Source organism: Cajanus cajan, chromosome 5, assembly GCF_000230855.2.
Source record: "Cajanus cajan strain Asha chromosome 5, NIPB_CcT2T_4, whole genome shotgun sequence".
NCBI lineage: Eukaryota > Viridiplantae > Streptophyta > Magnoliopsida > Fabales > Fabaceae > Cajanus > Cajanus cajan.
This window is the reverse complement of record NC_138521.1, coordinates 43729716-43801804: the sequence shown is the minus strand read 5'-3', so window position 1 is coordinate 43801804 and position 72089 is coordinate 43729716. Positions and strand designations below refer to the sequence as shown.

General features: G+C 34.1%; 3 protein-coding genes across 6 annotated transcripts; all 3 read right to left on the bottom strand.

Moving 5' to 3' along the window:
* Positions 1-3372: 3372 nt before the first annotated feature.
* Positions 3373-4219, bottom strand: LOC109792469 (uncharacterized). The gene is made up of 2 exons (XM_083074446.1): positions 4102-4219; positions 3373-4049 (listed from the first exon to the last, which is right to left on the bottom strand). The coding sequence occupies exons 1-2, from the start codon at positions 4217-4219 to the stop codon at positions 3373-3375; spliced, it is 795 nt and encodes a 264-aa protein (XP_082930572.1).
* A 13783-nt stretch (positions 4220-18002) lies between these two features.
* Positions 18003-24634, bottom strand: LOC109814570 (Phospholipid/glycerol acyltransferase family protein). Its single transcript, XM_020379028.3, has 5 exons — positions 24336-24634; positions 24123-24250; positions 22092-22177; positions 20249-20386; positions 18003-18765 (listed from the first exon to the last, which is right to left on the bottom strand). Exons 1-5 carry the CDS (start codon positions 24542-24544, stop codon positions 18481-18483), a joined length of 846 nt encoding a protein of 281 aa, XP_020234617.1. The 5' UTR covers positions 24545-24634; the 3' UTR covers positions 18003-18480.
* Positions 24635-41021: 16387 nt separating this feature from the next.
* LOC109814556 (putative apyrase 7) lies at positions 41022-51558 on the bottom strand. 4 transcript variants are annotated; one of them, XM_020379013.3, is made up of 3 exons: positions 49564-51553; positions 41945-42278; positions 41022-41316 (listed from the first exon to the last, which is right to left on the bottom strand). In XM_020379013.3, exons 1-2 carry the CDS (start codon positions 51368-51370, stop codon positions 41968-41970), a joined length of 2118 nt encoding a protein of 705 aa, XP_020234602.1. In that variant the 5' UTR covers positions 51371-51553; the 3' UTR covers positions 41022-41316; positions 41945-41967. The 4 variants fall into 4 exon arrangements, 3 of the variants coding, with proteins under 3 accessions (XP_020234602.1, XP_020234603.1, XP_020234601.1); XM_020379014.3 differs by having other exon boundaries at positions 41022-41302; XM_020379012.3 differs by having other exon boundaries at positions 41022-41491; positions 49564-51552.
* Between the last annotated feature and the right edge of the window lie 20531 nt (positions 51559-72089).

The window sequence follows — 72089 nt, the reverse complement described above, 5'->3', positions numbered from 1 at the left end:
AAATGGCGTGAGTTGAAGCACCACTACAATGTCGCCGAGATTGAGGTTCCAGAGCCTGAAGAGGAGGAGGTTGCCCCCCTAAAAATGAACAGGAAAAGAAAGAGGGGAGAGAAGGAGGTCGGGGGGACCTCTGCCCCTCAAGAGGCTGAAGAGGTGACCTCTAGAGCCGCCGACGCCGACGCGATTGATCTCACTGGGAGTCCTCCGCCTAAGGGATCTTCCCAGGTGGCCGCCGAGGAGATTGCCCAAGCCGCCAAGCAGGTTGCTCAAGCTACCGAGGTGACCACTGTGGCTGCTGAGCAGGTTGCCCAAGCCGCTGAGGTGGGTGTCTTGCCTTGTGGCTTTCTTCTTATACTACATTTTTTTGGCTTCTGTCTTAAGAGAAATTTTGGTTTTTTGTAGGTGAGTAAAGCCGCTGAGGTTTTGGAGACTCCGAGCTCGGGGGTACCAGGGGCGGGTGCCCCCATTGCTGAGCAGGAGGCGCTTGCCTCTGCTTCTGTTGAGGCTCGCGGTAAGGGAACGAGCTTCGAGGTTCCGACGTCCAGCCCTGTAGCGTCAGCGCTGCCATCTGGCTCGTCAAAGGGGGCCTCTAAGAGTCAGTACCTTGCCAGCCGCTTCGGGAAGGATCGCGCTCTGACGCGGCTGGACCACGTGAGTGCGTCGGAGGACATCGACTCGTTGTGGAGCGTGGGAGTGACTTCGGAGAAGTTTTTCCCCAAAGGTTCGCTGAGCTCGGCTGATCGGGCTATGGTCGAGACGATCGGGCCAGTGGAAGGCCTTGATTCTGCTGAGGTCTTTCTGCAGAGGGCGATGGCCATTGTGGACCACTGGAAGCACAAGTGGGCCAAGCAGTAGAAGGACCTTGAGAAAATAAGGGACCGGGTTCAGCCGCTGGAGGAGGAGAACAGGGCTTTGGTGGCCGCCCTTGGCGAGGCCAAAAAGCATAATGAGGCCGGGCTTCGAGCTGCAAGGGGAGATCTCGCAAGGGTTTAGAAGTCTTTGGAGATCGCCTTGCAGTCTAATGAGGCTTATGCTTCCCAAGTGGGTGCGCTGCAGGAGCTCGCCGCCTCTTCCCGGGGTCGGGTACGTTCCTTGGAAGATGAGGTGACGTCTCTAAAGGCTGATTTGGTGGCGGCGGCCGAGAAGCGTCTTTGTGACGAGGTGCTTCTCGGCGGCCAAGCAGAGGAGAATGCCACTTTGAAGGTGGACCTTGTGAAGCTGGAGGAGGCGAAGGCGGGGCTGGAGAGGAAGCTCGAGGAGACTGAGCGGGCTGTCGTGTTTGAGCACAAAAGGGGATTTCTCAAGGCAGCTCGCCTGGCGAGGCTTCTCGCATCGAGGTTCGACCTCTCTGCCATGCATGTGGAGAAGGAGGTACATTTTGGGAAGCTGGTGAAGGAGGATGACCTCGAAGATAGCTCAAGTGAAAATGCCTCCACCTAGGCCGCTTTTGTAATAGCTTAGTTTATTTTCCTCTGCTTGATTTTTTTTCTTTGAATTCATGTGTTGAACTCTGCAAACATTGTTGTGTGTATATTTTTTGGTTGTTTGCCTTTGTGCTTTTGATGAGTTTGTTTGGACCTTTGACTTCGCATTTACGCTTTAGTCTTGATTTTTTCTTGTTTACGCGATTTGGAAAACACGTTCAGCATTTGCTGTGTATTTTTGTATTGTGTGGCACTTAGACCTGATTTAGAGCAAAGTGATTTAGGCGAAATTGAGATGTTTCGCAGTGAGGTTCGAACTTGACCTCGAATGGATCATACCGAGGTTCGAACTCGACCTTGATTTGATTATACCAAGGTTCGAACTCGACCTTGAGTTGATTATACCAAGGTTCGAACTCGACCTTGAGTGGATCATGCCAAGGTTCGAGCTCGACCTCAGATTAGAGTAGAATGAATCATATGAAGGTTCAAACTCGACCTTGATCACATCGAGGTTCAAACTCGACCTTGAGTTGAGCATACCGAGGTTCGAACTCGACCTTAGGCTGAAGTAGAATGAATCATATGGAGGTTCGAACTCGACCTTGAGTGTGATATGAATAATATCAAGGTTCGGACTTGACCTTGGATTTAAGTGAAATGTATTCAGGGTTCGTACTCGACCTTGATTAATAGCGAGATAAGTCGGACCAAGGTTCGAATTTGACCTCGGTGTAAAGTAAAATATGTTGTGTCAAGGTTCGAACTCGACCTTGGCTTAGCATAAGACATTTTATGGTAAAATAATGTAAAGCTAGGAGAATATGAATGAAAATAATGAGTTACTTTATTAATTGTGTATATGTGTCTCGTTAAAAACCCTCTCAGCCAAAATCCATTTTTTTATTTTTTGGGACAAAAGACTGAGGTGGGAAAAGAGTGCACAGCTCATTCGTACAAATTTAGTTGAAATAAAACTTGAGATGTGTGGCATTCCAAGTCCGTGGGATAGCTTTGCCGCTGAGTTCTTCCAGCCTGTAAGCCCTATTTTCTAAGTCTTCCGCAACTCGGAAAGAGCACCCCAGTTGGGTACGAGCTTTCCTTCTGACGGGTCTTTTCGTGCATCGCCTAATAGACGCCACACTAAGTCACCAACTCGGAAAGAGCAAGGTCGCACTCTCGTGTTATACCTTCTGGAAGCTCAGAGTTTGCAAGCTTCTTCATGGATCTGAGCTTCGTCTCTGAGCTCGTCAATCAAGTCGAGGTCAACCGCCAACTGTTGAGTGTTCTGCTCACTGTTGAAGACCTGGCGCCGATGAGACATTTCTCTGGTTTCCACTAGGATCATTGTGTTAGCTCCGTAAGTCAGCCTGTAAGGCGTTTCTTGCGTTGTTGACTAGGGGGTGCAATGGTATGCCCAAAGGATGCTAGGGAGTTCGTCGACCCATTGTCCTTTAGCGTTCCCTAGCCGCTTCTTAAGTTCTCGGAGGATGACTTTGTTGGCGGCTTCAGCCTAGCCATTAGTTTGGGAGTGTTCCACCGAGGTTGGAAGGTGTTTGATACCGAGCTCTCAGAGGAAGTCCTCAAAGATTTGTGCGATGAACTGTCTGCCGTTATCGGTGATGAGGGAATGAGGGATGCCGAATCTGCATATGATTTTTTTCAAAGTGAATTTTTGGACATTGTCGGTGGTGATCTTGGCGAGTGGGCATGCTTCGATCCACTCGGTGAAATAATCAATTGCCACCAGGAGAAATTTAAGTTGGCCTTTCGTAGGGGGAAACGGTCCCAGGATGTCCATTTCCCACTGGGCGAATGGCCACGGAGACATCATCTGGTGCACAGCTTCGGGAGGCTGCCGATGTGTGTTGTCAAACTGTTGGCACTCTTTACATTTCTGCACGTAAGCTTGGCAGTCTGACTTCAAGGTGGGCTAGTAGTATCCAGCTCAGAGCACTCTGGCCGCCATTGAGCATGCTCCGGAATGCATGCCACAGATGCCTCGGTGGATCTCCTCGATGACATATGCGGCTTGAGGTGTAGTCAAGCACTTGAGCAAAGGGGTGGAGATTCCACGTTTGAACAGTTCGTCTCCAACAATGACGAACTTAGCCGACTTTACCCTCATCTTCTGAGCTTCATCTTTGTCCTCGGGTAAAACTCCTGCCTTCAAATAGTTCCAAATAACTGTCGTCCACCCTTGCTCTTCGCTGTCGCCGGTGCAGACGACCTTGTCATCCAGGCTGGGTGAATGCAGGGTCTCCTGGATGATGGTCCGGTGTTGTCCGGGATGCTTTGCGCTGGCGAGCATGGATAGGAGGTCGGCTCTTGCGTTTTGCTCCCGAGGTACATGGTGGATTTTGAATTCGTTGAAAGAAGAGATTCGTTGGGTTGCTAGGTGAAAATACCTCTGCAGTAGGGTGTCCTTGGTCTGGTATGCCCCACTAAGCTGTTCCACCATGAGTTTTGAGTCGTTGTTGCAACTCACTTTCCATGCTCCGAGATCACGGGCTAACCTTAGCCCTGCGAGAATGGCCTCGTACTCTACTTGGTTGTTCGTCACCTTGAAACCGAACTTGAGGGACTGCTCCAAAGTGACTCGGTTCGGTCCTTCCAAAATGATACCTGCACCACCACCCTTAGAATTGGAGGACCCATCAACATACAAAGTCTATACCTGTGTTTCCTCGACCGAGGTTGGTGTAAGCTCGGCCACGAAGTCGGCTAAACACTGAGCTTTCAAAGCGCTGCGGCTTTCGTACTAGATGCTGAACTTGGACAATTCGACCGACCATGTTATCATTTGCCCGGCGAGTTCTGGCTTTCGCAGAATTTGCTTGATTGGGTAGTCGGTCTTGACTATCACTTGGTGACTCTGGAAATAAGGTCGGAGGCGCCGAGTTGAGGTAACAAGTGCCAATGCCAGTTTCTCGATCGTCTGGTACCGTTTCTCCGTGTCCTGGAGTACTCGACTGATGAAGTAGATTGGTGTTTGCACTTTCTGGTGCTCTTGTACTATAATTGCGCTGATAGCGCTTTCAGCTACGACCAAGTAGAGGAGGAGGTCGGTTTTGTGATTCGGCCTTTGTAAGATGGGTGGGGTTGTGAGGAAGGCTTTGAAGCTTTTGAAAGCCTCTTCGCACCGGTCCGTCCATTCAAAATTTTGTGGCTTACGCAGGAAGGTGAAGATGGGCCCCGCTCTCTTCGCCAGCCTGGGGATAAAACGGGACAAGGAAACCAACCTTCCTGCCAAGCGTTGGACTTCCTTCACAGTTCAAGGGCTCTACATCTGGATGATGGCTTTGCACTTCTCCGGGTTGGCCTCGATTCCCCTGTTAGTGATCATGAATCCGAGGAACTTACCTCCTTGGACGCCGAAGACGCATTTTTCTGGGTTGAGACGCATGTTGTGTCTCCTGATCTGGCTGAACACCTCGGCAAGGTCGGCACCATGACCCTCGGCCGAGGTGGTTTTGACCACCATGTCGTCAACGTAGACCTCCATGTTCCTCCTGATCTGCTGGTGGAAAACCTTGTCCATCAGTCGCTGGTAAGTGACCCCTGCGTTCTTAAGACCGAAGGGCATCACTCGGTAGCAGTAGTTGACATGATCGGTGATGAATGATGTGTGCACTTCGTCTGGTGGGTACATCATAATCTGGTTGTATCCAAAGTAAGCATCAAGGAAACTGAGGAGGGTGTGTCCGAATGCTCTGTCGACCAGCCTGTCGATGCTCGGCAAGGGATACGAGTCCTTGGGGCATGCTTTGTTTAGGTCGGTGTAGTCGATGCACATGCGCCACTTCCCCGAGCTCTTTTTCACCAACACCACATTTGCCAACCAAGTGGTGTATCTGACTTCACGGATGAAGTTGGCATTCAGTAACTTCTGCATCTCGGTGATGATGACCTCCCGCCTTTCGTCACCGACCTTCCTCTTCCTCTAGGCTACAGGCTTTGCCTCCTTGTGGATTGTCAACCTGTGACAGATGAAGTTAGCGTCTATACCTGTCATGTCGACACTGGACCATGCAAAGAGGTCGGCATTCTTGATTATTTTAGCTTCGAGCTGTTGCCGTAACTCCAGGCTCAACTGCTTGCTAATTTTCGTGTACTACCCAGGGAGTTGTCCGATCTGGAGGTCATCGAGCTCGTCGATGGGACTCGGTCGTTCATCATGGGAGTCAGACCTCGGGTCTAGGTCAGTGATATCCACGTGGGTGATGTGAGCCACTGTGGGGGGATCACTTTTGCATCGCTCACCGGATGAGGAGATCTTCAGACTCTCGGTGTAGCATTGCCGAGCTGTCTTCTGGTTTGCCTTTACAGAAATAATCTTTCCATCGCTCCCTGGAAATTTCATGGTGAGGTGCAGGGTAGACACCACTGCTCCGAGTTGGTTCAACGTCGGCCTCCCAATGATTATGTTGTAGGAGGTGTTGGCTTCCACGAGGAGGTATCAGACCATGATCCGCCTGGTGTCCGGAGAGGTCCCGAAAGTTGTCAGCAGGTCCACGTAGCCTCGAGTGTGTACTCGCTCTCCTACAAAACCGACTAGGGGCTCTTTGTGAGGTTGGATGAGAGAGTGAGGGATATCTAACCTGAGGAACATCGGCCAATACAGGACGTCAGCCGAGCTCCCTTGGTCAATCAACATCTTGTGGACCTCCCAATTGGCGACCTCAACGACGATGACCATCGGATCGTCCTGGTTGGGGCTGACGCCAACGTAGTCGTCGTTAGTGAAGGTGATGGGCGGCGAGCTTTGATGCGAGGTCGAGGTGGCGGAGTGGACATTGTTGATGTTGTGCAAATGTCGCTTCCGCGCCGAGCTGCTAGGGCCTCCCCCCGCGAAGCCACCCGCAAGGGGGCCGACCCTGTTTCCTGGCTTACCTCGGCCTGCACTACGCCACTGACGTTTTGCTGAGATTCGGAGGGTTGGTCTGTGCGGGCTCCTGACCCACGACCTTTGGCTCGCCCTCGTCTGTTGTATCCTCCTTGGTGACCCTGTTATCGTTGGACGTATTGGCCGAGGTGACCTGCTTGGATGAGTTCCTCAATACGGTCTCGGAGTGTGCGACACTCTTTAGTAGTGTGACCGTGGTTTATGTGGTATCGGCAGTGCTTGGACTTGTCTGCGCTGTTGGGAGTGTGCCCTGGTGGTGGCAGGGTGAGCAGGTTGCTATTACTGGCCTCCTCCAGGATGTGTACTCGGGACGTATTCAAGGGAGTGTAGAAGTCGTATCTCCCTCCTTTGCTTTCCCTAGCTGACTTCTTGAACTGGCTGTCATTGTTGACCTTGATCTTGTCCTTGTAGCCCTATTCTGGCTTCATCAATGACTTGTTGCAGACCTGGTCACGAAAGGCGGAGTGCTCTTCCATCTGGATGTAGCCAGCAACACGAGCCTGGAGCTCGTCCATGTCGCGAGGGGCTTCTCGGCACAGGCTGTCGACAAACGGTCCCGGCTTGAGCGCCATGAGCATGGCGTGTAGGGCGACCTCGGGATTCAAATTGTGAATCTTCACCGAGATGCCAGCAAAGCATTCCATGAATGTCCGTAGTGGTTCATCGTCGCCCTGTTTAAGGCTGGCCAGAGCAGCCGACGTTACGTTGTGAGGTCGACTCGTTGCATACTGCGCCATGAATCGTCTGACCAGAGTGCCGAAGCTGTCAATTGACTCGGCGGGTAGCTGGGTGTACCAGTTGAGTGCGGCCCCTTTGAGCGAGGTCAGAAAGACCCTACATAGAATAGCATCCTCATTTGTGTAAAGGTTTACCTGCATAGTATAGAGGTCGATGTGCTCTTCCGGATTCGTCGTGCCGTCGTAACGGTCGATGTGGAGAGGCTTCCATCCAAAGGGGAGGCCGTTTCCATAATGCCATCCACAAAAGGATGACGACGGAAGGTCGCTTGATTCCCCATGACGTGTGCAGGGGCATTGCTGACCTCATGGGCCGACCTGTTCGTCGGCGCGTGTGACCGATGTGTGGCAGGCTTGGGAGTCTGTGCCCTAGGTGCTGTCGGCGGATGAGAAACCGAGTGCCCCTTTTCCTCGTTTAGGTTACTCGGTTAAGGGGGTTGATCAGAGGTGTGTCGTGGTAGCTGAGCGCGGATACGCTCATTCTTAGTGTGCAGGGCCGCTAGGTCAGCTTCGTTAAGGGTTCGCATCGCTGCTAGGTCAGTTTTGTGCTTGGCACGCATGCTTTGTAGATCGGCGGTGTGTTGCTGCCGCATCTGCTCGACCTGCTCAATCAGCCTTCTCAATGCTGCTTCGTTGTCCATGCTAGTTGCGTGATCTCGTCTGTTGCGCGTCTGCTATGGCTTCTGGTGAAAACCATAAGCGTGGCCGATAAGAGCTATCTTGATCGGCCCCACGGTGGGCGCCAAATGTTCTTAACGGAGATTTGTCGTAGAGATGATCCGCTAGGTAAGATCGGCGAGCCTCCTTCGCTGGTACGTTTGATGCTCCAAGATGGGGGTGGTACCTGCAAAAGAGACTCTGATGCTAAAGTTAGTGTTTGTGGATGTATGAGTCTCGTATAAGTAATGCATGTACCTGAGTATGAATTAGGATTTTCTTGGGCCTTGGGCCCGAGATCAGTTATGACCTATTTGAATACCGAGCTGACATCGCCCAGTGCATGTCCGAGGTCACTTTACGCTTAGATGCCGAGTTCGAGCTCGGCATGACGGTACGGATAGTACAAAAAATAATTAAAAAAATTATTAAATGATAAGGATTTTTAAAAATAATAATAATAATAAGTGCTTTTAAATTAATAAAATGTGTTTTGTAAAATAAAATAGGCTTATGTTTCTATTAAATTTTATTATATTGAAATAAATAATATAATATTGCCCACGTATTAAAAATAAATAATGGAACTAAAAAGGAAATGAAAGAAAAAATTAATTGTATGCCTATATTTATTATATAAAAATGTGTTAAATATTAAATTATATAGTTTATATATTATAATTATATTTTTACTATATAAATTTATAATTTATTATTTTTAAACTATATTTAACATTAAATAAGAATTTCAAAAAAGTAATTATCTCATGAAACAATGTTTTTTTTTCTTTTATGATTAAAATTGTTATATATAACAATATTTAAATTATATTTCAAACAAGGTAAATGATTTAGTAGTTAAAATAATGAAATTGATAGCAAGAATCTTTCAATTCTAATTCTTTTTACATCATCTTTACCATTTTATGAATTTTTTAATATATATATATATATATATATATATATATATGTATGTGTGTATGTGTGTGTAATTTAACTTATTTTGATATAGGGTTAAGATAAGAACAAAATTGATCCTTTTTTAACTTCTCTCAAAAGCTTAACAACCTTTTAGGAGGCTGACTTCTTAGAATTAGAAAGCCTATTACTCTATTTCAAATAAACTCAATCTAGACTCTTTATCTATTTATTTTTACTTAAATATATTTTTAATCCGTATAAAATGAGTGAACTTTGATTTTAATTTCTATAAAAAATTTTCTTTATAAAATTAGTAAACATTGTTTTTGTCCCCATAAAATAAGTAAATATTGGTTTTGGTCTCTGTATAATTTTTTCTTTGATTTTCATCCCTTTAAAATTTAAAGTCACTATATTTTGTCTTGATAGTCATTTTAATGTATATATATAACACTTATCGTAAGGATTTATAAAAGAATTTTAGAAGTACTACATGCAAATAAAATAGCATAGACTATCATGAGTACTAGTTGGGATAGTCACATAACCTTCTTATGAACACATAAGTAATTAAAAAAGGTCATATAGTAGTAAGGAGTAAGAACCTGTATGGATACAAACTTAGAAACACTTTTTAGAACTTGTCTACTTAAAAATACTTTTTATTTTTAGAAGAGAAACTTTAAAAAACTCTTCTAAACTATATTCAAATAGGCTCTAAAACAATAGTTTCAAACTTTTAAAAGATGAAAAATAAAGAAAACATTTATAGGAAGTAAAATCAAAACATGCTCATTTTACGGGAATTAAAAACATATTTAAACTTTTTTTCTAAAAAAAATTTGCTATTTGTTTTAAAAGTTCAAAATTAATTATTTAACTTAAGCTAATTAAAATAAATTAATTAATATTACTATTATCACATATTTATCATTATTTTTAAAAAGTAAGATGTTACAATATATACCATTAAATTCCACTAAAGTGTCACTAATGATAAACTTAAATTGGAGCTTTCTAAAGTATAACAACTAAATTGTAGACAAAACTTAAAAAATATACAAATAATAATCACCTTAAAGGTTATATAAACGATGAATTTTTATTAGTTGATTGTGTGAAATTGTTTTACACTAACATTGCATAATCTTTCTTCTCATCTATTAGTGACAAACTTAAATTTGAGCCCGTGAATATAACAACTAAAAAGTGGATAAATCTCTCTGGTGCTAGCACGAGTACTATTTTAGATTAGTCTAAAAACAAACCTTATCAAACCATAAACGCATCTTTAAATATGTGTCTTTAACCAAATTGTTCAAAACTTATTAGAATTAGGAGTTTAATTAAAATCATTTAAAATAAATAAAATAAAAAATATAATTTTCATATTAAAAGGTATTTAATATATCCAATCAGCATGAATTAATGGAATTTTAATATTAATGAGTGGATGATTTAAATACAAAAATTTTAAATTATAAAAAAATTTAGAGTATTTTTTTACTATGAAAACCTAATTAAACATTTAGATAAACTACATGGACTAAGAGAATAATTTAACGTATTTTTTCTTCTTAAATTCTTCTACAAGAATATAATTTGATCAATAATTTTAGACAAGGTTACATCAATGACTGTGATAGACTATTGATGAAAACTTAATCATATGGAGATCAGATCTTCTTCCATCATATATTACAACAATTATTTTACCAAAAAGAATAATAAAATAGAAAGAAGAAAGAAAAAAAGACATTACCACCTGAGTGGGCAATCTAATCTATCCTTAAGGACAAGTATAAAACCAGAAATCATGTGTACATAATTTGAAGCAGCTAACATTGGACCCACAACTTTTGTGCCTCCAAAGATTCGTCCTCAGAATGAGTTATGACTTTGTAGCAGAAGGGGCAGCACCAAATTGGATTTTGACACTGCACACTCTAATGGGTCCCTCACTCAACTTTTAAACCAAAACCCTAAATCCCACTCCATTCTATTCTTCCCCTTACCCTGCTCCTTTCACCAACACTTTTCCCTCTCAATGTGCCTGTCTTGTCAGGTTTCTTTCAATTTTAAATTGTATTGGTGAATTGTTTCTTGCTAACTTCTTTGATGTTGAAACATTCAAATTGAAATGTGTGATTAATTAATTAATTTACTGTTTATTTCAGTTCACTAAACCAAAAGGCTAATTATCCTGCTTATTGTAACAATCTTCAATCCAAAGAATTTTACAAACGACAAGAATGAAATATGACATTCTCCTCACTTAATAAATCATTTTCATAGTACATGAAAAAAGTATTTTTCTTTATTAGTAAAATAGTAAAGAGAGGGTAACTATTCCACGATTACCGAATAAGAAATTCAAGACATATTGTGATTCTCAAAACAAGTATTACTTCTCATTTTTAGATAGTCAAAATTATAATAAATGTTCAATTTAATTCAGGATTTTACAAATTAAGAATCAACAGAAATTCACATAATTTAATTTCTAACTTGGGTGTCAAGTGATTTTTAACAAATACAAGTATTTAAATTGAAAGAATAATTGACTTTCAATAATTTTTAAAAAATAATTAATCCTTCTTAAACTGGACTATTAAAATGGTTCATTTTGAACCAAGTATCAACATGAGAATGTCTACATATTTTTTCTTATAATTAAAAAGTAGAATTTGCTGCTGTATAGATAAAAATATTTTCTTTTATCATTTTGAAAACCTCACATTTCTATGTATAGATGCCTTCTATGCAAAATGCAAAATTATTGATTTTGGACCAAGTGATGGTGACAATCACACCATCGATCTAACTGTCTCATAAACCTTTTTCTTCAAGAAAATTATATAAAAGAAAGAAAAAAAAATTAGACCCATGCCATAACTTTTTCGTAACATTACACGAGTTCAATGTTTGTGGTGGGTCATGCGTGAGGTACAAAAAAATAATTATTGAAGAGTTACTAGTAGTCCTGACCATATCATAACTAACAATAAATATTGTTAAAAGAAACAGATGAATGATAGTATTTTTTTTTTCGTCCTGGAGTATCCACCGCCGATAGTAGTGACTATACATTGGAGACACCCCTGACCTTGCTTAAACGTGGATCAACCCCTACTGCTGAACCACACGCTTGGGGTTAGATAAATGTATATAAAACATTTTTTACCCAAAAGTGCATAAACCGACTAATATATAGTAGGCTTAATTGCAGTTTTGATCTCTCAAGTATTGTAATTATGCAATTTTGATCCCTAAGATTTTAATTCGATAATTTTAGTCCCTAAAAGATTGAAGTTGTGCAATTTTAGTCCTTCAATTTTTAATTGAACAATTTTAGTCCCTCAAATATCATAATTGTGCGATTTTAATCTCTTCTATTAAAAATTTAATAATTTTAAAATTTTAATATATATATATATATATATAATATTTTAAAATTATACAATTATTTGCTTATTTAAGTTAACGCATATTATAATTTTTGTTAATGTAGAAAATAATTATTTATTATTACTAAATAAATAAAATTTATATATTATTAATATTTTAATATTGTTAATAAATTAATATCAATAATATTTTCAGTATATTTATAGATAAACTAATAATTTGCTAAATATAACTTAGTATATATTAATATACTTTTACAAAAATATAAATATATTAGATAAGATATGTATATTTCTAATTAATATACTTATATCTTTGTAAGAGTATAATAATATATAATAAGTTATATTTATCAAATTATTAGTTTATCTATAAATATTAATAATATTATTGATATTAATTTATTAGTAATATTATAAAAATAATAATATATAAATTTTATTTATTTAGTAATAATAAATATATATCATTTGATACATTAATGAAAATTATAATATATGTTAATTTGAATAGACAAATAATTGTATAATTTTTAAAATATTATATATATATATGTATATATATATATTAAAATTATTAAATTTTTAATGAAAGGGACTAAAATCGCACAATTATGATATTTGAGGGACTAAAATTGTTCAATTAAAAATTGAAGGACTAAAATTGCACAATTACAATTTTTTAAGAACTAAAATTACTCAATTAAAACTTTAGGGATCAAAATTGCACAATTGCAATACTTGAAGGATAAAAACTATAATTAAACCTATATAATATTATAGAATATATTTTAAAATGGTAGCAACAAGATCATAGCATTGAAATATGGTCAATTTAATTTAGTGCAAATGACAACAACAGTATTAGAATTTAGCATATAATGTGTATTTTTAAACACCTAACAAGAGTAGATAATAACTTATACTGATATTCTAAAATCTTTTATACTGTCAATGTATTTTTATGCACAAGAATCACAAAAAAATAAGACAATATTTGTATTGAACCTAATACAAATGTCACTGAGTTTTTTTTTTTTTTTTAATTTAATATTTTCAATCCTAATTCAAACTCGTAGAATTTAAATTTTAAATTTATAGTTTTTTGTATAATATTTTTAACATTCAGTAATGTTCACTCTTTTTCTTTGACCAATCACTTTAATATGCATTTAACATCTCCACAACTACATCACTATTTGCTATTTTAAACAAATAATGAATGAAACATTAATAACTTTTCCACATCTCAACAGCTTTAGAAAACATTTCAACTTAACATGCTAAAAGAATGGCAAATTAATAATACTTCTTACAATCCCCAGTCAGTGAGCAATAGTGTATCTGCTCAGCAACTTTAAAATAATTAAAAAGTAATTGCTTATGATGTCTCTCATATTCTACTAGTTACTGATCAAGTGGTTAATTGATTATTATTTCTCACTATTATCAACTTTTTTCCACAAGTACTACTATATTATATATCTATCCTTTTATGCCTTATATACACACATATAAATAAATAAAAGAATACATCTCTTTCATTTTCACATTTTTTTAAAGATATTTATACTCCTTTATTATATATAATTTTTTTTTACCATCAGAAGAAAAATTATGTATAAAATAAAATAATTATTCACTCTATCAATATAATAACAATTCTCTTATTTTGTAACTACTTTTGATCTTTAATTTTATTTAAGATTATTTTTTAATTATATATTATCTCACTTAATTTATATTTTATAATTTCTATTATTGTTATTCATTATTATTATTTTTAAACAAAATATATAAAATCTTTGATCCCACTAATATGATATAATATAATGCCTTCATGCCTATAAATAAATATGAGAATTGAAATGGCCAAACAATGCATGCAAATAATAACAATTTACAATGAGAGTGTTGCCGGCCAGGGCCAGTGAAATGCACACACAAAAAACAAGATTGCAAAGAGAGAGGGAAAACATGGGTTTAATTAATGTTGATTTTATAAGATTCACGAGAATGGTCACTTTGAATATTTCATACCCATTGAGCCACACCACATTGTGCAATGGTTACTTCATTGTTCCAAATTTTGCAGAATATTATTATTATTATTTATATAGATATTTGAAGTGTTTATGAAAGGCAACCTTTGAAGTTACTCTAGTCCAACAACCAGAGCAGTGCTAGCTAGAAGGGCAATTAAGAGAAGCATGAGAAAGTAGAGCAAACCAATCTTTATCTCTTCAATTGGGTGGACCAATTGCAAAATGCGCGTAAAAAGAAGCTAAACTTGATTGAAATAATCTCAAGTTGTTAGAAAAGGCAACTTTTGGTAACCACTTTGAGGATTTTTGTTTTGGTTAACCAAACTTGCTCTCTCACTCAAATGATTAATGATTGTGACTTCCATTTCAGGAAAGGGGGTTAATTATCAATTAGGATTAGCTGTGCAACTTTGTATTCCTTTTTTTTTTTTTTTTTTAATTTAAAGGATTCATATATAAATTTTAGGGTTATATATGTGGGTGCTTTCTACAGTGAAAAACCTTCCTCTTCTCTCCCAAATATACATGTTCATGGTGGAACTAAGTCAATGGTTGTGGGTGGGAGTTCATGTTTCAACCTAGAAGTGGGTGTGGTGGAGTTTTGCATCATGTGGTGGATGATGGGGATGAATCAAGGGGCAAAACATACATTCATTGTATAGATTAATTTTAATATAAAAATATACAAAATTTGGTTCATTTGTTTATTTTCAATTAATCCAATGATATTAAATTATTGGTCCACTAGTGAACCACGTAATCAATGGTACTATGTAGAATTTGCCTAACATGTTGCAAATTGATTTTTAGTACCGTAATTTGAAGGGGGAAAACTTATGTAAGTTATTTTGTTTAAAATTTAATATTTTTTAAAAATAAAAAATCACATTAAATTTAATTGATGTTGTCTAATTGACTTAATCTGACTTTATGGTTCTAAGAATAAACGATCTTTTATGAATTTATATGAATTAAAAAAAGATAAAATTTTAAACTTGAATAAAGAAAAATAAATTTATTTTAAATTTAAGAGATTAAAAATATATTTAAACATATATTTTAGTTTCCATTTTTAGAAAATAAATTTTAAATAAATTACAATTTTTTTTAAAAAAATGATAGAACAAAAATGGATAAAAACATGTAAACCTATGTCCTCTGTAATCAATTTTCTATTTGATCATATATGTACTTTAAGAAAATTGAGTACATAGACTTATGTTCAAAGTTTTCCTTTCCTTCTACAAACTTTGACATCCTCAGGACATAGTGAGGTGCCTTTGTGATGACACTCCCCTTTAGTCAGAGAGATGACAATGTTATAGATTAATAGAAATGTGTACCTTATGATTAAACCATTAAGAGTCATAATGAAAACGTATATCCATTATAAATGATAAGTATGTTACATAACCGAATGAATAAGATATTTATTCCTAATAAAAAGGATCTAACAATAGTATGCTGCCGAACTTTAGAGAGTTATTTGACCTTAGAAACACATTGCCCATAGAGAAGTATATAGCCTTTTAATACTCGGATTTGCTTTAGCAGTATTCAAATATATGCCCATATAATGTACAAATCTTCTCTTATTGTTATTATAGAAAGTTAAGAATTAATTATTTCGAATTAATTCATTGAAATAATGAGATGTATTTATCAAGTTATATCATGATGTTTTATATATATACGAACTTAAAAGGCGAAACTTTTATACTAGATAAGTTATTTTTACACATGATGCCAAATTCAAGGTGTAAATGTTAGTCCGTATGTGGTAACAAAATAACTCATATTCACCAATCTCTTATGTTTCCAGCTACAAAGCAAGAGAGTACATAGCTTATATCATGACAATGAGACATGTGTCTTTAGGGCGAGGTAAGATTTAGCTTAAATTTTTCTCACACTTTTTTGATAAAATTAAAATGATTTCAATTGATTTATATATATATAACTCGTGGTTTTAGACTTTTTTTCTTTTAAAAAGATCTAAAAAGAAGTTGAACTAAACATTACATAAGTAAAAAAGAAACTATGCCCTCTTTGTTGTGGGTCTTGGGTGTCAGAGCTCAAGAAAGAAAGAAGAGAGAAAATATACAAAATTAATAAATAAATAAAAATAGAAGTGCATTGAAATGAAAAAGGTAATTTTACTATAATAGTACAATGGCACTTATAAAGCCAACGAAAGTAACTAACTTTTTAACATGCAACTAATTTGTACATCTGATTTAAGCCAGGTGAAATTGAAAATCATCAAACTTAGTGGTCTCAATAGCATTTCTGGCTTTTGGAGCGTCTTTATTTTTCCAAATACATAAAAGATAGTAGTATTAGACAACACAAAAATACTTGTTTTGTGTTTAAATACATAAGAGATAATGTTATACTAGAATATACTATTCTATATCATTTTATGCTTTCTTTCCCAACTTTCCTCTTTAATCTTTTGAGTATTTCTTGACTCGATCCCTTTTAGCAAAATGTCGGATTTGAGTTTTTGTGTATTAGAAATATTGTTGACAAAGGAGATCCTACTAAAGATAATTAATTAAATTTTTTAATAGAGATTAATCTTTGAAAAAATTAATAGATAGTTTGTACTAATAAAATTATAATCATAAAAAAAATAAAAGTAAAATAAAAACGTATAAGGCTAATTCACCTTACGTAAGTGTTGTGTGCCACTTCTCTCATCCTTGCATATGTCAAAGAAAGAGAAACACTAATAAAACGCACTTTGGTACTTTTATTTTTACCCTATTATATACTGGAATCCTAAGTTGAGCCCACTAATAGAGTGGATCAAATTATTTAACGAGACCACAATTTTCACTCAATAATAATAATAATAATAATATAAGAAAAAAAAACAGAGATCTTTACCTTTGGTAAGGACGGATTACACCATATTTTTTCAAACCATTTTTACAACACCTCCTTTTATTCATATTATTTTATTATTGATAATAATTTACAGTAACACACCTATGATTTCGTGAAATTACACATACCTCTAATTCTTTTTTAATGTTTACAACTAAGAATTATAATATAATATTTTTTTATAACAATTAAAAGAGATTTGGATAATGGCTAAGGGACTGTTGGTGTAATATTTTTTTTAAACAGTTAAAGAATTAGTGAAAAGATAGAAAAACCAGTGTGCAAGCAATTTTACAAAACCTCATGAAGTATTACTGTAATTTACTTTATTATTAATGTTCAGATTGGATAAGTTTCTTATTAAGCACTTTCAAGAGAATATAATAAAATTAATCAATTAGATAAAAAGAGTCTATTATTTTGACAACTTGAAATTAACTATTTTAATTTAACTTTCTTAAAAATTAACTATTATTTTTTCATTTTATGAAAAAATGATTTATTTGTTCTCCTTAGTTTATTTTATTTTTTTCTATTAGTTCAAGATGAGGCGAAGGTAAAGTGTACAACTTAATTTTTAAAGGTTACTTTAGTCAACTTTTTTTAAAAGCTATTTTTCCCATTTTTTTCTTTTATAAAAAAAACTCCTTAATTTTTTTTTAAAGGAAAATGTGTTTTTACCCAAATTCTCCTTTTAAGTAGAATAAAAATTAGGAAAAGGTTGAGGCAAACACTACCCAAACTAAAAGTGTTTGTTGAGAAATTTATCATCTAAATCTTAGTGACTGCAAGTTTAATTTTCCAAATGCAACCATTAGCATTAGATTTCCCGTACCTGAACCTGATGGCCCTACTAGTATCTCTTCTGCTAACAAAATTTGAACTCTGAATCCGAATGATGCTGCACTTGTTTTCCTGTCTTTGCAGTAAATTTATTAGCAAAAAACAGGGTTGTTGGGGGACGACAAAAGGGATCAAACCAACACCATGTGGACAAATAAACACGGACGATACGACAGACACATGATATGAAACCATGGATTAGGATATTGTACATTACACAGAAAGAAATGAACAATGAGACCCCATCTGAAATGCCAGTCCCAGCTGCTTATTTCTATTATGTATCCTTCCTAGGTGATATGACACTACTCAAATGCTAAGAATCCAAATCAATTAATGAAGCTATGGATTTTGAAATACTAGCCCATCTAATTTTGGGCTTTACATGGAGGGGAACTCATTTCCCCCTACAAAACTAGTATGCTTTTTGTTTCTTTGACCTGTAAGAATCGAACTTGGTACCAAGGGTTTACAATACTCATACACCCTGCTCAATCAATTGAGCTAAACCTCCCTTGGTTACAAAACTAGTATGTATTCTAATGACACTTGATTTTAGGAAGCCAAACCGAAGTATAGACTTCTCACTCAATTATCAATTACAATAACAAAGAATGACACAAATACTAAACTCGAGATCTAAAGAAGCTATTGCTTCAGAAAACTTTTACCAAGACACCTTAATCTCTCCATGGCAGCACGGATTTGGTCTGAAATTGTGGAGTAGAGGCATCTTTGTGCTGCTTCATCCAAACCATCAGAAGTGCTGGGCCATCCAGTAGTAGGGAATGACTCATTACGAGACTGGAAAATAGCTTTTTGCCTCATTTCTGGAAGGTCAAATTCAATTGGATCACCAATAATTATGTTAATTTTCTTATTCCATAACGGTACAAGAGGCCGTCTACCAAACATATACTCCTCTGGCATCACCTAGAAAATATAAGCAGAACCTAGCATTAAAGACCAGAATAAACATATACGACTTAAAACATAACAACAGTTCAATCATCAATCTAGACAGAATTTATAGAAACTAAAAACATGCACAAAGAAGTGAGGAACCTTATCAGTGTTAGGCATCTGTGGCATTTATATTGGAACAATGAGACAACAATAATGATAGAAGCCAATCTCTTACGCAGTGTATAATAAAAGAATTACAGAAAACAGTATGTCAAAAATCTTAAAAATCTCTCAGATTTCCTAATATGTATCACTAGTGACAGTAAGACAATTTCAGATCCAGTCTTCACTAATGCAGAGAAACTATGTAGTGCCGTGCTGACCAATATAATATTAAATTATACAAATTAGCACCAAGGACTACAGAAATCTTAATCTTTATCCTTAATGAATTTTCATTATTTTGCACATAGTGTATAACAGGATGAGTGCTGCTCTGATAATTTTTATACAGATTATTTAATTTATACTACATAAATATTATTCATGATATAGCACATTGCGTTATAGCATATACCTATATAATTTTTATACAGATTATATAAGTTATACAACATAATGGCTCCCAATGGCCAAACTGGCATGGACAAGGGGGGTAGCAGTAAATCCATACTAGCCAGCCTAGCCTGAGAGACTGAAAGGTGAAAATACCTTACTTTTCCATTCATTGGCATTGTGCTGCTGTAGCATGTAAAATGTGGAGGGAAAGTAAGGAAATTAGGATTTTCCCCAAAGGTCTGAAAAGGAGGGTGGAATCTCATGTTTACCCCTAAAATGACGTCAAAACAGGCAAAACAAGGGTTTTCACCAGACATTGGCATTGTGCTGCTGTAGAATGTAAAATTTTGTGATTTTGGCCACAATTTCTGCGGTGATCCCAAAACACTATCCTAAGGCATTTCTGTAGCAGCCAATGACCTTTCTGTGCCGCAATGGCACTACAGTCCCACTATCGGATGAGATCAATAACTACAATTTCAAGTAGCAATACTTTGTTCTCTTGCTTATGATAATAATAACAAGTAGCAATACACTGAAGTCTTGAGAAGGAAGCATGAGGAAAAAATCTTGGCCAGAGCAAACATAGACTCTATAAATTTATAATTAGAGTAACAGGTCATGTTCTCAACCCTTGTTAACTCTTCATTTAGTCATTGGAACATTGATAAATGCTTGCTACTATCTTCATAGTTCCAAAGTTAAATGATTATTTTTCAAGATAAGTTTGCCAGTAATATAAAAACTGTTTTCCTTGCAAGACATCATTGTTGATCTACAAGATATAAATGCTCCAATTCTAAATATGTCTAATGACTGAAGAAAGCTTATCATCGAGGTGTTCTTACTCCAACAAACAAGATCAATTAAAAGAAGATAAAACTGGGTTAGAAGACACAACCAGAAGTGTAGAATATGAAGTTTATAGGGAAGCAGAGAAATGCTGACTTACCTTGTGAAAACCATGATGGACAATTGGCAATACAATTGGAGTTCTAGGTGCTCGAACAATTAGACTAGCAGTTCCCCATTTCAACCGCTTTATAGGTGCATCTTCTTGATACACTTTTCCTTCTGGAAAAGTATGCAGCTGCCATAACAAAATCATAAATGATATATGAGTTCTACTTTACTAGTAAAAAAGAATTTCCCATTTGGGTAGAAAAAGTGTAAAACAGTGTGCCAGCATCTATCTAATTAAAGCACCAGTTTTAGAGAACTTCTGAAACTAGTTCTCTTATGGCTGTGGTTTACCAATTTACTGTATTGCCTTTCATAAAAATTCCATGTAAAGATTAAGCATAAAACGCTCTGTTGATCACTGGTGTTTTGATTTTCTTTTTTGCCCAAAATAGGAAAGAAAGCTTATGTTTAATTTGGCTTAAAGGAAAACATTTTATAATAAACTTTTCCCCTAAATCAGAAGCAAAGGCATCTTTATACTTTTGCAATTTTCTGGTCATAAGAAGCACTCATTCTAAACTCTGCTTACCAAGTGATGCAAGGGAAAGATCATCTTTAGTAATCAAATAAAACAAAAAACAAGACCCATCAATCAACATTGATTTACTACCTAGTTGTTGAATCAAGTGAATAGAAATTCATCTCTTTTCTAACTCCTCCACTCCCTTCTTCAATTCAGCTAAAAAATGCATCATCAAGCATAGCATGAAAAGAAATAGAGCAAATTGCAGTCTAGAGTATTTCTTATATGCTAGAGCAGAGGATGGTTGCTGATGCTTTGGTGATCTTAGGAATCAACGGTGTGAAGTGGGTTTGGTTTAAGATTTGATCTTCAATTAAACAACTGAAAAATTCAATATAAAAATAATCGTAGAAAAAAAAAATGAAAAGTGCTTCCCAATCCAAAGAACACCTAAGTAACCTTAGAATCAGTTTCCTGTACAATGAAACTACAACTTGCAGCACGATTGTGGTTGGGATACTGCATTGCAGGCAAATGCAATCTGCAATTATGGAGTGATGTGGTTGCAAACTGTGGCTGCATCATGTGACACAGTCCACCTTTAAAAACCAAGGCTTGCCTGTTTAAACCAAGGACATTTCACCACAAAACCAAACTTCTAAATAAACTATCCTAACATTTTGTTCAGACATATCTGCAAAGTCACTAGTCATAGTAAGACAAATCACAAGTCAGCATCACGATCCACCATGCAACTGAATAATTCATAGGAAGATGATAGGGCCCAACAATGAAGAGTAAAAACAGACGGATATTCTGTGGTATATTATGTAAGCTACAAAGCATAAAAGAGTAAAAGAAGAAAAAAGAACATAGAAGTACAGGATATCTACTTGCTAACACTTTCCCAAAGTAAAGTTCCTATAGAAAATACACCGCTTCCCTTAGCATATAACTGAACGAGAGAATAACCATTTATCCTCTAACTAACATCCCTACATAATCATTTCCATTCTGATATACGATGTATATGCTACTTGGTAACTAATGCCCTCTAACCATCTTAATCACTTTCTTTGGCATTATGTGTATAACATTCCAAACATTTGCCCCGTGAGACAATTGATCTATCATCTGTCATTTAAGATCATGTTTCTTATTCGGGTAACTTACAAGAAGACATGACTTCAAAAGTTTGCAACTCATTTAACATCAACACACAAGAAAAAATGAAAACAAATATATTCCTAACAACACTAGAGGGTCATAATAATCATAATCAATACTTCTAAAATAAACTACCCAAAACATCATCATAAAAGAGTTCAGCTTGCGTGAGGGGAAAAAGTATTAAACGTTACACAGATACCCATTCTCCATTATTTAAGCGTTCAAGAGCTTCATTCATGTGCTCTTGATAAATTCCACCACCTCTCGTAATAGGTATGCATTTCCCTGTGCAAGATACCATTTTAGAAACAAGAAAACAATAGTCCTCTAAAAAACAACTAGAAAAGCTTTTCAGCATATTTTGATGCGTAAAATAATAAACTTAAACCCAATCTTACAAAATAGATAGCACTAAAGCATTATATTAACCTTATAATTAGTTCCAACTTTGTTTGCCTAGTGAAGCGAAATTAGCTTAATTCTATACTACTGAAGTACAGAAATCACACAAATGGACTTCATCAGAATCACCACACAATGTTATTGGACAGGGACTCTCAAATATGAATATCTAGCAATTACATTAATTGAAGAAAACCCTTGATAGTCAATATACACATTTTTTACTTCAAAGACATTTTCTCCAGTTTTAGTTTTCTTTTTCAATTCAAAATTAAATTTTACCTAATTTACAAAGGTTGGGAAATGCCAATAGCCTTTCCTTGCAAGAGCATTCCAGCAGAAATTCCCTCTTTGGGCACATTCTCTAACCATATGTTCTTTGTGCAATCTAGAAGTAACTCGGTGTCCCACTCCCAGACCAATTTCATGATCCTGGCCCATTTACAAATTCAGTATATCAACTGTTTTCCTTACACTCATTATAAAGTTTTGGGAGTGGAAAGGATACTACTAAAGTGTTTCAGCAGCATATTTCCTTTTCAACAACTTTAATGGGACAACCCTGCTGTGTTAACTGCACAGCGGGTATTGTCCCCAGAGAAAAATAACTGACAGATGTGTAGGGATTTGTGTCTGTGTCTGAATTACACCACGGAAAATATTATTTACACTGAAAGAAATAATTAATAAATACAAGGATTTACAATTATCCCAATTATCATAATTACACACATACAATACTACTATTACATTCTTAGCTTAAAAATGTTTTTTGTCCCTCAAATTTTGGGACAAGTTTGTTTTTGGTTCCCTCAACTAATTAATAAATACAAGAATTTACAATTAGATTATAGGGACTAATGTTTTTAGTTCCTATAACTTTTAAAAAAATCTGTTTTATTCCCTATAATTTTAAAAGATCTCTTTTAGTCCCTTGACAGATTGAGTTGGTTATGCAACATTAGTTATTTTTAACTTATATTTCAGAGACTTCAAACATATTTAAGCTTATCTACTTTATAACCAATTCTCTTGGCTTAATAGTTGTAAGGTTTGTCCTAGGATACAGGAGTCAACCTGGTGCTCTCACATTTAATTCTTGTCTAAATTAAAATAATATTTGGTCAATGAAAGTCATGCCTTGCGAATGCAGATAGCTTTGAAACATTGCATAGGCCATGTCCATGGATTAAAAAAAAAAAACTATATACTTTCTTACATGTTTCGCTAGGGCGTTTCTATGTGACTTGATTTCTTCTCATTTTTTTTTTCTTTTTTCTGTTGTTTTGTTTGAAGCATCTAGGGAATTCCAGATCCTCCTGTCTTGTACACTCTCCTTTCTTAGTTAATGCTTCTATAGTCAGTCTAAAGAAAAAATAAAATCATAAAACACTCACAAAACAAGAAACCATTATTTCTCTAGTATTTGTAAATCAACAAGAAGAAAATCTTGTCAGTTTAAAGAGCAAAATGTTACTCCTTCCGACCCACAATGACTGTGATTTAAGGTTTCTATACACAAATTAAAGACAAAAATCAATGTATCACTTTTTATATAATTATACTAAAATGACTCACCCTCTCAATAATATTACATTGAAAAAATGAGAATATGATTCATTTTGGGATATTTTTCAGATGTCAAAACTCCAGTCATCGAGGGGTGGAGGGAGTAGTTGAATCGCAGCCTAACTTGGAAATGAAGAATTGCCTAGGACCCTTCTAAGCTCTAACACACATTCCACCGAATGAAACAAAAACAGGCATGCCTAATTGCTCAATCTAAAGAATTGAAACAATAGGAAGCGAAACTAGAGAAAAGAGTTACCAAGACGAAAAATATAGGAATAGAGGGCATTCTTGAAGCATATATCTTCGGCAGCGAGTACCCATCGAGCTAAGCTAGCATCGAAGATGGGGAAACCCTTGAAGCCCCACATTGAAGGATCATCCAAACTGCACCGTCGCTTCAATTCATAAATAAAGAGATCGAAAGAGAAAGAGAAAAAGAAAAAGGAAAGGAAAGAAAGAGAGTGCTGACGTGGACATGTGATTGCTAACGGTGATGAGAGGGACGCGGCGGGGCCTGGAGCGGAGGAGGCGGAGGAGGGTGTCGGCGTTGTGAACGGAGGTGGTGTTGAGAAGAGACGACACCGTTTTGGCGAATGCGCCCACCGCCGCAATCACGAGCTTTCTGGGAATGCCTCTGAGGTGGTCGGGCCGCGCCGCCCACTCCATGGTGCGTGACATTGTGGTGGCCACGGAGTGAAGAGAAGTCAACAACAAATTCAATTCAATGCTCACTTCTACTTCTTGCTCTTCATAAAAGCAGTTACCCAGATATTTGTCAATATTACTACATATTAACCACTACTACACTACATTTGGAAACTAACCCAAGTTTCTGATTTAGTGGTACGGGTTGATCAATGCTTGTGCATGCAGCTGCGTTAAATTTTGAGGCCAGCTATCTTATTCTTTGAGTTATTTCTAACCTAACGAGGAGATTAGTCAGGACAAATCAAAAAAAAAATCGCTCATTTATATATACGAGGAGGGTTCAAACGACATCGATGTAACTTTTACTAACTATTACACCGCTCAATAAATTTACATTAAATACGAATTTCGTAAATCTAACCGTTATTGAAAGTTCATATATAAAGTTATTAAGCGGTGTAACACTTAGTAAAAGTTACACCGGTGTCGTTTGAACCCAAAGGGGTTATAATTACACCGGTGTAATTTTTACTAAGTATTACACTGCTCAATAACTTTATATTAAGTGTGAATTTTGTAAATACAATCGTTAGATTGAAAGTTCATATCTCTTAGATCATATATACAAAATTTTATATTAATCCAAGATGATTTGATACTTCATTTTTATAAAATAAAATTGACATAATATATTCATTTCAAAATACACTAAAATATGAACACTTTGATTACCTTCAAGTTGTTGTTCAATTTTAATAAAATTTGATATACATGTATAAAGTGATATCAACTTTCAATCTAACGGTTGGATTTACAAAATAAGTTATTGAGTGATGTAATACTTAATAAAAGTTATACCGGTGTAATTATAACCTCCCTCATATATATATATAGAGTTAATCATCTATACATTGTCAGTGTAAAATTATTTTACACTAGCAACCAATCATATCTTTTAATAGTGACATGTCAGTTGATTATTTAATGAAATAATAATAAAATAAGTAACTTTAAAAGATATGATTGGTTGTCAATGTAACTGGCAGTGTAGGGATGATATATATATATATATATATATATATATATATATATATATATATGAGTTAATCATCCCTACACTGCTAGTGTAAATTATTTTTTACACTAGCAACCAATCATATTTTTTAAATTATTTTATTTTATTTTTATTTCATTAAATAAACAACTGACATGACACTATTAAAAGATATATTTGGTTTCTAGTGTAAATTTTTTTTACTGATAGTGTATAGGTGATTAACTATATATATATATATATATATATATGTGAAAAATGATTGAGCCTCCAAATACATGTGTCAAAAATCATTCTGAATAATTAAAATAATAATTTAAATTATAAAATATTAAATTAAATAATTATTTTATAATAAATTTATTAAAAATCATTCTGAATTATTAAAATAATTTAAATTATATATATATATATAATATATGTTCTTCGGAATCATCCAACATTAAAATATTAATATTTTTTAATAAATTTATTATAAAATAATTATTTGATTTAATATTTTATAATTTAAATTCTTATTTTAATCATTTGGAATATTTTTGATACATGCATTTGAAGGCTTAATTACTTTTCATATATATATATATATATATATATATATATGAGATATTTATTTATTTAGGAATAAATCTAGCTAAACTTACTACATTCAATAATTCATACTCTATATAAAAATAATTTTACACCTATTAATGATGGTAGTTCCATGCATTTAATTTTTAAGATTTTATATAAAATATGTATTATATTTATTAAAATATTTTTAATTTTATTTATTATTTGTATTATTCTTATTTATTATTTTAGAATTATTTTTAGATTAAACTATTATTTGAAAGAACTTATAAATAATTTATTTTTATTTATTTTATCCTATAAGTGTTTATAAGGGTGTTTGGACAAATTTATAGAATATTTTATAACTAATAACTCATAAGATATTTTAAACTTATTTTGATAAGTTGTTTAGGATAACTTTTTTACTTAACATATGCAAGAACTAAAAAATACTCATATTCAAATCCTATTCTTGAGATAATTTTTTATTTTTTATTTTTTCATTCTTTAAAAAAAACTAGTTGATATTTTTTTTATTATTCTATCCAAAAGCTTTTGTTTCTCTTTTCAAAAGTTCTTGTTTTTCTGCTTAAAAGTTTTTGTTTCTTTTTTATTTTTTCTTTTCTCCAATTTTTTTTTATCTCTTCCTTCCAAAATTCACATTCCTGATTATATAAAAAAAATCTTATAACAATCTTATAACTTAAATAGGTTAAAAATAATATAATTGTGATACTTTTAAGAGACTAAAATTATACAATTGTAATATTTAAAAAATTAAAGTTGCTTAATTAAAATTTGAAGACCAAAGTCGGACAATTTAGATATTAAGGGGGTATTTCATAGGAAAGAAGTTTTTCCATGTTTAAGAATCATGATTCATGAGAATTACAAATCCTAGGAATTATGATTCATAAGAATAACTAAAATCTATTTGGTTACTCAGAAAGGTTCTTGGAAATATTCATACAGGATTTTTGAGAATTAAAGATTTTCATGTTTGGTTATAATAGTATATTCCTGAGTATATAAATATTTTTTTACAAAAAATATCCTTTATTAAAATAGACTCATTAAATATATTTATTTACTTAAATCTTATTACAAATATGACATTAAACTATTTTAAAAAGTTAAAAACTTATAGTTAAAATTACTTAAGTACAAAATTCAACAAAAGAAATAAATAAGGGAAAATGTTACATAATAATTAAGATGGATAAAAATATATTATCATTTCATTCAAATAAAAAATGAAATGAAATGAAAAATTGTTAACAAATATTATTAAATTATAAAAATAAAATAAATTTTAATAATATTATTAAAATTGACAAAGTTAAGAAATAATGAAATAAAAGAAAGAGAAGAAGGCGAGAGAAATAGATATACGTGAAGGAGAGAGAAGGGAGAGAGACAGAGAGAGGGAGAAAGAGAAATAGGAGAGAGAAGGAGGAGGGGGAGATGGAGAGAGAGAGAAAGGGGGAGTCAAAGTGAGAGAAACATAGAGATAGAAGGAGAAAGAGAAATAGAATGAGAGAGAGAGGGGGAGAGGAAGTGAGGGTGAGAGAGATAGAAATAGAAGGGGAGAGAGAAGGAGAGAGATTTTCTATTTTAAAAAGAGATATTATATTTTTTTTTATATACACGAAATTTTTCACCTAATTTGAAAAAGTTGAATTTCACCCTCTTTCACGAGAATTTTGTGAAAAAGTGATAAAAATGATTCTCGAAAAACTATATTCTTGAGAATTTGTTTTTAAATAACTATAAAACATGAAAAATTAAGATTTCCAAAAAAATAAAAATAAAAATATTTTTTGTACCAAATGTTTCCTAAATGTAAAATAGTGGTAAAGTCACTTTTGAAACACACATAGAGAATGTATCATATTGTAAGTAAGAATGTAAATATTCAATCTTAATCTTGTACTTATGTTTTAGTTACAACATTAACTTTTACATTATAAACCAAGTCTTATTTTTAAGTTTATGAATATATCATATCATATTTTTAATTAATATTTATATTATAAATTTGAGTATGAATTTTAATATAAAAATATATCATTTATACTTTATTCTCTATATTATATTTAATTTTATCACTATTTATAATTATTTTATATTATAAACTTGAGTTTGAATTTTAATATAAAAAAGTATTTAAACTTGACTTTGTTTTTTTCTTAACCAGAAGGTTCCACATTTCTCACAACAATCTCATGCACTTCTTTCTTTCCTTATATAAAAAGGAGATCCCAAGCCTTCAAACACACAAAATAATTCTCATCAATTGGATATCTAAAATATTTGGAATAGTGGAAACATTGAATCTATAGTAAAAAAAAATTAGAGCCTAATTGAAAATATTAGGCCTATAATTTATTATTATTATTATTATCTTTAATATTTTCATTATCTTTTTCTTTAATGTTTCCATCGGAGAAACAAAAGTTATCACGTAAATGAAGGTATTCTACAAAAGAAGCATGTGAGATGTTATTGCCGTTAGTTTCATTTATCTTATTTTTTTTATCAATATATTATTTTGTTAATTATTTATTTTGAATTTTTAAAATGTTTGATTTAGTATTTAATTTTTTTTTGTAAATTCATAATAATATCTTCTATATTAAAAAAATTGAATTTATCAAATTGAAAAAGAGTTAAATAGAAGTGACATCATTTAACTTCCCAAAATTTTGATATTACAAGCCGTAATAGTTTGATATGCTCAAATATAATAAAAATAATTTACATAAGTATGATATAATTTTTTTAATCAAAGTATATTTTCTCTATTAAAAATATTTTTAGTTTTGTAATTGAAAAGCTTTTAAAAAATTAAAATTCATTATGTCTTATCATAGAAAATCTCTTTCAAAATTAAAACAATATTGAATTTTTTGTAAGTATGTTTGTCACTTTCAAAAAGGAGGAGATCGTTAAATCAAAATAGGATCTTAGATCCCTCAATTTTAATGATAACAAATAAAGGATTTTCTTTTAAACATATACTTTTAAAAGTGAGACTAATAATATATTTTATTAAATGATTTATTTCTTAATAGATCTAACAAGAAAGAAGTCTAACTTTCAAAATCTGCAAGAGCTGCAATGAGCTGAATTTGACAATTTTGCATTGACATTGCTTCTATTATACTCTTTTCTAGAAAGAAATGATGATAAGTAGTCTACTAGATCAGATAAGAGGTATATGCTTTACTAAGAGGCATTTAATGCTCACATTAAATAAAGCAATGATAATCTCTAGGATCAGTAGTGAAGACAGACGAAACAACTCGTGAAACAACTTATGAGTTTATATCAAATTATTGTAACAGTCATTTTCTCTAAAACTACTATATAAGGATCAAGTCTTCAAGAAAGAAAATGTGAAAAAAGAAGTATAGTGAGATACACAGATTAGAATCTCGCATACAAAGAAACACTTATTGTAAATTATGTATATATTTCTTTGTAGAATACTTGTGCTTTCATTGTAATTTTTTTTAGTATGTTTATCACTATTAAAAAGGAGGAGATTATTAAGTCAAAAGACGATTTTAGATCCTCAAATTTTAATGTAACAAACGAAAGATTTTCTTTCAAACAAAATGAATTATCTACAAGATATTCTATATCAGATGGAGTGTAATATATATATATATATATATATATATATATATATATATATATATATATATATATATATATATCGTCCATAAGATGATGAGAATCATACAAAGTATACAGTCTGTCTCATTATGCATTAAACATATATTTTCAAGTGAGACTAATAATAAATTTCATTAAATTATTTATTCCTTAATAGATCAAACAAGAAAAAAGTCTTGGAACTTTCAAAATCTGCAAGAACTGCAATGAGCTGACTTTGACAATTTTGCATTGACGTTGCATCTATTATACTCTTTTTTTTAGAAAGAAATGATGATAAGTAGTCTACTAGATCAAATAAGAGATATATACTTTACTAAGAGGCATTTAATGCTCGCATTAAATAAAGCAATGATAATCTCTAGGATCAGTAGTGAAGACAGACGAAACAACTCGTGAAATAACTTATGAGTTCAATTCAAATTATTGTAACAGTCGTCTTCTCTAAAGCTTCTATGTAAGGATCAAGCCTTCAAGAAAGAAAATGTGAAAAAAGTATAGTGAGATACACATATTAGAAACTCGCATACAAAGAAACACTTATTGTAAATTATGTATATATTTCTTTGTAGAATACTTGTGCTTTCATTGTAATTTTTTTTAGTATGTTTGACACTATTAAAAAGGAGGAGATTGTTAAGTCAAAAGACGATCTTAGATCCTCAAATTTTAATGATAACAAACGAAAGATTTTCTTTCAAACAAAATGAATTATCTACAAGATATTCTATATCAGATGGAGTGTAATATATATATATATATATCGTCCATAAGATGATGAGAATCATACAAAGTATACAGTCTGTCTCATTATGCATTAAACGTATATTTTCAAGTGAGACTAATAATAAATTTCATTAAATGATTTATTCCTTAATAGATCAAAACAAGAGAAAAGTCTTGGAACTTTCAAAATCTGCAAGAATTGCAATGAGCTGACTTTGACAATTTTGAATTGACATTGCGTCTATTATACTCTTTTTTTTTAGAAAGAAATAATGATAAGCAGTCTATTAGATCACATAACAGATATATGCTTTACTAAGAGGCATTTAATGCTCGTATTAAATAAAGTAATGATAATCTCTAGGATCAGTAGTGAAGACAAACGAAACAACTCGTGAAATAACTTATGAGTTCAATTCAAATTATTGTAACAGTCGTCTTCTCTAAAGCTTCTATGTAAGGATCAAGCCTTCAAGAAAGAAAATGTGAAAAAAGAAGTATAGTGACATACACAGATTAGAAACTCGCATACAAAGAAACACTTATTGTAAATTATGTATATATTTCTTTGTAGAATACTTGTGCTTTCATTGTAATTTTTTTAGTATGTTTGTCACTATTAAAAAGGAAGAGATTGTTAAGTCAAAAGACGATCTTAGATCCTTAAATTTTAATGATAACAAACGAAAAATTTTCTTTCAAACAAAATGAATTATCTACAAGATATTCTATATCAGATGGAGTGTAATATATATATATTTATATATATATATATCGTCCATAAGATGAAAAGAATCAGACAAAATATACAGTCTGTCTCATTATGCATTAAACATATATTTTCAAGTGAGACTAATAATAAATTTCATTAAATGATTTATTCCTTAATAAATCAAAAAAGAAAGAAGTATTGGAACTTTCAAAATTTGCAAGAACTGCAATGAGCTGACTTTAAGTATTTTGCGTTAACATTGCTTCTATTATACTCTTTTTTATAGAAAGAAATGATGATAAGTAGTATATTAGATCAGATAAGAGATATATGTTTTACTAAAAGACATTTAATATTCGCATTAAATGAAGCAACGATAATCTCTAAGATCGATAGTGAAGACAGACGAAGCAACTCGTGAAACAACTTATGAGCTCAATTCAAATTGTTGTAATAGTCGTCTCCTCTAAAGCTACTATATAAGGATCAAGTCTTTAAGAAAGAAAATGTGAAAAAAGAAGTATAGTGAGATATAAAGAGTAGAAACTCACATACAAAGAAACGTTTATTGTAAATTATGTATATATTTCTTTGTAGAATACATGTGCTTTCATTGTAATTTTTTTTAGTATGTTTGTTAGTATTAAAAAGGAGGAGATTGTTAAGTTAAAAGATGATCTTAGATCCCTCAAATTTTAATGATAACAAACGAAAGATTTTCTTTCAAACAAAATAAATTATCTGCAAGATATTCTATATTAGATGGAGTGTAATATATATATATATATATATATATATATATATATCCTCATTCGTAAGATGAAGAAAATCAGACGAAGTATATAGTTTGTCTCATTATGTATTAAATGTATACTTTTAAGTGAGACTAATAATAAATTTCATTAAATGATTTATTCCTTAATAGATCAAACAAGAAAGAAATCTTGAAACTTTTAAAATCTACAAGAACTACAATGAGACTTTAACTACTTTGCGTTGACATTGCTTCTATTATACTTTTTTTTAGAAAGAAATAATTATAGGTAGTGTACTAGATCAGATAAGAGATATATGTTTTACTAAGAGGCATTTAATGCTCGCATTAAATGAAGCGATGGTAATCTCCAGGTTCGCACTAAATGAAGCAATGGTAGTCTCTAGGATCGATAGTGAAGATAGATGAAGCAACTCGTGAAGCAACTTATGAGTTTAACTCAAATTGTCATAACGGTCATCTTCTCTAAGGTTACTGTATAAGGATCAAGCCTTCAAAAAAGAAAATGTGAAAAAAGAAGTATATTGAGATACATAGCGTAGAAACTCGCATACAAAGAAACACTTATTGTAAATTATGTATATATTTCTTTGTAGAATACTTGTGCTTTCATTGTTGGTTGCAACGTGTCTAAACAAAATGAAAAAACCTTGTAATCATATATTACCTTTTTTGTATAGGGTTGAGCTTGGAGAGGCTTGTTTAAAAGAATACGTGGTGTTGAACTTGGAAAAACTTGTTGTTCAAAGAATACTTTGGTAGTTGCTTGAAAAAGCAAGTCAAAGACTACTTAGGATTGAGCCAAAAGTGACTTGTTGAAAGAATATTTGTATCTTGTTTAAGATAGTGAAACTTAATCTAGTTGGATTCAAAATTGAACGTAATCTTGATAGTTGAGACGAACTAATATAAAAACTTCAGTGTTTCATCTAATTCTTCTCTAGCACTTCGTCTGTTAAGTTATTTTTTTTTCATTGTACAAATGTGTGGGTTTTTATACACACTATTCAACCCCCCTTCTAGTGTATGTCTTTACTTCACACAAACGTTAACTTTAATTATTGTATTTTTTATGTTTAAATAAATATTTTCCTTCTCGATTCTCAATTATTTATACTGACAAATAATTTTTTTCAAATTATTTAAATTATGTATTTCTCTAAAATTTAGCTACTTATATTTTTATTCTTTAATTTAAACTACGTTTATGGATGATGTAACAACCCAATAGACCATAAATTAGTATAAGAATGTGACATTACAACAAACAATGCAGCGAAAAGAAAGTCATTTATCATAGATTTATCATGCAACAAGAAAACTTGGATAATACATGTACGATACCTATATATACTTAGGATCTCAAGAATCAACGAAAAAAACACATTAAAACAATTCTTGATCATCAAACATCAAAATAAAATGTCCTTATGGATTTATGATCCCAAAATAAATATACATAACTATCAACTATACAACATGAGTCAAGAGACTAATAGTCCTTGACTCTAGATGGCCACAATAACTCCATGCCACTTTCCTCAAGTTAACCTACTCTACTCCCATATAAAAGATATAATCATCACGATCAACACAATAATAGTAAGATAAGCTCAACATAAAACAACATAAGATATAACATGGTAGCACATATAAGAGATAGTATAGCATATAGCATACAATCCTAAGCCTCTAGGTCACAACAATATTAGCAATCTCACATTAGAGATCCGTGCACAACTAGATCACACCTTAACACTATATGTCACAACTTGCATACATCATAACACCATACCTACTTGCACAATGTGTCATCACTCACGAACAACAACAAAGATTTCCTAGAAGTAGTTTATTCGGCTCAACTCTAACAAATAATAACAACCTTAATCACTTAGTTATCATTGACATAAAATAAAAAGGTCTACAACAAATAATTGATGTATTAATTTTATATACTTAAAATTATTAGCTAATATAATGATATTATAAGGTTAACTTTCTTATTTTACTAAAAGCTTTTCAATTATAAATATGAAAGTCCTTTTTGAAACTTATAATAAAATAATAAAAAAACACATAACAAAAACAATATTACATCATAACAAAATATCAATATAAGCAGTGGTAGATCTTCGATAGAACAAGGGGGAGTCGTGGCTCCCCCAAACTTTTCTCAGTTTTTTTTATATATACTTTCTTATATTTTTAAATTATATTATATTATTATATTTATATATACTTTTTCATATTATTATTTTCAAATTTCATTCTCCAAAATGTTTTGCCTTTTGGAACATGCTACAAACATCCCACTGCACCTATGATGATTCCAAAAACCCATAACATAAAAACCTATGCTTTCTACCTACTGCCACCAAAACTTGACTAATTGCAAGGTTGCGTATAGGAGTTGGGAACAACTCAGTGGGCTCCTCACCTTCAACGCAACCCTAAACCTAGTTGGTATGTGTCTCTTTGTCTATTGCTTTTTCTTTCTTTCTTTCTTTTCTTCTCAACTCCGATGCTACCTTTCTTTCTTCAATATTTTTATATTTTATACTTTTCTGGTTACCAAACTCAAATGCTTCTTTTCCGACTTAGGTTAAGAAAATATAAATAGCAAATAAACAATCGATTCTTTGGTTATCCTTGACTTTCATAAATTTTAACTCATCAAAATTACTTGTGCTCTTTTTTACTATTGCATGGTAGAATTATTCATGTTGGATTACTGAAAGATCAAGAATACGCCCTTTGCTTCTGCATCCATAGAAAAAGTATGATAAAAAGTAAAAGAATTGATTTTTTTTTTCAAGAGAAAAGTTTGTGATAAAGATGAAAAAAATGCAACTTGTATGTCAAGTGAACTTAAGAAGTTTCCTGAGAATCCAAGAATTGAAGAAAATAAGAAGCAACTCTCAAAGGTTCCTAGAATTACATATAATGAATTTGAAAATTCTTTGGAATGTGATCCAGGAAAACACCCTCAAATTTGGCAATACCCACCAAATCAAATAGATGAGGTACGAAAGGCTTATCTAAAATGGGGTCCATATCAAATGCATATAAAAAATTATCCTTTGTCTAGTAAAGATGATCATCCAAGGAGATTTCAATACACTTGGTTTAGAATATTTTCTTCATGGTTAGAGTATTTACCTTCAAAAGATGTTGCATATTATTTGCCTTGCTATCTTTTTAGTAAAAACCAAGCGGACACCCTGGTTCAAATGTTTTCATTGTTATAGGTGATTGAATTTGAATTCCAATTGGCAATGAGTTAATTGGCATCAACAAGTTCTAACATTGTTGATTTTTTTTTCTACAGGTTTTAAAAGTTGAAGAAAAGTTAATAACGGAAAGAATTGTGCTTTTATTAAACACATTGGGAAGGATCCTTGCACACCACACAATAATGTAATGAGAGCTTGTCAAGATTTGTTGAAACAAAATTGTCATATTAGGATTATTTTTCATGTGCAAAACTTAAATCAAATTAAGAAGAATCGTTTGCTTCTCAAGACTTTAATTAATATGGTTCGTTATTTATCACTTCAAGCTTGTGCTTTTAAAGGTCATGATGAAACTAGTGAATCAAGGAACCAAGGTAATTTTCTTGAGATGATAAAACTCATAGCATCATATAGTGATGAAGCTGCCAAAGTTGTGTTGGAAAATGCTCCATATAATTTCAAATATACTTCCCATAAAATTCAAAAAGAGATATTGAATATTCTTTCTAGTGAAGTGAAAAAACACATTCATGAGGAAGTTGGGAATTCTAAATTTTGTATAATTATTGATGAAGCTCGTGATGAATAAAAAAAAAGGAACAAATGACTCTTGTTTTGAGATTTGTTGATCAAAATGGTTGTATACAAGAGCAACTTTTTGATATTGTCAATGTTAAAGACACTGAGACATTAATTCTGAAGCATGAATTATGTGTTGTACTTTCCTGACATAATCTTAATGTTTATAATATTTGTTGTCAAGGGTATGATGGTGCTAGTAATATGAGAGGAGAATGGAATGGATTACAAGCATTATTCTTGAGTGATTGCCCTTATGCATATTATGTTCATTGTTTTGCTCATCGATTACAACTTGCCTTGGTTGCTGCATCAAGAAAAGCTATTCCAATTCATCAATTTTTTTCAAAATTGACTTTTTTTGTGAATATTGTTTGTCCTTCTAGTAAGCGTCATGATGAGTTACAAGTTGTCAAGTTAGATTAAATTGCATATTTGTTAGAGATTGATGAGCTTGAAACTGGTAAAGGGGCAAATCAAGTTGGTACTTTGAAATGAGCTGGGGATACCCGTTGGAGCTCCCATTTCTCTTCTATTTGTAGCTTGATAAATATGTATTGTGAAACTTGTTGTATTATAGAAAAAATTATTATTGATGGGTTTACTTATTCTCAACGTGGGGATGTTGATAATGCTTACAAAAACTTGACCTCATTTGAGTTTATATTGATCTTGCACTTGATGAGAGAAATTATGGGAATAACAGATGTTCTTTGTCATTAAGCTTTGCAACAACCCCAGGATATAGTTAAGGCTATGCATTTAGTTCGTTTTAGAAAGGAACTTATTCAAAACTTGAGAAAAAAAGGTTGGGATAAGTTATTAAAAAATGTGACATCTTTTTGTGAAAAATATGATATTGAGATTCCTCAATTAGTGCTTCTTATATATCAAGGCAAAGATGTTTTCGTCACCAAAAAGATAAAATATTCTTTGTTACAATTGATAAGCAATTACAAGAGTTGAATTGTAGATTTAATGACCAAGCAATGAAGTTATTAACTGTAAGCTCAACATTGGTTCCTAAGGATGCTTATAAAGTTTTTAATATTGAAAACATTTGCACTCTTGTAGATAAATATTATCCCATGGATTTCAATGAGTAGGAAAAGATTAATTTTTATTTTCAACTTCAGCATTTCATTGTTGATGCTCGTCAAGATTCAAATTTGAAGAATTTATCAACAATGCAAGAGTTATGTACATGTTTGACAACAGAAAAGTCAGAAGTTTTCTACTTGATTGATAAATTACTCCGCCTTATCATGACTCTTCTAGTTTCTACAACTATAATGGAAAACTCTTTTTTTGCAATGAAAATAATCAATACCAGATTGAGAAATAAGATGGAAGCTGACCTTTTAGTAGATAGTATGGTAGTCTATATTGAAAGGGATATTGCAAGAAGCCACCCTCCGCCTCCCCCTCAAAGACCTCCACGACCTCCACGACTCCTCCCGCCTTCGCAAGTTCCCCCTCTCCCACCCCTTAGGCCGTCCCCACGGCAAGATCCACCTCAAACTCGCTGTTGGCGTTGTTGCTAGAGCCCTCGGCGGCCTCGCTCTCGAAGAGGGACTCAAATACGAAGAGGACATAATCACCAAGAGGGTCGAGAACGAGTAGATATTGAGTTTGAGGTTTGCAATTCTAAGGCTGTTTCGTGCACGTAGAGGGCCAGGAGGACAGCTTCGAAGCCGACTTGGGGCTTTCGGTCGACGACGCGGGAAAGGTTGACACCACCGATGACGGGGAGGATGGAAACCATTTTATGTCGGACATGGTGGATCCGACGTAAATTTTACGTCTCCTGCATTTACGTCGAACTTATTTCAGACGTAAGAACCTCAAAATAACCGACGTAAAATACCTCTTGTACACTAGTGAGTTCTGACGCAATTATTGAAGATTTCAAGTCATTGAAAGAGCACAAAACAATACTTTGACTAAAGGTAACTTTTGCTTGTTTATATATATATATATATATATATATATATATATATATATTACTTTGATGATAAACTTTATGCTAGACTTGAATTTAAAATTTTAGATGTATAAAAAACTGTCATGTATTTAATTTATGCAGTTGCTCCTGAATTTTAGTCCACCTATAAATAATTATTGGCTTTAGGTGATTCTTTTTACTTGACTTGCATTGCATAATTTTGGATATGTCATATACAAGTGATACTATACAATATAAGTAACTTGGACTATGTTATTATACTAGTTTGAATATAGTAAGAGACAAATGTACAATTTATCTTGAAATTTACTTCAACTACTTTGACTCACTTCATACCAGGTAATCTTTGATATATAATGATAGTCTTTTATAATTATTTTATGAAATGACTACTAAAAGATAGTAATTTTTCTTAAATTTCATTATCACACATCTTTGTTTTAAGTAGAGGAAATAATGAATTCTATTTTTTCTTTTTTTAATTAAAAATAATAATTTATGTCTAGAAAAAATTAATTTAACACCCCAAGTTTTTTCTCTAAGTTCCACTTAATATAAGGTAACATAATATCAATAGCATATTTTTAATTACAATTACGATGTTGATTTAGGGAAAAAAACTGGATATATTTATTTTAACATTTTCCATAATTTTTTAATTCATTCAATCATTATTTCTCATATTTATTTTTTAAAATATAATTTAGTTTAAATATTATTAATTCAAACATCTAAAGAATATTGATAGTAAATTTTTAAAAATATTTTAATTAAAAATATAATAAAATAATTTTATTCTATTAAGTTGTCAGATAAAAATTTGTAAAATATATAATTAAATTTCTGGTAAGTTTCTATATATAGAAGAGATGAGATGACATGATAAGGTAACCAGTAGGAAGCAGTTGAGCATGGCGGTGGTTCGGTTGTGTCTGCGGCTCCCTCTTCCGCACAAACTGTTGCGTCTGCTCTCACTTGCCTCTGCTTCCTCCTCCGCAACTGTAACCCTCTCACTCTCTCTCTCATCGCATTTAATTCTTCACATACATATTTGCACTTGAACCTGCCTCATGCCTCCCACCTGTTCGATGCAATGTCACCTCTCATTAATACCAACTTCTATTGCTGGGATCACATTTCTTATGTTTTTTCTCTAATAAATTTACGCACATTTTTTCGATTTCTTTATTTTTAATTGAGAAACACGAATTTAGAAAATAACTTAATCATTAGTTTCTGCATGAATTTTGGTCAATGATAATATCTCTTCATTTTTTTTAAGCTGTGTTTACAGTAAGGAGAAAAAAATACATAATCTAAAACGGACAATATCTCATCATTGTGGAGGATATTTGTGTAATAACCTTATAAAAATAACTTTCATAAAATATCCTCTCAGACAAATATCACAAAATAATCCATTAGTGATATCAGAGCCGCAGGTCGGATTCGGTGACAATCAATAACCTTTATAAAAACTCATAACATATAATGTGCTATATAAAGACAGATTCCGCTGCATGAAAAGTTAGGTCCCTTGTTTGAGGGGAGGATTGTTGGGATACAAACAAGTCCCACATTGATAAAATAAAACAAAAAATAACAACTTATATAACACAAACATACTTCAATGATTGAGAGGTCTTTTGGGTGATGACCAAAAGCAAAACCGTGGGGACTAAGGCTCAAAATGGACAATATCTCATCATTATGGAGTATGTTTGTGTAATAACCTTATAAAAACAACTCTCATAAAATATTCCCTAGAAAAATATACCAAAATAAACCCAACATAATTAGACTCACCTAACAAGAAGAGAATTCATGTCCACGTATAGTCATATATACCCACCGTTCTTATATTTTCATCTATTTCGTGATGAATAACCTTATCCCAAGTAATGCGACATAAAGGTTATTTGAATTTTATTATAATAATTACAACATACAAGTAATGATCATTATATGACTAATTAATCATGTTTAAATGTTGCCAATAGAGGTTTTTGCATCTTGCAAAGTTCCGAGTACATCTCACCCGGTAAATATAACGATGCGTTTCTCCTATTTATATTATTATGTTTAAATATATTTTTAATTTTTAGGATGAGTAAATTTTGATTTAATCTCTCTATAAATTTTGTTTTCTTTTGTGTTTAAAGTTTAAAATTATTACTTTTGGACTTACTGTTATTTAACACTTGTTTATTAATTATGTGTTGAAAATATCACTTTCTGTTTGTTTTTGTTGAGTATAAGATAAAGTAACGATTTTAGGTGAAATTTACTAGTATTCTAGTAATATATTAACATATGACACCTCTAAAAATATTCTTTATATATGTAAAAATTACTCAATAATAACATGATTCAAACTTAAAATTTTGTATACACTATTCCACTTTTCATTACTAAGTCATTTTTAGTGATTCCTCTAAAAATATTTTAAGATGCCTAAAATAAATATTTTTTATTTTAAACATTAAGAACTAAAATAGTAATTTCAAATTTTGAAACCAAAATAAAAATTAATTATGTTACAAGAACTAAAACCAAAAATTTATGAGGCTTCACATATTTAAGTCAATACTATATGATTAAGACTCGGCATTGCATGACAAGTGCATCTCTTTCAAAAATAACGGATAAACAAATTATATAAGGTAATTTTTAAAAAAATTAAATTATAGTATATATCTATTTATTATTTAATAATTGACATTTAAATAAATTAAAATGAAATTAAAAAGAAATAAAAAATATATAAAAGAATGAAATATACAATGGGATAGAAACTTTTGTACAAGAACTCGTGCAAATGGCGATACTCGTGAAAATAAAAATGAAACTGAAAATGTGAAATATTAAAAATATAGCATAAGCACTCAAACAAGTTTTTGGTAGAAATGCCCCGAGTCTCAAATGTTTTCTGAAGATTCTCGATGCACCAAGATCTAGTTTTATTCATTGCAAATTTTAATTTGTTGAAGATGAATAAACAATTGCCATAACGTAAAACAATTTTAACTGTATTCACTGAAAAGATTCAGGAGATCAGCATAAAAGTCAGTACTCTGTTTTGGTATAAAACATCTAAAGCAACACTAAACCTGATGGGAATGTTGTTTGCTGTTTAAATATTCAAACAAAACGCTTTGCTTCATATGGAAAACAGCATATCTTTAGGAAGAAAAGGGGTATGTTGCTTGCAAGGTGCAGATGAATTGAATAGATTATTTAACATGTAAGATATGAGCATTGTACTATATTACAACTTTCCTTAGTGGTTTAACTTTTCCACCTCTCAAAGTGCTTTACCCAGTCATCAGTCCCCTGTGAAAGAGGCTATTCTCTATAGTAATGGAAGTTTATTAGTCTAAAAAATGGTATGAAAATAGTCACAAATGAATTAATCTCAGCAGTTTTAAGAGTTTCTCGAACTTAGAAGACTTTGTTGTTGATGCTTCATTAATCATCTGAAGGCTTATGGTCACCAGAAAACTGTACAAGAGCCACTGAAGGAAAGTGGTCAGGAATGATGGAATATGAGAGCTTGTTTGTTGTGCTATGCAACTTGAGGATGTCAGTTTAGAAGTGAGATCCAGAAGAAGCAAATTAAATATGGAATTAAACAATCTTGCCAACTCTTCTTTAGCCCCCTTGGTCATCTCCATGACAAAAACTGAAATTCTGGGACATGCATAAATGTTTTACAATTTGCAGTGAAGATTTAGAGAAAGGTAACATTAAGATGGGACTCAGATATCGTTTTGCGAAAAAGTACCATTACTGATGACAGTACAATGACAAGATGTTCAGGCAATGCCAGGAAAATTTTCATAATGGGCTGTCCAATTTAATTGACCAACAACTTATGGCAAGTCATAAAATGTGTTGCTCATGTACAACAAACATCGGAGAAATGCGTGGAAATCTTATTTAGTATGGTCAAAAAATTTGTATTAATTAGAAAATATAGAAAGGACATTCAACAAAAAGAATATGCAAGTGCTTTACTAGTATTTATCTATAACTATTATGTTACAAAAAGAATGCCTATGAAGAATTGGTAAAGCAAAATCAAAAGGAAAAAATGGTTTGTTTATAAAAATTGTAACTTTGAAGATATTAGTGAATTCATACCAAAGTTTTCGGAAGATCACACCCTAAACCTTCACCATGTGTGTCTCGGCAATTGAAGAATTCAGGTCTTCTCGAGATTGAGATCTCCTACTCTGCAGACGCATCTTGCTTCTGTGGGGTGACCAGAACGACCCTATACTACTGTTGTCAAACTGCATCTGCCCTAAATTGTTTGACGAATAACTATGCGAGACACTAGTAGCTGATGGATAAAAGGAGGATTCCATCAGCTGGATGTTACCACTGCTATCACCAAGACCATGCCCCAGGCTAAATGGTCTATCCTGTGAACCTGCAACTGTTGGGCTGAGTGGGGTCTTTATTTTTCCATCTCCTGCAATACAATTGGGTATAATGACTTCAAAGGTCAATTAAAAAGAAATGTTGCCAACACAGTAAACAGACTGCACAAAGACATTCAAAAAATCCAAAAAGAGCAACTCAGCAATAATTTATAAAGAAACTGAAACCAAGCATATTTGGGGTGATCAACAGTTGTGTTCAGTTGGATTAGGGTTCATAAGACCCAATCAATAACTGAACCATTTGATCTTTTGGCCCATCTTTGACTGCAGTGTTCATCCGATTTAGTGGGTTACAGGTTGGATGGGAGGGTTGAGATTTTAGGCCTCAATTTGGGCCAGTCCTAGGTTTAAGAAATGCCATCACCATCAAGCTCACAAACAAAAATAACCAGTACCTGCAAGCATGTGCTGAGTGCCAGAAGAGATTGACAAAAAAAATGATCCAATGTATTCAAAAATAAGAATTGATGGAGAAAGGTAGCTGGGGAGGAAAGATGAATAAAAAATTCAGAGGTGAGAAGAGATGAACAAGGGGAGAATGTTCTACACACTGGCATTGCACTGATGAAATTTTAATGTAAAATTTCAAAAGTGAAAGTAAAAAGTAAAATCCAAGGGAAAAGAAAGAAGCAGTATTGATTCTTGAGTGAAGTGACTCTGATTTAAATCTATAATCTGATGACAAAAGCATGGGTGTACAGCACTATTGGCATACGCAGCCATATAAATGCTAGGTTCATAATACACATTCTGGTCAGATTCGGTTATAAACAAAATTTATTGGAGGAAATCAAATCCAATAATTAGAGAGGGGGTGTGTGCAAATAGAGTATTGTTTAGGAGGTTCTTGGTTCCTTGAACTACCAAGGCAACACTGTTCTTTGTTTTTATCCATCATCGATAAATAAATATTGTTCTTCCTTCTTTTCTTGTTTTCTTGGTTCGGATTCTATCAAATTGGCAACAAAGCTCTCATTCAGGGCATTGTGGGTGCTGTAACACAGTTTATGTCGAACATGAGGATAGAAGCAAGGTTGGAATCATTGAAGCATATAGCTGCAGGTTGGAAACACGATTTACCCAACATGAATCACCCAACATGAATCACGTCTCATTAAGTTAAAGAAATCAGTGAGAGATTAGCAAAAGCTGTGGAGGATAATGGGTCAAGAAAAAAAAAAAAAAAAAGGCAATGCTTCAAACATGGTGATCATGATGGAGTCTAAAGGGGAGGTGGACCTAGAAATCAGAAGTGGGAACATGTGGCGAAAGTTAGAAATTCCTGTTTTTGAAGGGAATGATGCATTTGGATGGGTGTCCAAATTGGAGAGGTATTTTAGGATGCGTGGGGTGATGGATGAGGAGAAGATGGAAGCTGTTATGGTGGTCCTTGACAGGGATGCTTTGGGGTGGTTCCAATGGTGAGAGACTTGAAACCTCAATCCAACGTGTGAAGGATTTGAAGAAGCCCTTGTTAACACCGACACAGTTTGAGAAGTATGTAGGAAGTGTGAAGAGGTTAGACGAGCAGTATTTGATGGGAATCTTCATTAATGGGCTAAAGGGAGAGATTGCTGCTGAATTAAGGTTATATGAACCAAAGACCTTGTCAGAAGCAATGGATAAGGAAAGGAGAATTGAAGAAAAAAATATGGCAATAACTAAAGGTGTTGGAAGTCAAGGGGGAAATGTGAATAATCCTGCCCGCACATACATAAAGACAAGGGTCATACGAGAATGGTAACCAACAATGATGATATCTGCAAAGGGAAGCAATTTTGTTTCCCAAGCCTCTATTAATAACGAGAGCAACAACAATAATGCAAAAGGGGAGAAGTACCTACCAAGTAGAGTTGCAAGAAAAGATGAGAAAAGGAGACTTTTCGTTACGGAGAAATTTGGGCCTAACCTAAATGCAAAAACAAAAAACTTAATGTGATGTTCCTTGAAGATATAGAAGATGAAGATCAAGCTAGAAACTTAAATTTTCATGAGGAGAGGGCTAGGGAGCCACAACTGTCCTCGCATAGCATCAAGGGATATACCACAAAGAAATCTCTCAAGTTATGGGGCTTGCTAAAGGGTTGTCAAGTGGTAGTTTGGATTGACTGTGGTGCCACACACAATTTTATATCAATAGAGATGGTGGATAGACTAAAATTACCAACCACTGAAACACCTCCATATCTTTAGAAGTGGGGGATGGGTGTAAGATTAGTTGTCGGGGTAAACACAAATCATTTTGCTCACAAATTCAGGAATTTTGTGTTCAACAAGATATCTACCCATTTGAATTAGGGGGAGTAGATATGGTATTGGGGTTAGAGTGGTTGGCAACCTTGGGCAAAATTAAGGCCAATTTTGGTGATCCAACCATGAAGTTGAGAGTGCCAAGGGAGACCAAAGTGTTGAAGGTAGATCCAGAATTAATCAAGGCATCAGGTCCTCTTAAGCTCATCCAAGGGGATGAATTTTAGTTCAACACAAACGACAATGCTTCTACTAAGATGTCACCCTTTCGTGCCTCGTACAATATAGATCCCCCATTGTTGTTGAATAGGACAACAATTCCTTCTAAACTTAGGGAGATTAATCAATTAAGAGAGCAAATGGATGACTTGTTTAGGGATTTGCAAGCCACATTATTGAAGGCTCAAGATCAAATGCGATGATATGCAAATAGCCATAGAAGAGGTTGATTGGATATTCTTAAAATTACAGCCCTACAAGGTGCATTTTCTAGCCAAGGCTATTGAAAAGTTGAGACCAAGATTTTGTGGTCCCTATAAGGTGCTACAGAAAGTAGGAGAAATTGCTTACAAGTTGGAACTCCCAAATGACAACAAAATTCATCCAATATTCGATGTTTCTTTATTAAACAAGGCAGTGGAACCCCATCAGCAACCACAACCTCTACCAACTACTTTGACAGAGGATCATAAGCTCCAACTACATCTAGAAGTTGTTTTAGCTTCAAGATTAAATGACAGTGAGAATTTGGAGGTCCTCCTTAAGAGGCAACATATTTCAGATTGTGCAAACAATTGGGAACTAGCAATTGAGATTCAACTTGCCTTTCCTCAATTCCACCTTGAGGACAAGGTGCAATTTGAAAGCAGGGGTATTGATAGGGTGCGAGCCCCTATTAGGCAATTCTCCAACAGGAGGAAGATGATAATTATCTTTTTAGTTATTTTGGCAATCATTATCATTCTTCATGTTATAAGGATATTATTATCTTTATCTATTGTAATTAGGAGGTTATTATCTTTATCTTTTAGGAGATTTACCTTTATGTTTTCAGGATTTAATTAGGATTAGAAAAGGGAGACAAAAACTATATATAAGAATAAATAATTAGAGAGGCGGTGTGAAAATAATGAGTATTGTTTAGGAGGTTCCTGATTCCTCAAACTACAGGGACAACATTGTTCTCTCTATTTTTATCCATCATCAGTTCATAAATATTGTTCTTCCTTCTTTTCTTGTTTTCTTGGTCCGGGTTCTATCACCTACCTGGATATGACCAGGTGAGCAGAACAGAGGAAGCTTGCAAGCAGTCAGAGTGTTAGGACAAAAAACACTGCCAATTTAGTGTTTTTATTGGTGTTCACATCAAATGAGAAAGAAGGGTTTCCAACCCTATACAGGTCTTCACTCCTCAAATGAAGTAAAAAAGAAGAAATGAAAGCACATGGGTTGAAAAAGTCAAGAAATGGGCAAAGATGGGTTTTCATCCTTGTACAGCATAATGGCTGCAATTGTCCATAAAAATTGGAAGCAAATATGGGATGCAACACAAATACATGGGTGACTAATTTCTAGTAATTGAGCTAGTGGCTACCTGCATTGATGCAATGCAACTATATTGCACAATTGACTATCCTGTGTGCAATCAAATCAAGTTGATGTCCTAACCTAACAATTATCATGGTTTTGGAAATGTCAAAATGATGCAAATTCAATGTAAAAAGCAAACTAAAAGAATGAGTATATTACATTTCCCTTGATAGATGTGTAAATTATCCTTTGTCCCCTCTTATTATAAAATATACACTCCTATTCTCTAAGAGATGAATATATGGTACACTTTAGCTGATTTTAATGTAAATGAGTTGTTTAGAATTTTCCCAAATTGTAATTATTGATATTTATTATCAATTTTGTGACTTCAAAAGGTGAAATAAGATTTTAGATAAAATTCCAAAATTTGATAATATAGATGTTAAAAACTTCATTCCTCCCTATTAAATACTAAAATCAATATAGAAGTGGTTACAAGGTCGGGGTATAAATGGCTAAAGAGAGGTGGAATGGCCGGTATAGATTTGTGGAAGTGGTTGTGGAAATTGCCATTAGTTGAGAACATAATGTTCTTTCTTTGGCAAGTGGGGAAGAAGGATCTCCATACTCGACATTTCCCTATGCAATGGCATGTTTCCCACATTGGGGTCTATCTGAGGTCTGGCACAAGCATGGAGACTATGGCCCATGTATTCTTCCACTGTGGCAACACTCGCCAAGTCTAGCACCTTCCAAATGTTGAGGGAGTTCAACCTCCAGATGATGGTTGTGGGAGTGCTTTCGGAAGTACCATATTTTACCATTCATTGTGTGTTGGATCCTGGGGAAGGTACACAATGAGCACCTATTCAACTTAAAGGAGTGTAGCCAACGGGGAATCAATAATCAAACGGCAAGTGCATGATCTACATGGTGCCATGTAGGGAGCATATGCTGGACATTGCATGTTTCGCATGATTCAGCGATGGGAACTTTGGGTGTAGTGCATTCACACAGTTGGTATTGGAGGCCTGTGGGGGATTCAGGAGGTAAGTGGATGTGGGGTTTGTTGGTGATATCAAAGAAGTTGATAACTTAAAAGTCGAACTACTAGCACTATTGTGTGGACTTCAACTTGCTAGGAGGACGAGGTACCAATTCGTTTAATGCATATCAGACTCCACACATGCCTTGGCTTTGATCTGGCAACACATGGGGTTGTGCCACAGGTATGTGTCTATTATACACAACATTAAGGAGCTTATGGCTAAACCGTGGAATCTCCAGATGGTACATAAACTAAGAGAAGATAATTGCTACACAGACTTTTTGACAAAATTAGACCCAAACTCTAGTATTGCAATGGTAGAGATAGATGTCCCCTAGTTGAGTTAAAGCATCAGCTCATAGCTAATGCAAGTGGGGCACCTTTTCTTTCTTTGTTATCTTTTACATTACCCAAAAACAAAGTCAACATAGAACGTTCAAAACTAGTTGTCAATGACATTGAAAGTTGTAGAAAAAGAAAAATATCATTCACAAGCACATTCATAGTTATTCACTTCTGTTAAAAAGCTTGTTTACTTTAAAATGGATTAAAGTATAACACAATCATCTCTCATGAGACAAGAGTGTATATTTTAAAATAAGAGGAGAAAGAAATGTAATTTAAGTATCTTTCAAGGGAGGTAAGTACAATTCACTCAAGAATATTTGACATTGAATAAGAACCAAGTGATGCACTAAACAAAAGAACCTCAGGTTCTTTACTAGGCAGAAATGAGGTAGCATTTCTTCAGAAAAATGTTCATATATAAATTACGGTTCATTTACAATGAACCCTTGATTGAATTCAATCCCAATAATGATACCATATTCCTTTTGTAACAAAATTCAAAATATAAACACCCAATAATGCTGGCCATATCAATTCAGGAGGGCTGGGACAATAGAAAAACAACAATAAAAAAATAGAATAATCATGATGAACAATAGAAAACAACAATAAAAAAAAATTAAAAAAAAAAAATAGAGAACCCCTTTCCTAAGGAAGAACCAGCTTCTTCACTCAGCCTATCCAATATCGATACCAACCAATTTCCTCTTACCCTCTATTTAGTTACCACACCCATTATATAATCATTTTCTCCCACCCTTTATAATTCTTGTATCCCCTCACTCCCGCTAACTCTCCTTGTGCCCTATGTTCCCAAGCCTACATCCTTGGCCCCATTTTCCATTCCATACACTCTCTTTCTTTTCCTACTATAAACCTCACCAATGGGCCTATCAATTGCAGTGTGGAAATCGTAGGGAAAGGTAGTTTTTCTTTTATATATACAGGCGTAAAAGTGGGCAGTTTTTGATTAGTTGTAGTTGTAAGGGCAGCTTCGGAGCAGTTTTGAAAAGTGAAATTTATAAAAAGTAGAAAAAAAGAAAGAATAAAAACAAAAAAAAAAATGGAGAGAGAGCGGTTAAAGAGGTAATCCCCTTTATTATTAGTGTGTGTATATTATATTGCACTAGGAAACTGCAAGACCAGGTAGATTGCACTGGGAAAGTCATGGGACTAGGATTTTATTTTTATAATTATTATTTGGATAGTTGAGCATACCTAATATTGGATATGTGATTGACTCTAGTACCATATAGAATTTGGGTTAACCCTAACTCAACCCAAAAAGCTAGTTCACGAGATGAGGATTGCCCAAGCCTTTATAAGCTCTTCTTTAGCCATATATATAATCAAATAAGAATCTAACCAAAAGGTAATTTTGTCTCACATAATGGAGCACTAAGATGCATAAATGGATTTGCATCACTCTAGTTAACCTGAAAAGGAAGAAGACTTCACACAAGCATATATTCTTAATAGTTGATTGTCTTCTTAGATCAACATGCCAAAAAATAAGATAATCATATCAGAATCCAATTGAGGAAACCTAATAAAGATCATTTTCTCTCTCATCCTAATCCTAGGTCGAATGTGGCAGACTAGCTGTAGAATTATAATGTATACTTTTTCTAAAAGTATACATGAAAATAATTTTTTGTTTCTAAATGTTGCTTTTTTTAAGTTGCAGCAATTACATTAAATACATTTACGGAGTCATCAGGAATCATCAGTTGTGAATATGAAGTGCATAACACTAACAAAGAAGAACGTTATAGATTCACCTTTTCTGTTGTCTAAGCACAAGCCCAGACTCTAATATAGACACAGGACACAACACAAACATGGACACTCCACACAGCTAAGGTTCAAATGTCCATCCATAAGAAGATGTTGTTTGACTCTGTTCAAATTCCATCCAAACAATATGGAGGTGTTGGCTAAAGTGTATGAGCTGAAACAAAATATTTTTGTTTTAAAATTGGATAGCTAATGAGGAGTGTCTGATTCTGACACATGTTAAGGAGATGTTGGTGTCGATAAAATATCAGACACTCCACACATAAAGCAGGAAAAAGTTCAGAAATTAAATTTACAGATCATAAAAAATTCATATATCACTTGTGCAAATAGTTTACCAGAATTCATAGGACTCCATCGCTGAAAACGGAAAGGAGATGGTATATTAATACCAGATGCACTTGACCCGCCGTTATGCCTGAAAAATGGAAGATACTGCCTCCGGAAAAATCTCGGCATCCAATTGACAACCCAGGATAAAGCACAAAGCAGAAGAATGAAAGAAAGTATCAAAATGGGAATAAGAATAATGGGATTTATCTTCATCTGAAGCAAGTCAAAACCTCGAAGCCCGAATCTCACAGCATACGACTTGCCAGCTTCCAACAAGGCCACCCCAAGCGTCCAAGTGATACTTCCAGAGCCAACAGTTATATGCTTATCAGTAATATGCAAACCCTCCCTCAGCAAGGAGACAATGTACGGCGCCCGAAAGCAGTACTGCTCAATAAACGGCTGAGGGGCAACACTCTTCCTGGCAACACTCCATCTCTTCTCACAAAACTCCCTCCCCTTCTCCAACACATCCTCAAGTGTGGCCTCCGCAGTCAGGTTGAAGAACCTATACACCACAAAAAACCCAGAAATGATATAAAAATGCCCCGTGGGCCGGGGCAAATTATCGCGAAGTGCACACGGGTGCACTTCGCAGTCCAGTCCCGGCCTCACATCCGACCACTCAGACAAATTCACCGTCACCTTCGCAAGCGCGCTGCACTTCTCCCAATCCGGGGCGCCAACAAGCGCCACGGCGGTCCTCCACTCCCCCTTCTTCCCCAGCACACTCCCCTCCACTCTAGGACTCTCCCCTCCCCTGTCGAGGGGCGAGCAAAAGGAGCAGGCGTAGCGCTGGGTGTAGCCAGCCTGCAAGCAGGGATGCTTGACCAAGACGACATTCCCAGTGACGACATTCCTAGAGTCCTTAAAAAGACGCGCAACAGACTTATCAAAGGCCTCATTGAGGCCATAGCCAGCAAGCGAATAAGCAGTTAAATGATGGTTGACAGAGCCAATCCTAACGTACAAGCTAGTCTCGCTATTCAAGTGTTGCTTACCAGCACCCTCGAAGGTTACCTGAAGGGAAGAGCCTCCGAGATCAAGAGCACCAAAGGTGGGCTTCCTGGGCTTGACGCCGAGGGTACCGCTGTGGTAGTTCAACGCAATCCATCCGAAATAAGCCTCCTCGGTGCCGGAGATGATCTTGACCCAATCCCGGCGGCAAACGAAGGGGGAGGCGCGGAGGAAGGCCCAGGCGGCGTCGAGGAGCCACTTGGAGTCGTCGAAGGGGAGTCTGCGGAGGCCGGCGGTGGCGTAGAGGAAGAGGGAGGTGGTGGAATGAGAGGGTTGTGGAATCTGCTTCTGGGCCCAGTGGAGAAGAGGCTTGAGGGCGGCTTTCAAAGCGGTGACGTTGTGGAGGAGCTTGTCGAGGCCGGGCTCGGTCTCCATGCGGTCGTAGGCGCGGGCGCTGGCGGGGTTGGGGCGGAGGCCGTCTTTGAGGGAGTGGATGGCGATGGGGAGGTTGGTGTTGGGGCGGTGGTGGATTTGGGCCTTGTAGACGTACACGCGGGTGCCGGTGCTGCCGCAGTCCAGAACGACGTAGTATTTGGCGGAGGCGTGGGAGCGGGAGTAGAGGGTGTAGAGGAGGGGGAGCAGGAGGAGAAGCAGGAGGGAGAGGAGGAGGATCAGGAGGAGGCATCTCCGGCGCGGCGGGGGTTTGGTTTTGGAGAAAGAGGCGGCGGCGAGGGTGGTCGGATCGATGTGGTGGTGGCGGTAGGAGGAGAGATCCTGGAGGGAGGAGGAGACACGGAGGTTGGTGTTGGTGTTGGTGGCTGGGTGTTGGTGTTGGTGTTGTTTGCCAAAGACCATGTCTCTTGGAGGGGGGATCTGCTGCGGGAGAGGCTATGGGCGCATGGTGGTGCTGCGAGATCCCGGTGAGAGTGTCAGTAATGCGGAAACCGAATATTCATACGCAGATCTCTCAACAGAGCTGCGTCGTTGCTCCCCAAGGACACCGCTTTATGACTTCTCTTTCTTTCTTTCTTTTTTTACATTTTTCTCTTCTCTTCTCTTCTCTTGTTGGGCCCCCTCTAAGGCCCGTTTCTATTCTTTCATTTCCTTTTTATGAACTCAAAAATAATTTTCTTTCTTTAATCACCTTGATTTTAATTTTAATTTTAATTTCTACTCTATGTTACTTATCATTGTAAATCAACTACAATTTTTCTTTTGTAACGACAAATAGTTATCTTTTCATCTTAAAATTTATTTGAATATAAGTTAATTTTTTTAGAGTTTCTCTATTAAAAATAAAGAATATTTTTAATTTTAATATTCTTTATTTTTAATAAATAGTCATTCAACCAACCTTGCGCCTGGCGTGTTTGGACAATGGAGTTCCCTGATGAACACACGCCCTACGCCAAGAATTACGCCTGGCGCGAATTCAAACAATAACCTTCACAACTTCAAAATTTCAAACAAAAACACATGCAATCCATGAAATGAATTACATTTGCATCATATGACTCAAAAACTTCTCTATTTCAACATGCAACCATCAAACGCATCAAAATCACCATTTTCCCAATTTTCCCGAAACCCCGAAAATGAGAATTTCTTTAAAATCAACCAACGATTCTCAATGTTCTCACTCCCAATGAGTTCCAGAATTCCTATACAACAAACAAGTTTACAATCTAACTTCCCTTACCTTGGAAAAGAAGAATCCAAGCTCCGGGGAAGAGAAAGAAAAGAAGAAGAAGGAAAAGGTCCATGCTTCCAACTAGCTACCCATAATTCTACACAGCACCTTCAATACCACAAGGAGACTCAGAAAGTTCAAATGAGAGAATAAGGAATGAGGAGAAAATAAGAGTGTTGAGGGGAAGGAGGAAGAAGAAGCGGGTCTTACATTGAGAAATCTCTTGCGTTAACAAAAACTAAAAAGTTTAGACCAAACCTATTGTGTGAAATTGCAATGAAGGAGAACCTGCCATGTATCTTCATTATCATGATTACAGACTAGACACTTGGCTTCCAAAGCAATACCCCTATGGAATTTGTTGGAATTTGTCATTAGAGGCTCTAGTTCTTTCAAGCCCCTTCCATCTTCAAATCACCTTAAATATAGGCTTACGATTTAGGCTTGAAACATGAGATGAAACCTTGAATGCATAACGAATTGAAAACACCCCATCTACAGCTGGACCCTAGAGGACAAAATCTATTCCTGTTGAATCTAATGGGATAGCCGAACTAATAATAGATTGTGACACCCTCTACCCCACATTCATAATTACACAATAAATAGGACTAATTAAAATCTTTCATAAATAAAACCAGAATCTCAAATATCTTACGTAGAGGATTTACATTCATAAACTCATAAACAATATCTCTAATGCGAAAATTACAAAGGAAGGAAATTGAGTTTTTCAAAACAATTCAATGGAAACAACACCTTAAACTAGTTCTAACTACATCCCGATGTCACATATCCTATCAAAGCTCGTCCAACTGAAGCCTAAGCTTCATCACCAACATCCTCATGTTGATGGCCATCTGCAACACAGTAGAAGACACACATAGAACAAATAAGGGAGTGAGCAACATCTCACTCAAGTTAAGGTGTAAAAATAATAGTTAGGCAACACACACATAAATCATAACAAAGCACAACACAAAACACACATTAATCAAGCATAACTCAAGTCATACATACATTAGTAACACATACACAGTCACTCATTATGCAATGATGTCATGGACTCAACTACAAATACATGCATGTGGCACCAGTCACATATCACTGGTGTGTTGCCTAAACAACACACCTAAGTTAGTCTAGGAGTACATGTAGGTAGTTACCCATACACTCTCAACTAGAAGGATATACTGTTAGGGTCTGGTCGAGATAGCGAAGCTACACAAATTACGTCTCGTGCTCACAAACGGGTGGAATCAAGACATCCAAATCGCAATATATCCTAGAACTCCCCCAAGCTGTTACACAAGGAGGGCCTTCCCTAACAGTGTACTCCACATCGTACCCGTCACATAGATGCACATGATGCATGTTACACATTCACACGTCATTGACTCATCATTTCACTTGTCATAGTTTCTCATATATCATGTCTGATTGTCACATATTATCATGTCTCATGTCCCATATTCACTTTTCACATTGTCTCATCATATTCGCATAGTCTTATACAAGAAACTTCTCATAGACATATACATCAGAATAGCACACAAACCATAATAGGAAATTATCCAACATCATACACATTTAATTTGCAATTCATAACATACGAAGCATAAAGGTCATAAACCCAACTTCATAATTTCATGCCATTTTTTTACAACTAGCTAGGTAATATAATATTTCAATAGGTCAAAACACTCCACATATTACCCAAAACACGAATCCATCATCAATTTTATATATAGTGCCTCAAAATTCATCCAAAAATCATATCCCTAATTTCACTTCATAGGGTTTCCCACAAGAACCCATAGAACACTTTAATTCATATGAAAAATTTTCTATTTTTGAAATTAAACACATATTTACACTCAGTAAACATCAAGGAACACAACAAAAAACTCAGAAGCCAAAATAGAAAATATTCGAAATTTGTTTGTTTCTCATAGGGTTTCCCATAGGAACCCATAGAGTACTCTAATCCATATCAAAACATATCCAAACTGAAAATTAAACATACATTCATGCTCAGTAATCATCAGAGAACACAACAGAAAACTCAAAAGCCAAAACATAAAACATTCAAAATTTACCTATTTCTCATAGGGTTTTTTGCATGAACCCATAGAGCACTCTAATCCATATCAAAACTTATCTATTCTCGAAATCGAACACATATTCACACTTAGAATCACATAAGGAATGGAATAGAACAATCAAAAAGAAAAATAGAAAACTTTTATAAAGTCCCGTTCCTATACGCATATATCGGGCAAGGGATTGGAGGCCAATTCGACTACCTAACAATTATTCTCACACTCCCAAGTGAGGTTTTTCACCCCCTCCTTACCTGGATGAGCAGAAGATGAAGCGCGTACAGTTTCCTAGTGATCTTCTCCTCCTAGTTCTCTTGAGTTTTCAAAGAGCATAGAAGGAATGAGAAATGAGTAAGAAACGTGAAATAAAAACTCCTGACAACTCCCTTAACTTCTGATAACTTCTTTCTCTTAAAAAAAATAAAATAAATAATAGTAATAATAATAATTTACAAAAAATCATTACGTCCTTCCTTCCCATCTCATAAAAAAATTAAAAATAATAAAAAAAACATTTTCTCTTTTTAATACAAAACAACATATGCTTAACTTTAAATAAAATACATTTTCATAAAAATATGTTTTATATTAAATAACCAAAATACTAGTTAAAAATCATGCTTTATATTAAGATAGAACTCATATAAAATAGATAAATAATATAAAATATACTTCTCCCTTTTTTAAAAGAAAAATATATGTTTTATATAAAAAAAAATAAAGCTCATATCAAATAACTAAATAATATTAAAAATCCTTCTAAGAAACAAATTAAAACATTAAAATAAATACTACCACATTATTAATATAATTTTATGAAAATCGGGGTGTTACATAGATTGCCACACAATTGGTGGCACTAGCTTGTGAATATAGTCAGTCTCCTATTCACCTTGGTCTGAGACATGATCACAAACACATTTAGACATCTTGATCGGGGAAATGAACACTAAGGCATGATTGATAATTCCACCCAACCAGGAAACCAATTATCAAGCTAGAACCGCACCTTCCTGCCATCACCAACCTTCCACATGATATTAGGCCTAATCCAATCCCAAGCAACACATGCATTGCCAAAAGTTTGACATGAATGGTTTCTTTGTGACAATAGGGATAATTTTGGTTGTACATCCATATTTAGCTTCTACAACCCGTACCCATAATTTGTTAGGCTCATTAATCAAACTCCAACAATTTTTCTTCATAAAAGCTTTGTTCATTTCCCTCATTCTTCTCAAGCCTAGTCCATCATTAGCTTTAGGGAAGCAAATAGTTTTCCAATTAATTGCATGAGGGTGTCGAGCTCCATTTCTATCCCTCAAGAGGAAACTTCTATAGATCTTTTCCACCTCATAACACAAGGCTCTAGGTAAGTGCACCACATTGTGTAAGATGGAAGTGCTTGAAGAACAGACTTGGTTAGAGTCAGTCTTCTCGCAAAGGAAAGGTTTTTTTCTTTCCACCCACTAAGCCTGATATTTATTTTATCAATTATAGCTTGATAAGTGGCCTTGTTCACCTGAGAATGATGAGATGGGATTCCAAGAATCATTCGTTCGTTGAAATCTGAAAGTTGAGCTTATCTCGTCCCTCATAGCATGACCCACATTATTAGAACAGAAAATCCTAGTTTTCTCCTAGTTGACCTTTTTCCCTGTACTTTCATAGAAGGTATATAGACAAGCTTTTATAACTTCCACTTAGTTTGTGGAAGCTTCTGCAAAGAGAACAAGATCATCTGCAAACGCTAGGTGAGAAATCAACGGGCCTGATCTAGATAGTTGAATAGACTTCCAAATGTGATGTTCAATAGCCATGTTAATTAGTTGGAATAACCTCTCCATACAAAGCACAAAAAAGTAGGGAGAAATGAGATCTCCTTGTCTTATAATTGTTTAGTACATCTCAATTCAAAAAATAAAATTTTATAACTTTTTTCACACATGAAAAAAATAAGATAAAAAATAATCACTACTATAATTTATCTTATTACATGTGACTTTTCATGCAAAATTTATATACAAATTCGTAGCAAACATTATTCCTACGAATTTTTCTGCGAAATTTTATCTTCAGGTAATACATTCGTGGATAATATATTTTTGTGAATTTTAAAATTCCCAAGAAATTTTCCTGCAAAATTTCTTGCGAAAAAATTCGCAGGAAACTTTCTTGCGAAAAAAATTTGCAGAAAATTTTCCTACGAAAAAAATTTGTAGGAAAGTTTCCTGCAAATTTTTTCGCAAGAATTTTTGCAGGAAAATTTCTTACGAAAAAAATTAAAGAAATTACTGCTCACAACGAATCCATTCAAAGTATTAAGAAATTTGCTTCAACACCTCCACCATGTGATACATAACCTTTAAACTCTTAGATTGTATATTATAAGTCTAACACTCAACCATACATATCAACTTGTAAGGTAAGTGTTGCCTTAACTTATATACGTTTTAATTATTTTATTTTCAATCGATGTGGGACTTGAAATTTTCTTTAAATATTAATTAGATCATATCTTTAGAAAAATGATTAATTTATTAGATTGAACATCAAAATTATATTATTATAAATTATTTTAACTCTTAAAATATTCAATATTCTAAAAAAATAGTTTTTATTAAATAATTTTATGTTAAAAATTATCATTAAATTAAAACTCATCATCATTAATTTATACATTTAATTAAAATAAATATTTAATTTATCATTATTTTAAATTAAAATTAATTTGTATGAAATATTTATAAATAATTTAGTAAAATAATATTTTATTAAGTAAATACTTTTAATTTTAAAATATTATAAATTATCATTAAATTAAAACTCATTATCATTAATTTATAATATTTATAAAATTTTATATATTGAATTTAATTAAAATTAAAATTAATTATAATGATATATTTATAAATAATTTATTAAAATAACATTTTTAAATTAAAAATCTTATAATTATTAAACTTATAAATTTAAACTTTTTTAATTTTCCTGCGGATTAATATTGGCAGGAAAATCCGTAGGAAAAGTTACCTGTGAAATTTTTCTACCATTTAGTAAATATTACTTGCAAATTTATTTTTAGAAGAAAATTTGCAAGAAACAAAATAAAATTCTTACAATATTTTCTGTAAATTTTTACCATGGAAAAAAATTTCTATGATCATTAAAATTGTAGCAAAATTTGTAAAAATTTCTTGTAGATTATTCTTCATCAAAAAATTCTTAAGAAATATTTATAAATTATTTTTCTTAAATAAATTTGTAAGAAAATTTTGTGAAATTGTTATTGTAAGAAAATTCACAAATAATTTCTGCAAATATTCTTTTGTAGAAAAATTTGTAAGAAAATGACATTTTTCCTAGTAAGAAATATTATGTGGTAAGCATAATTTTAATATATTAAAGATATATATTATCTCAATATAAAAATCTAATTTTATAATAGGAGTATTTTAACCTAGGAATGTCAATGGAAGGGTGGGTATCTGTAATAACCTCTTTCTATGACACCCTTACTACCTCAACACATATAACGTAATAATGTAATTAAATTAAGAAAACAATTTTTTTAACGCTAGTAAAAGGGTTCACATAAAAACCTTCATAAATATTCCTCAATATCCAAGATAATTGGAAATAAATAAATTAGAAAATGAAACATAAGAGTTTACAAATTGTTTTCGAAAGACAAGGTACAACTCCAAATCCATATAAAAATCCATGTCCTAGAAATCCTCTGCCCCGATGTCACAATATCATAGCATACCCACAATATTCAACCGTTGGCATTCTAGATGTCACTCATAGCCAGATCTTCCTCACCTAAAACATCCACAATTGCACGATGAGAAAAAAAAATATCTATATGTAAAACACATAAGGAAAACACAACATATCATCTCATTATAAAATATTCATAAACATTTCAATATATCATAACTCTATCAATCATGCATCATCACCACGTCATAATTTGCAATCACACCAATTTTCAAAAATCTTGCAATTAACCCTATGCCAAGGTCACGCCTGTAGCATCTCTTGCTCAAGGTCGTGCCACCCCCGACATAAGTATTAATTGTCTCACACATCCCACCCTATGTCAAGGTCACGCCTGTAGCATCTCTTGCCCAAGGTCGTGCCACCCTTGGTCATAATGTGAGGAACCACAATCACATAACAATCACAATTATCACAAAATCTTACTATGTCAAGGTCACGCTACCCTTCAGCTTAGGATCGTGCTCACCCTTGACATAACGCTATGCCAAGGTCACGTTACCCTTTTAGTAGCCCAGGGCCGTGCTCATCCTTGACATAACACTGTTCCAAGGTCACGCTACCCTTTTACCAGCCTAGGGCCGTGCTCACCCCTGGTCATCAGTATGAGGATCCACAATCACATCTCATTCACATTCCACACATCTCATTTCATAACTCAAATTCCATATTACATACAGATAAGTCCACACAATACAATGATTCACATACCCATCAAGAAATTCACCATGAATACACATCTATAACAATAATATTTATAAATTAATATAAAACCCAATTAATCACCAATTTAATAGATAGAATCTTAACTCAAATAATAAAACTCCCAATTTTTCCAAAACCTAACTCACAGGTACTTTTCTACAGTTTCGTTCTCTTTCCCAGATCATCATTCTTACAAATTAAATATATATTTCTAATCCTCAACACATACAGAATCTAATGGGATCATCAATTCCTCAAACAGAAATAATCCAATTTTTTCAAAACCTAACTCACAGACACTTTTCTACAATTTCGTTCTCTGTCCCAGATTATCATTTTTACAAATTAAATATATATTCATGATCCTAAATACATACAGAATCACATAAGACCAATAATTATCCAAACAAAAATAATTATAAAATTACTCATGATCCTACGAGCTTCCTCTTCTACCCAATTCCCTCATGTAACTTTGCATACAAATAATCTCTTTTTTCCCCGTACCTGGATAAACAGTACCTGGATAGGGGGTTATAATTATACTAGTGTAACTTTTACTAAGTATTACACCGTTCAATAACTTTATATTAAATGTGAATTTTGTAAATCTAACCGTTAAATTGAAAGTTCATATCACTTTATACGTATATCAAATTTTGTTAAAATTGAACAACAACCAGAAGGTAATCAAAGTGTTCATATTTTAGTGTATTTTGAAATGAATATATTACATCAATTTTGTTTTATAAAAATGAAGTATCAAATCATCTTGGATTAATATAAAATTTTGTATATATAATCTAAGAGATATGAACTTTCAATCTAACGGTTGGATTTACAAAATTCACATTTAATATAAAGTTATTGAGCGATGTATTACTTAGTAAAAGTCACATTTAATATATATATATATTAAATGTGACTTTTACTAAGTATTACACCACTTAATAACTTTATATTAAATGTGAATTTTGTAAATCCAACCGTTAAATTAAAAATTCTTTACTCTTAAATCATATATACAAAATGTTATATTAATTGAAGATGATTTCTTATAAAACAAAATTAAATCTGTCAAAAAATTTATATTTCCACGAAGAAAATTTTTGAAGGAAAAGCTATATTATTGATGGAATATTTCCGACAAATTTATATTTGTCGAAAATGTAAGAACTGGTTTTAAATTTGATATGAAAATATTATGATATAATTAGATAAGATTTTAAGTTAGTATTTTATTAATGGTTGATAATTAAAAAATAAAACAAGGATAAATACATTTTTTGAATTTTATATGTTTGATTTAAGATAACTTACAAAATAACTCTTGGTAAAATTATTCCGCTCAATAACTCATGGTGTGTGTTGAATTTCATCGATCCAATTAATTGTTAAATTAAAATGATTAAATATATTATATTGAATATTACATGCACTTAATATAAATTTAGTATAATTTTGAAATAGGAATTGATAAAGTGCTTCAATTACTTTACAATGATATTCCAAATAAAAATAAATTGTCATCTTTCATGGACATGTATTTGTATAAGATGAGTGATTTAAAAAGAAAATTTGAGTAAGAAGAATGATATATAATGAAATGCACTGTGAATTGAATATAGTTAAAACTTTCCAAATTTGTTTGTTCTCTATCCTTGGTTCTTAGAGAAATGAAAATATTGAATTGTTGTATAATACTATAATTCATACCTTCACAGTGTTTGATCAAACAATTTGAATTTCAAGAAATTTCTTAGTAATTATATTTAAATGTTAACTTACTATATAAATTTCTTAGGCTTTTAACTTTTGTATGATCAAATATCAATGTTAATATATTATATATTTGTAAAAATATTAGTTAAGAAAAATTCTACATACAATTTTGTTTTAACTATATTTCTTTCACTGAATGAACTATTCTATATGACAAAAACCTTATGCGGTTAAAAAATAGTAATATATGGGTTTGATCAAAGTGCATGATTATCTATAAGGTTGAAAATTTTACCAAATGGTCAGAGTTCACATTAGATTTATTACATTTGTTATACAGGATATGATCATTTTTACTTAAGATTTCTTTTTCAGTTGACATAACCGTTGAGGCATAGACACAAATAACTTTGAAATTTTAGTTAAATTATTATTTTACTGGAAAAATATCATTAATAATATTTTAGTGAGGTTAAATAAATTTTTATTTTCTCAATTTTCTAAAATTTTGATTTTTAGTCCCTCTTAATTTTTATTTATTTATCAATTTTTAATTTTCTATTAATTTTGTATCCCATAAGTTAATTCTTAAAGTTAAGTCTCTTTTGTTAAGTGATAATATATGTTAATAAATCATAGTTGACTTGACTATTAATATTTACATGACTACTTAGTATAAATGTCAAATTATATGATACATAATTTTTTTATTCACTCATAATTAAACATTTGTTTTTTAAAATAAAATGTCTTATTAAAATAACTTTTCATCCCAATGATTATGAACAAATAGTAAAATTACGTGTCATATGATTTGACATCTATTAAGCAATCATGTAAACATTAATAGTCAAGTCACTCATGATTAGTTAATAAATCATCACTTAATAAATAAGACTTACCCCCAATGATGGAATCATACCAAGGAGGTCAAGAGGTGACACATTGAAGGAGTCAAGAGGAATGAGTTAAACATGAAGATTTGGTTAGCTTAGAGCCTAATTGGCCTAGTAGGCTTGGTGGACCCAAGTTGCTCTTCACTTGGGCCACATCATGAGACACACTATTTGTATATATTATATTAGTATATGTTACATACATTTTGGTCTTGTATTTTGGATCACATAGATTAAGATGTTTGAGTCGTAGGCTTATTGGACATGTTTTTTTTGGCTTAATAGGTCTTGGGTATTTTGGTACCCAATATTGTGCTCATTTTTTTTTTAATTTCTCAGTATTTGTGATAAGTTGACTATTATATTTAGGCCATTAGAGTAGGTTTTGAGAGGGAAAACTCAATTAGGCAAAGTTAGCTAAATTAGGTCATATTTAGGAGTAATTTGAGTTGTATTTGTCACACATGTGCTAGCCTAAGGTTGACTGCACATGATCACCTTTTAACAACATCAAACTAACCCTAAATGCAACCTAAATCAAATGGAGTCTGCGCATGGGAGAGCACATGTGGTTGCCAAGAAATTTGAATTTCAAATACCATTTGAAATTCAAATTTCTGGCGCCAATTTGTGTGCTTGTGATTGGTGCCATTTGTTATGCTTCCTTAGCCTATAAATTGGGACTTCCTCCTTCACTTGTATTCACTTTTAATATATGATATTCATGGCATTTGCTTCAGCCAAATTCTCTCCTTCAAAATTCCAACTTAGACGCATAGAGTTAGGGAACTTAGAAACCTTCTAGGTTAAGCTTTGTGAGCAATCCTTTGCTCCCTTGGCTTAGGTGCTTCCCTCTTCTTCTTCCTTGCATTTTAGCCTCATCCTTTGAACCTTCTCACATCCATAATTCACTCAAGGAAGATCCAAGGGACTTGGAGCAATTTCAAGATGGAATCCTAATCCATTTCTTCAAGAATTGCCATCAACCAAGGACTAATTTGTATGAAGAAAAATTAATGAAGGATTAAAAGTTAATAATTTTTTTTTAAAGAATAAAAATTGAATTCATAAAAAGTTGAGGAACTAAAGAATTATTTAACCCTTAATGTATCTCAAACTATAATAATTATAGCCTTTTCATTTTTTGTTTTCTATTATTTATCTACTTAAAAGGATGCATCTAACATTGAGTTCTTATTGCATTATTTTTATTTAAATTACAAATATATATATATATATATATATATATATATGTATAATGTTATTTTTTTAATCAAATTATTATATACATAAATTATTTGAAAATATGCATAAAAGTCATCATAATTATCCATGTGAATGCATGGTAACTTGTTAGTTTTAATAAAAAGGAAAGGAAGGAAAGGAAGGAAAGAAATGGAAGAGAGCGGAGAGTTAAAAATTTTGATAGGTTAAAAAGATGAAATGAGAAGATTTTAATAGAAAAGAGACAAAGTAGCTATGTGGAGTAAAGTTGACTTTTAAAATAATAATAATATGTTTTGTTAATTAAATAAAATATGAGAGTAAGGGATAACATGTTACTTAAGTGAAAAATTATAGGCTTTAAAATCCTAATCTTGCATTATGATAGTGAAAATAACAGAAACGTGAGAAGAGTGTTAAAAAGAGAAAGTTGAGAGTTTCTAACTCTTTGGGAGAAATGTGCAAAGAAGGTACCAGAGGCATTTGAGGAGAGGGGTTTAGAGCTTTGGACCAAACTTTTTGCTATGGAAGTCACTTTATTAAGGTAATGGAAAGTGGGATTCTCTTGTATTATGCGTATGTTTTAGAATTGTGAGTAATGAGGTGATTCCTAAACCTTTTAAATTTTTGTTGTATGTGATTGAATGGTTACAAACACCACGAAGGTGTGCTAATAACATGATATGTGTGTTTAATTGTATAATTTCATGAATTGATTGATCAATTGAGTTAAAATTACACTTTTTTACTTGAATATGTTCTTAGGGTTCATTAGTGTTAATTCGGTACTCTTTGTGAAATAGGGAATTGAGTGTATATTTTGGTTATATCTATATTTAGGTGTTGAAATTGATTAGTTTAGACTCTCAATTTGATGTAATTCATGGTGTTAAACTAAGAATTGGAGAAGAGAGTTTGTGCATGTCAAAATTGAGTTCACACATTTTAGAGCTTTATTTCTTATAGCATATTCATGCTTGAGATGACCATGCACATGCTCAATTTAAGCATGGTTGTGTTGACAAAGTACACTTGTGCTCAAGGAAAACAAGTCGTGCAATTTTTCAAAATTTTCAACATAGCCATGCTTAGTTTAACCATAATCGTGCTCAATCTTAATGGTCGAATTATGTTAGGTCAAAAGATGATCTTAGATTTCTTAGTCATAATGTTATAATGATAACAAATGTAAACATTTTATATGAAGAAAAGTTTTTAAGTAATAAGACGAATATTCTCTATAAGATGAATGAACTAACACAATTTGTTATATTGACATAAGTGTCTAACAAATGAAAAACTTTATCTGCAAGGAATTTACTCTGTATTCAAATCATTTATGATGTTTGATAACTAAATTGATCTTTATGTATATTATTCCTTAATAGATCGAAGCAAAATAACTTTCACGATACCCGCACTAACAAAAGAGAAGGAAGACATGTTTTTCATTAGAAAAAGCCAAGTATCTTATGAATCATGAAAACTTTAGAAAAAGTTGTTTTAAATTACACACGCATGGCTCCAATCGTTCAATACTTAAAAGGTGATAAGTAACTTTCTTAATCAGACAAGAAGTAACTATTAGGTGAAAGCATTTAATGCATCAACAAACACTTTTATCCACAAGAAATAAAGATGAAAATAAACAAAGCTAGCCTATGAGAGATGCTCAAGGATTTGCAACAGTTATCTTCATTGAAGTCCTATAAAAGGAAGTTTGAAATAAAGAAAGAGAGAAACATATAAATAGATTAATCATTATAAAAATATATTCATTCTTTGTGTAAAAAAGCTCTGTGCTTAATTGGTTGCACCACATCTTGATAGTGAGAGAAAGCAACACTATTATCTTACCCCGATTTAACTTTGTATTATTACTTTGAGACTAGAGAGGTTTGTCTATAAAAAAATACTTAGTTGTTTAAGGCTGGAGAGACTTGTCTATAAAAGAATATTTGGTTGTTGAGCTTGAAAAAGGTTGTTTGTAAAACAATACTTGGTTGTTAAATCATAGAATTCCAATCATAGAATAGCCAATCATAGAATAGCCAATCATAGAATGCCAAGTGTCACCTTGTCCCCTTGGCAAGCCAAGAGGCAAGTGTGAAGGAGAAGCTAAGTAATTTAAGCCAAGAAGGAAGCTAGACACCCATGCTTGGTTTTTTTTTTTCTTCATTTAATCTAATCCCAAAAATTGGAATTAATTTAGTTAGGTTCACCAAATGATGGAGAGACCTAGTTAAATCAATTCCTTGGATTAAATGGAGAAAAACAAGCCTAATATGTAAAATTTTGCCTAGGCCCACTAAAGGCCCAATTGATAGCTTCACCTACACATTTGCTATTTGCTACCCCACTACTAAAACTAAAAATAAGAAAATCTATGACCCTTAATACAAGGTCAAATGAAATAAAAGTCTCCAAGCAACATACTCTAAAATCCTAAGGGTTTGACCTACAAAGAAAGATAAAGATGCCTTACAAATACAAAAGAAAAAATAAGCCTATACAAGTATATACTATATACATGGTACTATAAAAGGTATCTACAATATAGACTATGAGACTAAAATAGAGGAATCATACTCAATATTCATATAGATCATAGGTCTAAGAAAGACCTCCTCTATAAAAGCCTCCTCTAACCTCCTAACCATGTGTCGCAACTCGAAAATTTCCGATCTTGCGACTAATGGTTTAGACATCCTTTTAAAAGTCTCATTAATTAAGGAATGTCCGGACACCAGACTAATCCTTAATTAATGGTTTTGAAAATAGGTTCATGGAGTCGCCACCAATATTTTACTCAAAACATTGGAAAATGAAAAGGTTTTTAAAAGTCCAATAATGGCCTTGATAACCAGAATTGGGTTCGGGGGTCGGTTACGTGTAGGGAAGGTATTAAGCACCCCTACAACGCCCTTAATCGGTACCCTATGACGAAGTTAACATTATAAATAATAATAATATAAATATTAAATCCCCTTTTATTGATGACTATTTACATGCTTGAAATTTAAATTATACAATTAATCTTAAAATGTCTACATGATTATTTTTATTATAAATAATATTTATTAAAAATAAGAAATAAAAGAGAGAGAAGAAAATTAGCTAAAATACCTCTTGAACGAGCTCTATTAATCTTCAAAGATGGAGATTTGGGTGCTTTTTGGCAACCCCTCACACTACAATGCCTCACAAAAATCTCAAGAAATATAAAAGAGAGGAGAGAGAAAAAGAGAGAAATTTCGTGCTCTAGGGAGTCTGGACGAAATTTTGGGGTCTTCAAACTGCTGGCCGAGATTCTCTATTTATAGGCATCAGATGTGGGCCAGAACGGCCCGTTCTGGATTCGGAACGGCCCGTTCCGGACCCGAACGTTATGCAGTACATTGCGCCCTAGAACGGCCTGTTCTGAAACCAGAACGGCCCGTTCCGGGGAACCAGAACGGCCTGTTCTGATTTCAGAACGGCCGTTCTGGGGTACAGATTTTAAGCCCCCTTGATTGGTTCGGAACGGCCCGTTCTGGTCTAGAACGGCCCGTTCCAACCTATATTTTTTTAGGCTTTTTAGAAGCCCAGAACGGCCCGTTCCGGACTTGGGAACGGCCCGTTCCGATTTTGGAACGGCCCGTTCCGGGCCACTAAAAAATTGGTTTGGGCCTTTGGGCCCTCTGATGTCCTATCTTGTTATTTGTATGCCCCCCGGACGAAATTGGGTGTCTACAGCTGCCCCTCTTTACTTGTCCTTTGGAATAGCTATGTTGCTTTTCCAAAGGCAAGTAAAGACGTAGACATTTCGTCCGGGTCTTCTTCCCGTCTCTGTGTTGGTGCTTCTGCGTTGCTTCCCTTGGACAGGTGTATTTGCTCGTATCCTCACCCTTTAGAGCAGTTGAGCATTGATTGCGTACTCAAGGTTGATAAACTGTACACCTGATCTTCAGTCTTCGAGTAGAAGCTCCATTGTTTCTCTTGTGATAATGTGTGCCTTTATTTGTTGCTTGTTGAAGAGGGAGTATATTATGAGCTCAGCCTCTCCAGGCTGGACTGATATTTAGGGCTTTAGCCGGCCCACAGGTGGGAGCTCGATGGCAATCCCGATTTTGACTTTGAAGAACTCGGCGGTACCCTCATTGTCATTCACTGATTTGAGAGGCTCGACGGCGGCTCTCGATCAAGTTGTGCTGATTTTTAAGGCTTCAACGGACCTATGGTGGGAGCTCGACGGCGGTCCCGATTTTGACTTTGAGGAACTCGACGGTACCCTCGTTGTCGTAGTATTTTCGTAGCCTCTGCAGGCCGTAGTATTTTCGTAGCCTCTCCAGGCCATAGTATTTTCGTAGCCTCTCCAGGCCGTAGTATTTTCGTAGCCTCTCCAGGCCGTAGTATTTTCGTAGCCTCTCCAGGCCGTAGTATTTTCGTAGCCTCTCCAGGCCGTAGTCTTTTCGTAGCCTCTCCAGGCCGTAGTATTTTCGTAGCCTCTCTAGGCCGTAGTATTTTCGTAGCCTCTACAGGCCGTAGTATTTTCGTAGCCTCTACAGGTCGTAGTATTTTTGTAGCCTCTTCAGGCCGTAGTATTTTCGTAGCCTCTTCAGGCCGTAGTATTTTTGTAGCCTCTTCAGGCCGTAGTATTTTCGTAGCCTCTTCAGGCCGTAGTATTTTCGTAGCCTCTTCAGGCCGTAGTATTTTCATAGCCTCTCCAGGCCGTCTGCTGGTGTTGATGATGTGATTGCCCCTTGACGAGGATTGTTGATAAGTGGTGCCCTTGTGTTGGTGGGCAAATGAGTAGATGGTTGACAGAGATTCTGGTGTTGCCCCTGCCATGTGAGTATTGTGATGCCTCTCCCAGCGAAATGTTGAGTCCTTTTGATTCATTGATTGTTGTGGAATGAAAGACTGCCCCTAAGTGGATGGGCAGGAGATGTTTGTTGTGCCCCTGTGTTGGTGGGCAGAGAAGTGGATGGCTGGCGGGGATTCCAGTGTTGCCCCTACCACGTGAGTATTGTGATGCCTCTCCAGGCGCTGCTTGTGATAGATTTTTTTTGAAGTTCATTTTTGTTTAGCTTCGGCTCTTTCATGTTTGAAGCTTTCCTTTTTCTGCTATTTTTATAAATGCTTCGACTTTTTTCAACATGTATGAAGCTTGCCTTTTTCTGTTTTTTTTTATCTTTTGTTGTCATCATTGGTGGAGGGATCACATGATGATGTTATTTGTTGAATCTTTATTGATGAGTGTTATTTTGGAAGCCACTCCTAGCTTTGGTTAGGAAGTCATTCCTGGTCTTGGCATTCTCTTAGATCATCCTTCATTCGGTTGAGGAGTAGGGCGCGATGGCCTCTTCATGCTTATAGGCTTTCTTGTTTGATTGTTGAGCTTTTATGAATGCTTCGGCCTCTTGATTCCTCCAGCAAGTGATGGATAGACACACACAAAGAATGCAAGAATGCAAAAAAACATGCAAAGCAGAAGTGGATTGGATTTTTTTTTCAAATTTTTTTTTTTAAATGAACTTATACCCTTTTGTGCACGCTTGTTGCATATGCATGTTATGCAATGATGCTTCTATGCTAATGCTTAAAATGCAAATTTATTTTTACTTTCAAGAAATTAATTTATGCGCATTGATCAATGACATGGACTGTTAGCCTTTAGCCCTGTCGAATTCAGTGTTGCTTCTTGAACCTGAGGTTTGTGTAGTTCTGCCCTCTTGCTTGTACCGAATATGATATGTTAGCTCTTAGATTAGGTGTACCTAGACTCTGTTCTAGGACACCTCCATCTTCTCCTTGTGAGTTTTCACTGTGCATACTCCGTGTATCTCTCAAATTTATCTTAATGCCATATAGGTCAAGAGGAAAGAGAGGAAGAGGATATATATATATTTTTTGTAAAAGTTTTGGTAGAAAGGATTTTTTTCAAAAATGGTTTATAGAAGAATGGTTGGCCGAGGTAGGCTAGTGGTTTAGGCTGATGAACAAGCACATTCAAAGTGAGGAAATCATTTTCTGCATTAGCTTATTATTTCCTTCAAAGTTAAGCGATGACTTGGGATTGCATATTGATTAAATGATCTTCTCGAGCCGCCTTTCAGTTTTCAGCTCGGGATGCTACTTTGTCCTAACTTTTGCCTAGGTTACTTGAGATGTGTTCCCTAGCGGACATTTTCTTTTGATCCTTACTTTTGCCTAGGCTACCCTTTTTGTTTGTGAGTCTCCTAGCGGACCTTGCCCTAATTTTTGCGCAGCCCCCTTAGTGGGTTTCCTGCCAGGCTTTTGTCTTTGCAGCATTTGTGATCATCTTTCATTCATTCATTAAAGGGGGATGCCCCTTGCACTGATTTCATTTGGACTTTTATCCACAAGTCATGCCCAATTCGATTGATCTTTATGTGTTTTTTTTTATTGCGTATTAAGCCATTGTTTCTGACGACGTCCTTATTTCAAATGTACTTGTTCATTTAAGGTTTGATGACGAGGCTTAGAGTAGATAAAAGGGAGAAGAGAAATGAAGTAGAAAAGTGTATGGCATTAAAATATAATTGTCAATTTACACGTGCCCATTTAATGTAGCTTGAGGGCCCGGGCATGCCCCAAGTTCGTGATTCGTACACAAAGGAAAAGAAGGAGGTTGCCCCTTAGAGAGGCTTAGGTCATCTAACTGTAGAGCTAGTCCTTCACTTGCTTGGATGTGGCGCTTCAGAAGATTTTGTGTAGAGGGAGGGCCTTTGGCTTCTTCTCTCATGAAGGTTTTCTCAACCCATATCTTTCCCGAGATGTAGGAAGAGGTAGAAGCGATGATAGAGCTTTCTATGAAATCTCGAGAGGAACGTTCAAGCTGTCTCTCAATTTTCAGCTCGAACAGACAGTGTTTTTTATTTATTTATTTATTTTTATTTTTTTGCCTAGAACGCCCTTTGCGGGTTTTCATTCTAGCAGCTTCTTAACAAGCAATGCTTCTCTCTTGTTGAAATCACCTTTCGAGAAAGCTCTAATCGTTTTGCCTCAGTGTTTGAGAGATTCGTCATCCTCAGGTTCTTACAACTCGTTAGGAGTGTGGGTTCGTCCATCCCTAGTCCGCCTAGATTTCACGGTTGCACGACATGGCTTTGTCCTCTTAAGGCATCTTGATGATTTACCCTAAACTCTTTATGCACGGTTTGCTTCCATTACTTCCGACTAACGCACATAGGTTAATTTCCCTTTTTATTCTCATTTATTCTTTTTCAAGGAGGGATATGCTCTAAATGAATGTAATGCAGAATGTATAAAAAGTTGAGAATAATAAATATCAGTCTCATTGATTTATTTATATGTGAATGCTCAAATAGATTTTGACAGTATTAAGTGAGAGTCTATATTAGATTCTAAGAAGACTTACTTTAAAAAACATATCAAAGCAAGTGCCCCACTATAGTATTTTTTAAAATCGATTTGGGCTTTTCTTTAGAGCACAGGTACTGTCGTATATTAGAGCATTCACTTCTCTTAACTTTCTATACATACTGCAACCTAATCCTCCTTAGCTAATAAAATAAAATGAATGAAATTAATGAGCTAATCTAGAATGCATGTCATCTTTTTTTTTTGCCTAATCTTTATCATGTTTCTATTATCTAAAAGGGAATGATGCATGGTAAATAAGAGACTTCTTTTATTCATTTTTTTTTTTTTTACAAAAAGGAAACTATCTATATGATGTTAATGGAATGCTGACCTAAGAATGTACGAAGGGGTATAAAATTTTTATTATTATTTTTATTATTTTATTATTATCTATTTGCTCATTTTAAAATTCCAATCCACTCTTATTAGAAGAAATAGTACAAACAAATGCACACACACATGCTCAATCAATGTACACCCACGAACGATTGTGTTCAAATCCTTGGTATGTGGTCCCTGTCAAGAAAAGTGTGTGGTATAGGACAGTTCTAATCTCACTGGTCTTTAAGGTCCCCAAGGTGCCCCCATTACAGGGACCCAGTATCTCTGTCGCCGTCACCTGGCAAACTCTAAGGTCTGTCACAGTATTTCAGGCTAGAGTAACCGGTTATCACCTTGAGTGTGATTTCCGACAAGGCTCGCAGGCTCTAAGGCCAAACTTGGGCCGGTCGTACGTCAACCACTCCCTATGGTTAATACCCTCATGCCCCCGGGTGTAGGGGGAACTGTTGTGTGCAAAGATTTGTGTACAATTTTATTTCAAATAGGTGCGGAATTTAAATAAGCAAACAAATATCAAAGCCAAACAAAGAAAACAAACAAGGTAAAGGGGAAAAATATTTAAATTATTATTTTTTATTTTATTAACTTCATCAATTAAATGGGCCTGACCCTCTTTAAACTTCCCCAGTGGAGTCGCCATCTGTCGCAACTCGAAAATTTCCAATCTTGCGACTAATGGTTTAGACATCCTTTTAAAAGTCTCATTAATTAAGGAATGTCCGGACACCAGACTAATCCTTAATTAATGGTTTTGAAAATAGGTTCATGGAGTCGCCACCAATATTTTACTCAAAACATTGGAAAAAGAAAAGGTTTTTAAAAGTCCAATAATGGCCTTGATAACCAGAATTGGGTTCGGGGGTCGGTTACGTGTAGGGAAGGTATTAAGCACCCCTACAACGCCCTTAATCGGTACCCTATGACGAAGTTAACATTATAAATAATAATAATATAAATATTAAATCCCCTTTTATTGATGACTATTTACATGCTTGAAATTTAAATTATACAATTAATCTTAAAATGTCTACATGATTATTTTTATTATAAATAATATTTATTAAAAATAAGAAATAAAAGAGAGAGAAGAAAATTAGCTAAAATACCTCTTGAACGAGCTCTATTAATCTTCAAAGATGGAGATTTGGGTGCTTTTTGGCAACCCTTCACACTACAATGCCTCACAAAAATCTCAAGAAATATAAAAGAGAGGAGAGAGAAAAAGAGAGAAATTTCGTGCTCTAGGGAGTCTGGACGAAATTTTGGGGTCTTCAAACTGCTGGCCGAGATTCTCTATTTATAGGCATCAGATGTGGGCCGGAACGGCCCGTTCTAGATTTGGAACGGCCCGTTCCGGACCCGAACGTTATGCAGTACATTGCGCCCTAGAACGGCCTGTTCTGAAACCAGAACGGCCCGTTCCGGGGAACCAGAACGGCCTGTTCTGATTTCAGAACGGCCGCTCTGGGGTACAGATTTTAAGCCCCCTTGATTGGTTCGGAACGGCCCGTTCTGGTCTAGAACGGCCCGTTCCAACCTATATTTTTTTAGGCTTTTTAGAAGCCCAGAACGGCCCGTTCTGATTGAGAACGGCCCGTTCCGGACTTGGGAACGGCCCGTTCCGATTTTGGAACGGTCCGTTCCGGGCCACTAAAAAATTGGTTTGGGCCTTTGGGCCCTCTGATGTCCTATCTTGTTATTTGTATGTCCCCCGGACGAAA

Excerpts from the sequence above, each read along its gene's own strand:
- LOC109814556 (XM_020379013.3), bottom strand. The coding sequence starts at position 51,370 with ATGGTCTTTGGCAAACAACACCAACACCAACACCCAGCCACCAACACC. Across the intron at positions 42,279-49,563 it reads ATGGAGTCCTATGAATTCTG|GAGATGGAAAAATAAAGACC; the intron begins GTAAACTATTTG and ends ATTGTATTGCAG.
- LOC109792469 (XM_083074446.1), bottom strand. The coding sequence starts at position 4,219 with ATGGTCGGTCGAATTGTCCAAGTTCAGCATCTAGTACGAAAGCCGCAG. Across the intron at positions 4,050-4,101 it reads CCTCGGTCGAGGAAACACAG|GTATCATTTTGGAAGGACCG; the intron begins GTATAGACTTTG and ends GTGGTGGTGCAG.
- LOC109814570 (XM_020379028.3), bottom strand. The coding sequence starts at position 24,544 with ATGTCACGCACCATGGAGTGGGCGGCGCGGCCCGACCACCTCAGAGGC. Across the intron at positions 22,178-24,122 it reads TTCCTATATTTTTCGTCTTG|GGAAATGCATACCTATTACG; the intron begins GTAACTCTTTTC and ends TATCTTGCACAG. Across the intron at positions 18,766-20,248 it reads TCCATCATGGTTTTCACAAG|GTGATGCCAGAGGAGTATAT; the intron begins GTAAGTCAGCAT and ends TATATTTTCTAG.